General features: G+C 64.6%; 2 protein-coding genes and 1 pseudogene across 6 annotated transcripts; all 3 read left to right on the top strand.

Moving 5' to 3' along the window:
• Positions 1 to 7754: 7754 nt before the first annotated feature.
• Positions 7755 to 15448, top strand: DACT2 (dishevelled binding antagonist of beta catenin 2). Its single transcript, XM_036223667.1, has 4 exons — positions 7755 to 7991; positions 12353 to 12485; positions 12673 to 12936; positions 13801 to 15448. The coding sequence occupies exons 1-4, from the start codon at positions 7755 to 7757 to the stop codon at positions 15318 to 15320; spliced, it is 2154 nt and encodes a 717-aa protein (XP_036079560.1). The 3' UTR covers positions 15321 to 15448.
• Positions 15449 to 40121: 24673 nt separating this feature from the next.
• Positions 40122 to 63286, top strand: FRMD1 (FERM domain containing 1). 5 transcript variants are annotated; one of them, XM_016159468.2, is made up of 14 exons: positions 40123 to 40714; positions 46064 to 46147; positions 46297 to 46411; positions 50607 to 50697; positions 53202 to 53281; positions 53549 to 53625; positions 54454 to 54640; positions 54726 to 54881; positions 55503 to 55568; positions 55664 to 55732; positions 56381 to 56555; positions 57190 to 57516; positions 58868 to 58950; positions 59816 to 63286. In XM_016159468.2, the coding sequence occupies exons 3-14, from the start codon at positions 46343 to 46345 to the stop codon at positions 60020 to 60022; spliced, it is 1587 nt and encodes a 528-aa protein (XP_016014954.2). In that variant the 5' UTR covers positions 40123 to 40714; positions 46064 to 46147; positions 46297 to 46342; the 3' UTR covers positions 60023 to 63286. The 5 variants fall into 5 exon arrangements, with proteins under 5 accessions (XP_016014961.2, XP_016014954.2, XP_036079553.1 ...); XM_016159475.2 differs by lacking the exon at positions 46064 to 46147 and having other exon boundaries at positions 40122 to 40714; XM_036223660.1 differs by lacking the exon at positions 57190 to 57516 and having other exon boundaries at positions 40127 to 40714.
• LOC118604987 lies at positions 41153 to 41271 on the top strand (annotated as a pseudogene).
• Positions 63287 to 68120: the final 4834 nt, after the last annotated feature.

Below are 68120 nucleotides of genomic sequence, written 5' to 3'. Positions count from 1 at the left end.
AGCCGTTCCCCAGGCGGGACAATGTCTCAAGGGGTCCTTTATTCTTCCCTGGATGTAGTCGGTTGTTCCTACTTGATACCCGGGCGCCCCCTGCTGGTGGTTCTTGTTGGTGTCTAAGTGCCACGATGTGACCAGCAGGGCAGCAGCTGACCGTCCTTACACCAAGGCTGACCGCCCCTCCGCTGACTCCCTGGCGAGGGCCTGCAAGGTGTCTTCTGATTCACTCCAACTCCTGGTGGATGGTGCTGGAGACGCCCCCTCCCGTGTCCCCTGGGGACTGCGAGCCGGGTCAGCTGTCCAGGCCAGGTGCTCCCCCGCGCTCCCAGCTGCAGGGACGCAGACTCCGGGTGGGCGAGGGGCCCGCCTTCCTGCTGCCTCCCACCCCCTCTCTCGGCCAGGCCGGCGCTGCTCTGCCCGCCTGCACCATTTCCCCAGCCAGACCGTTTTCAACACCACCAGCTACGTCACACAAAGCTCAATTTCATGTGCCAGGATTATGCTCAACAAACAAAACGTATTTTTATTATATAAATAAAGAGCATATTCCAGAAAGTGTCAGGCCTGTCATCACGAACACCTGGATCCCATTTCCAATATTGGCTAAAATTTGAACCATCAACTTCATAATTGAAGAAAGTCTTTATTTTTTTCACCCTCGGGAGTAGAGGCAGTTCTTGATTGTCTTCAACAAATGTCTTTTAGTATTATGCACGTTTAGAAACACATTATAAGTTGTGAATCTTGAGCCAAAAAGTACTTTTCGAAAGCATGTGAAGATCCATTGAACTGTGTGTGTGTGTGCGCATCTGAGCGTGTGTGTGTGTCGTGGGTGTGAACGCAGCATAAGAGTGAGTGTGCAGTTCCAGATGAATCTTAGGATCAGCTTGTCAATTTCTATAAAAAAACAAAACAAAACAAAACAAAACCCTGCAGGAATTTTGGCTGGACTTTCATTAAAACTGTAGATTGATTAGAAGAGAAGTTGACATTTTAACAATATTGAATCTTCTGATCCATGAGCAAAGTCTATCTTTTCGTTCATTTAGATCATCTTTGATTTCTCTCGGCAATGATTTACAGTTTTCTTTGTTCAGGATTTCATTTGTTTTGCCATATTTATCCCCAAGCGTTTTGTATTCTTATGCTGTTGTAAATGGGGTTGATTGCATTTTTATGTCAGTTTTTCAGCGTTTGTTGCTAGTATATAAAAATACAGTGTATTTTGTATATTGATCATGCATCGTACAATTTGCTAAACCCACTCATTTATTCTGGTGGCTTTTATGTAGATTGTTATGTTTTAGTGCCTGTAAATAAAAATAATTTTACTTCTTCGTTCTGGATATATTTATAAGTACATAAATAATAACCTCTTATTTCTTTTTTCTACCTAATTATTCTGGCTGGGGCTCCCAGGACCATGTTGAATAGAGATTGAGAGCAGGTGTCGCCGCCGGGATCCTGACGGTGGGCGGAGCCTCTGCGGGCGTGACGTCAGCGTGAGTGTTTTCAGAGGCGCCTTTGCCAGGTTCAGGGGCGTCCTGGTTCCGGTTTGCCTGGAGGTGTGGCTGCTGCTGTTGTTTTCTTAATCAAGAGTGGGTGTTAATTTTTTTCAAAAGCTAATTCTGCATATATTGAGATGACCACATTTTTTTCTTATTTACTTTGTTAATATGGTGATTTACATTAAACCAACTTTGCATTTCTGGAGTAAACCCCCTTGGTCATAGCGTGCGCGCGCGTGTGTGTGTGTGTGTGTGAGAGAGAGAGAGAGAGACAGAGACAGAGAGAGAGAGAGAGAGAGAGAGAGAGAGAGAGAGAGAGATTTAGTTTGTGACAGTTTTGTTTGGAATTGTTTCATCAGGAGGGATATTGCTCTATGATTTTCTTATAATCTTGTCTACTTTTGTTCTCATGGTGATACTGAGCTCATGAAATGAGTTGGGAAGCATTCAATTGTTTAAAGACTTTGATTATAAATTCTTGATGAGATATATTCTCTAGTAAAAAGAATGAAATAAATTTTAAACACAAGTAGTCTGGTGGTTAGAAAATTATTGGCACTGTAATTTTGAAACAAATATAGGTATGTTATGAGATAAAATATAATTCTATTAACTTGTTAGAAACCAAGATTTTTTGCACAAGAGGAAAGATACACAAATACAAAAAAGCAGCGAAGATAAGTAAGAATCACGTGTCCTTTCTTCTTTTACGACTTAAGCTATGCTTTACCGATTAGTTGCAGCGTGTTGGGGGGGGGCGGGGCTTCTCCAGGCGCTGAGCAGGGCTCGCCGCTGTGTTAACACACTTGCTCTCCCAGCATCCCCGTGGGGTACACACAAGCTCACTCGTCCATAGGTAGGGGACCCGAGCCTCAGGGGCTTTAGGTAACTTGCCAAAAGTCGGGGGGGAAAGTTATTGTCGAAGCCTGAATTTGAACCCTGGTCCTGAGTCCGGACCTGCACAAGGAAGGGAAGCAAAAGGAAGGGAAGGAGCAGGCTCCGGGCTGGCCAGCACAGAGGGGAGGCGTCCGACAGCTCGGGGTGCGGGGGCTGCTCCCGGCAGGCTGTGGGCGGGGTCCACGTGGCTCGCGGTGCAGATCTGCCGAGGGCCCAGAGGCCTGGGCTCTGATTCGCATAAGGAAACGGGGTCTCTCATGCTTCTCAGGAAGGGTCCCTGCACCCCTTCCCCTCAGGCCAGCTTCGCACCGAGTCCTGCCGTCCCCCGCGTGCACACCAGGGGGCGCCCTGACCCCACGGACGGACCAGCGGCCGCCGCAGGGACCTGCGTTTCCGACAGTCACCGCGTTAGCGTGTCCACCTGCTCGGGCTCAGAAACGAGCCCGCGTGCGGGCTCGTCCCTCGGGCTGCGGTCTTCCCGTCCCCGGGAGGGCAGAGCTAGCGGCAGGGTCCAAGCAGAGACCTCCCCCAGGAAAGGGCCGGGGGCCCCTTCCCAGAGGACGAGGACGAGGACGAGGACCAGCCTGGGCTGGCCACGGCCCTCCTGAGGGTCAGCTACGAGGACAAGCCTCACCCCAGGCGGCAGTCCGGGCTGCCTCTGTCCCAGCCTGGGCCCTTGACCAAAACCCAGCCTTGCAAACCAAGCGGTGGGGGCCCGGCTTGCAGCCGGACGTCAGTGCCAGGCTCCCGGCCCGGGAATGTTAGCGTCCACGGCAGGCCCTGGGCCGGACAGCGGCGGCGGGTCCCCGCGCGGCCGGTCCCCGGGGACGCGCTCCGACGCCGGGTTCTGCAGCGTGGCCTAGCGGTCCATTGTCTGTCCACCGGCAGGACCCGCTCTTTGGTGTGTTACCCAAGGGAAAAAATCCTAAATGTGGGAAATCGCTCTACAAGAGGCGTCCTCCGAACGCCATTCCTAATAAAAGCAGCTCGAGGCTCCGGAGGCCTCAACAGCGCGGCGAGCCGAGCGCGCGCCCCGGTCGGCCTGCGGACATCGAGACGGCCTCTCGCGGCCGGACGCACACGTGGCTCGCGTGGCACCTGCCGCTATGGGCGCACGGGCGCAGGAGGCCCCGGCCGGAGGGACCTGACCGAGACCCAGCGAACGGTTCTGTGGGATGATTGCGGGATAATCGCAAGGATTCGCTGCGCGCCACCTGGGCGCAATGCGCGTCTCCCGTACAGCGCCCACGGTGACGGGTCCTCCGTGGGCGCGTCCGCCGGTGGCGCGTGGGGACGGCTCGCTGGCTCTGGTCCCTGCCACATGTCCTGAGTCACCCTGTTATGGTTTTTAACGGGTTTACGGTGCGGGGGAGTTTTTAGAGCAGTTTGCCCCAGAACAGACGCGCTTAATAACACAAGAACTTCTAAGGCCTCCGTGAACCGTGCGCAAGCGCGCCAGGAACCTGGGGGCACTGGGCAGCACCCCGCACGCTCGCCCCACGGACCCCCACGCCCTCCAACGCGGACCCCCTCACACTATCCACTACCCCTGCGGGCCCCCATGCCCCCCCTCGTGGACCCCCACGCCCTCCCCCCTCGTGGACCCCACGCCCCCCCGTGGACCCCCACGCCCTCCCCCCTCGTGGACCCCACGCCCCCCCGTGGACCCCTACGCCCTCCCCCCTCCCCCCGCAGCCCCGCACGCCGCCCCCTCCCCGCCGCACTCGCTGCCCATTATTCGCCTGCGGCCCCTGCCACGCCGCCCACGCCCCGCGCTGAGAGCGACTTTGCCTCTCAGAGGGGCTCAGCAGTCGGAAGACGGCTCCGTCACGCCACGTGGAAACTACGAGAAATCAATGCCCTTGTCAGCAACCGAGGTCTGAACCCCACCGACAGAAACTTGCGCACGTTCGCTTTCTCTCGCCGTCTAAATGCCTGCGGGATGTCCCCCATGTCGCCTGTGTCTCGTGCGGACCGCCACGCTTCCTCTCCCACCCCCACCTCGGTGGGTGTGGGCATGTCCCCACACACGCTCCCGGTCAGGCCGCTGCCTTCCCACGGGGACGAACCCCCCCCCCCCACAAGGACACAGAGGTCGGGGGCCCTGACCTGACCGTGTTCCCTCTGGCCCCTCAGCGGGCAGGGAGGGCCGGGGGTCCCAGGGCGCCCTGCCCCGCCCCCCACCACGGCAGCTAGGGAAGGGAACCCTGGGTTGTGCAGGACACGTTTTCCTCAAGGAGCCGGGGCGAGGTCTGGACAGGATAAGGCGGGAGGGTGGGGAAGGACATCGCTTCAGAGCAGTGGCGCAGCCTGCCAGGGACTAAGCCGGTATCTGTTTTGGGGGCGCTGTTCCTTCCGTCGCCAACACTGGGCGGGGTTAACGGCGACGGACACCATTCCCAGGCTCATCCTTTCCGGTGGAATCAGGTATTGCGATAAGATCTGATAATAACACTGTGTTTGGTTTTGCTTTATTTTTTTTTTCTGATTGTCAAAAGAAAAAATAATTTCTCATCTTGAGGTTTTTTTCCCGTAACTTTTTCCATAAATCTTTGGCACACGCTGTCACTCTTCCACTGAAGGCCACCCCCCAACACGGGGATCCCAAAGTGGGTGAACGGGAGATGCCGGGGACGGGGGCCTCCCTCAGCTGGCTGGACCCCAGGCCAAGCAAGAAACGCAGCAGCCCTGCGTCTGGGTCCAAGCTCTGCAGCCGGGAGACAGAACCTAATATACAGTTTAAAGGGGTCCTGGGCAGGGGACAGGAGTTAAGGCAGACCTTCCGAGAGGACAGCACTGTGACGTGTGACAGCGGCTTCCTCGATTTCAGAGGTCGTCGGTTCACAGTCAGAAGTCACTAGACACCTGAGAAGACCCTCGGCCGAGACGACGAGCCAGAGTCAGACCTGTGGTGGTGACCCACGCCGTGTTCCAGGGGCATCGGTTCCTAACCTGTGTTTTTAAATAAACGAAAGGCCAAGAACATAAGACAGTAAAACTGTCATAACTGCAGGCTGTCTTCGGAAGAACCAAACAAAACATCTGGAAATAAAATGCGTGATTGAAGTTCGTCATTCCGGGCACCTTCTAAGCAGAGTATTAGATGACTTAACTCAAAGCTGACAGTCTCTCGGCGAGTTCTTAAACGCCGCACAGAAAAATGAATAAACTCAGCCACGTGGAATTAAGACCTTTCATCGAAACGCAGTATTATAAGACAGAAAGAAGAACAAGCCACGAGCCAGGTCTTTGCAGCCCACGTAACAGACACCGTGACGCACATAAGAAAAGGACAAACGGCCGCACGCGGGCGCGAGCCGGCGGGGGCGCTTGACGGACAGTGGGCGGAGTGTCCACACACACACCTGAAGGGCCACTCCACCTCCTCACGAGCGCAGGACACGGTTAAAACCACAACGAAGCCAGATGTCACATTGCGCAGCTCCGCAGAGAACGATCCCGTCGGGGAGGACAGGGGACCAGAGAGGTCATTGGTCCTGCCCTATGCGACCACTTGGCCCAGGGGGAAGCCGGGCAGGGGATCGGCACCGGCTGGCAGCCGCCAGCTCGCCTGAGACATGGCCCTGTGGGTGTGGGGACGGCAGCGGGCAGGGTGCAGGCGACGGTGTGTGGGGCGGGTGACCGCAGGCGGGAGGAGCGGTGGCTCCCTGGGGCGTAGGACTCCACGGCACACGCGTGCGCTGACCACGGACCACCGGCCGCCGGTGGAGGCCCGCGCCTGCGCCTGCGCCTGCGCCTGCCCTGGGAGGTGGGAGGTGCCGGGCTCCGAGGGCGCGGTAGTGGGGGCGGGGTGGGGGTAGTGCTGCGTCCTCCGACCCCAGCCCCCCTGGGCCAGAGCTGGCCCCACTGCTGCCCCCGCCCTCGGCACCTCCCCTCCACGCTCCCCCATCAGGAACGAGGTCCCCTCCAGCCATTACGGCACACACACGAGGGAGGGGTCCTCTGTCCCCCCGCTCAAGGACACGCAGACCAGCAGCTCTCCTTTGCGGCCCAGAGTCGCCAGAGCTGGCAGCACCCTGCTCCCCAAGCCTGTGCCCTTCTCCGCCGCGGGGACACCCCGCCAGGCCGCCAGTGCCTGGGGGCTCTGCGCCCCCCTCCTCACCCTGCCTCTCGCCACCCCTTCCACCCTCCGTCACTGCAGCTGGCTAACATCGCGGAGGGCGGTCCTGTCACTCGGCACCCCAGGCCTGACGCCACGCCCTGCGCACCGGCCCGCCCGTCTAGGCCGGGGACTGGCACCTTGTCTCACCCGTGACCACACCCGGCCCCTCACACCTGCCCGCACACGCGCGGTCCCCGCCCCAGGCTGTGTGCTTAGTCACCTTTCCAGACCCGGCAGAGGTGCCAGGGGGCGGCGGGAGCCGATGTCCACCTCCGCAGCCACGGGCAGGGCTGCCTGTCCGCACACCCGGCGCTGTCCCCCGTGAGCCTGGCCCCCGGGCACTGGGGCTTTGGGGGGTGCATGTCCCTCCCCCCAGCACGGGAGGGTCTGGGGGTCTTTGAAGTTACAGACCCAGCTGAGGGCCACACACGCAGAGGGGTTCCTTATGGCCAGGATCGCAAGTGTTAGGCGTATGACAGTGGCTGGCGCAGGCGATGGAATATTACTTACCAATGAAAAAGGCCTGAAGCACTAGGCACTCCACGATGAACCTTGAAAGTAAGCTCGGCAGCGGGTGCCGGCCGCAGAAGACCCCCTGCAACCCGACTCGATTCATGTGCATGTGGGCGTGGGGAGCAGGCCGCTGAGTCGCCAGGCAGCCTGGCCCCGCAGGACGGCTGCTGGGGGGACAGGGCGCGCTCTCCCCGGGCGGGCAGGAAGCTGTTCCCAGGCCCAACACAGATGCGCAGCCCTGCGAAAGGTGCAGGAGCCGGTGCAGGAGCCGAGTCGCGCCTGCAGCTCGTTCTCCTCGGGACAGAAGCGCTGCGGGTCCCAGCTGGACACGCATTCGGTGAGCGGGCAACACGTGTCTCAAATTTATGATGCGTTTATAACGGGGACACCGTCCTTACAATGCGACACCGTCTTGAGGACCTACCTTTAAAAAAAAAAGTTGAACTTTCCCGGGTGTTTGCGCAGCGCTGGTCCTGCCCCCTCCCCGCGGGGCCCCTGCTTCCCCTCTGGCCCCCCGGCCCCGGGGGGCGCGGGGCTCAGCCGCCAGGGCGGCCGAGGGGCGGCCGCTATGACCTCGGGGCGTGTGCAGACACCGCCCCCCGCGGCCACCGATAGGTGCCACCCCACCTCGGCGACCTGCGGGCGGGGCGGGGAAAGGCGGCGCAGGAGGCCGCGGGGGAGGCCGGCGCGGCGCGGCGCGCGCGGGCCGGGGCGGGATGTGGGCGCCGGGCGGGCCGCCGGGGCCCGCGCGCTGGGACCGCGGCCGCGTGGGCGCCCGTCTGCGCGCGGCGCTCGCGGGGCTGCACGAGCTGCAGGGGCTGCGCGCCCGGCAGCAGGCGCGCGTGCGGGGCGCCCTGGCCCTGCAGCCCCCGCCCGCGCCCGCCGCGCCCCGCGGCCCCCGCGTCCGCGAGCAGCGGCTGGAGGCGGCGCTGGCGGCGCTGCAGGAGCAGCTGGTGAGGAGGCGCGTGGGGCGCGGGGCGCGGGGCGCGCGCGACCGACCTGGGGGGGTCGTCCTTCGGGGTTTCTGTTCCAAATGAGTGGGGCGCGGAGGCCCCAGGCACCGGGCCACCCCCCGCGTCCCAAAGGCAGCGGGGGACCCGCACCTCAGCCCCGCCGCCGCCCGCGCGCACAGACGAGCGTGCGTTCCTGCCAGTTTGAGTTTCAGGGCGGTCCTGGCCCTGAATCGCTTTCCCGGGCGGCGCGGCGCCGCTGGGGCCGTTTCAGATCCCGGGACCAGCTTCCCCTGCTGTAGGCTCCGAGACCCCCGTGCCGGCACACTCCCAGGGGTCCCCAGGGTCCAATGAGGTCGCGTCTTTGCAGCAAAATGTTGGGCAAAGCGGCGAGGAAGCGGCCCAGAGCCCTGCGAGGGAGCGCGAACCCCGCTCGCGAACCCCGCGTCCCAGCGGCAGCGGGGGCGGGGCGCCCGCGTCTCCTCCAGGGTCCCCTCTGCGGGGCCCGCCCGCTCCCTTTCCCTTTCACAGCGCTGGGGACGCAGGACGTTCGCTGTCCCGCGTGAATCTGCTGTGTGCTCTCATGCCGTGTGACCGAAACAACTCCAGAGAGTTTTTGCCATTTTGCAGTATTTTAAAGAATAAAAAGGCTGTGTAGAAAGATCTCTGCTTGCTGGGTTAACGCCACTACTCCAAGCGGAATTTGTTTAAATTAAATTGGTTCAGATCCACCCTGTTTAAAAGTTGCTGTGTTGATGAGGTAGCCAAGTAGCCAGGCCGCAGCTTCAGCGTGGCTCCCCAGGGCGCTGGCCGTTAACCGCTGGGGAGCCGAGCAGGGAGGCCCCTGGCACCTTCCCATGCGGCGAAGGCCACCCTAACTGCCCGCGGCTCCTCGCTGCGATTCAGCTGCTGTGACCGGGGCAAGGAGCTGGCCCCGGGGAGGGGGGGGGGGATCCCCACACATGGTTTTACCCGGCCATGCGGCACATCGGGGGGCAGGCTCACGTCGCGTTTGCACCCAGACTCCGTAGTGACGCTTGCGCTCCAGGAGCACACCACACCGCTGCCCACTAGGACACCTGAGGCGCGTAGCAGGAGGGGCGGGGCCAGCGGCGCGCTGCGTTGACTCCTCCCGACTCCCTCGCCAAGGCCATGGAGCAGGGTTGATGATTAACTGGGCTTCAGAAACACAGCTCAGACCTGTAGCACTCAGCCTCTAATTACGATTACGACCAGCCTTCTGGAGAGGAAGATCAAACAGGCTCTTTTGTTTAATTTTTTTTTTTTTAATGTGGAGGCCAGAAGGAACACGCAGACTTGTCTTGAAGCTTTGTTCTGGGAACGGATTACGTGATCAAAAGAGAAGAACTGGATGTGTGTGACATCGGCTCAGCACTTAGTGCTTCGACATTCTTCTTGCAGGGGAGAATTCGGGGCGATCCCGTGCAGCTGTGCAGTGACCCTGCTAGCCCAGCCCCCCGCCCCGTGTCCACCTGGTCACAGGTCGCCATTCAAGTGTGAGGACAGGAAGCACGCTTATCTGACCCTCAGCACCTCGTCCTGCAGGAGTTCCCAAGTGAGAATGGCTGGAGCCCAGCGCGTGTGACATTCACACTTATCACAGCGCCGTGTTAATTGCTGTGTCTGAAATCACAAAAGAGTGCACAGTAGGTGCTCGGTCAGTGTCTGATAAGTAAATGAGCAACTTTTAGGCTGTAACAGGGAAAACTCCCCCGTTCTAGACTTCTGAGCTAATGAAGCCCGTGACCTCTGACCAAAGCGATTGTCACCGTATGGTATGGCCGGCCCTGGCCTCCCCTGCTTTGTCCTCCAGGCAGATTCGTCCTTCCCACAGAGTGGGCAGCACCAGTATAGAAGGAGCCAGATGCCCCGAGGAGTCCGGGAGCCCCAACCCCGCCAGGAGGGGCTGTGGGTGTCGGCTGGACAGTGCCCTTGGGTGGGAGGTGAACACAGACTCTGGGGACCTGGCAGTGAGGTCTCCTCCTGAAGAGTCCCCGGCAGTCGACTTGGCTGGTCGCCACGTGTCCTGCAGCGGCAGCTGCTTCTCGCTGGTGGTCCACGGTCAACGCTGCAGGCCGAGCTGGGCCTGACTGCGGCTGCGGACGTGGCATCTGGGTTTGCCAATGCTTGCTTCATGAACCTGGGGGAGGGCGCTAGCCCAAGGTCACCAGTGAGGGCGAGGCACCTGCAGGTCACCGAGGGCCTCTGTCTCCAGGAGGCTGATCCGGGCCCCAGGCCTCTGCTGCTGGCCAATGGCTGTCTCTCCAGGTGAGGGAGGGGCGCTGACCCACCCGCAGGGCGCAGGCGATAGCCACAGAATTCGGGCTCAGCTTTCAAGGAAAGGGGTGATGTGGTCCAGGCTCTCTGTTCCCGGGGTGCTGGGGCGTTTTTCACTCTTGTCCTCCAAGTTTGCCATGCAGCTTGGGGGAGGCTGGACCGCTGACCTAGACAGGGCGAAAGTCAAAGCAAGGGGGAGGCCGCTCCTTCTCCTACGGTGGAAGAGCCGGCCTTGCAGAGAAGGGGCTGGAGGCCCGACCGTCTGCCCCCAGGCGCTGCCTGCTGGGCTCAGGTGGTGCCAGCACTCCGAGCCCACCTAATTCCCCCAGAAGAGGCAGAAATTATTGTCGCCTGCAGAAAGCTCTTGGCCAGAGCCCTCATGTTATTGAAATCACTGAAGTACGTTTCCTGAACCCCATGATTTGGGGTTTAGGGGCTTCCTCATTTCCTACACAAATTTTAAGGCACAGTTAATCATTTTCTTGAACAGGATGAACTGCATAATTACATTTGTTAATTATTTTCCTTAAACTTAATTGTTAATCAAACAAGAAACACATGCAGTGGACCTTGAAAACGGGGCGGGGTTTTGTGATTGAAGCAGGAAATGAGCGCGAGTGGACGGTCAGTGCTAGCGCGTCACGCGAGCACCTGTGTCTGTGCCATGAGCGGTCTGCATGTGCCACATCATATAACATGCACACGCATGCGCCATGCGATGCATACACATATGGGTCACATGCTTATCATGTAGCATATACACGCATGTTCTGTGTGTAGTGTATGATATGGGGACATATGCATCATATGCTGCATAATATACACACATATTACATGCATGTGTATTATGTGCATATCATGTAACGGCACACATGCATTAGATGTACACTACGTGATTGATAAATATGCACACGTATTACATGTGTCATACAATATATACATGCATGTATGTTACATAACATGCCAGCATGTGTATCATGTGTGTTATATATCACATTCATGTGTCTTATGTAGCATGCACATGTGTATTATGTGTATAACATACACAAACATGAGTATGTAGTGTATAACATTCACACATGTATAATGTATCATATAACATATTGCACACGTGCACTATATGTGTATTCTATGATACATGCAGTTATTGCATGTATTATATAACATACATGTGCATGTATTATATAATGTGTGTTGTGTGCCATGTAGCATATTGCACGTGTGTGCTGCATATGTTCTATGACACACATCGTTGTTGCATGTGTTGTATAACATGCGCACACGTGTGCTGTGTATCACGAGACACGTGCGCGCAGTTGCGTGTGTGGGTGATGCCCGCCATCGCCCGTCTGCGGCTGGGATGCGGAGGCCCCGGGAAGGCAGGGCACCTAGGGGTGGAGCTGAGGTGGGACCTTGGACCCGCGGGGGGCCTCGGGCGGGTTTTCAGGCTGCGTCTCGTCCAGGTGGAGCCAGCATGTTCCTGCCTCCCCTTCCCCGGCGCCCACACAACCTGCAACGGCCTAGTGCGGAGGGGGCTACGGACAGCGGAAGGGGCCTTTGCTCTCCCGGGGACTTCCCTATCCCTCGAAAGGTCAAAGGCCAGCTTCCCCCGACCCCAGGTGCCGTGGACCAGGGGGAGGGTGTGGCCACACGGGCACCAAACGCAGGTCCGTCACGCACGGCACGGGAAAGTGCGTCCTCACGCGGAACTGAAAACCGACGGCGGCTGAAAGCGCGTGTCGCCCAAGGGAGGTGTTCGTTGTCGCGGTGTTGGCTCTGCTCCAGGCCGCACTGCTCTGTATCCTTACGAAAAATACGTAACTGGAAATCACTGATTGAAAAAAAAAAAAGTCTACAATTGGAAAAGAAACCCGCTCGCGATGGGAAGGGTCGGCAGACTGTCCTTCCTGTGTGCAGATTCGGGCACTGCTGCCGAGGGGTTCCGGGGGGTTCCGGGGGCCGCGGGGCTGCCGGCCGAGCGCCACAGGAGTCTGAGTGTGTGCACACAGAAACCGCCTCGTCTCAGCTCCTGTACCTGAAACGCCTGCTCATTCTCGCCCTCTCAGAACCAGTTAAGACTCCAGGACGTCGGGCTCAAAACCCACCTGGACCAGCTGGACCAGCGGATCAGTGAGCTGCAGCTGGACGTGTGCGGGGCGCGCCCCGGGGCCCCAGACAGCGACAGCCGGCCCAGCTCAGGTGCGCGCACACGTTACACCACGCAGATACACACCACGTACTCACGCGGATGCAGCACATGCGCAGACATACCATTCACACACCCCCCACGCACACACGTACACACGTCCACTCACACATCACGCACACACACTGACACCTGCACACAGCTCGCACACGCACACCGACCACCTCTCTGCCCGTCCAGGTTTCTACGAGCTGAGCGATGGTGGCTCCTGCTCCCTGTCCACTTCCTGTGCGTCCGTGTGCAGTGACCACCTGTCCTCGTCCCTGGGCGCTTTGCTCCCCGCCACCCCCCACCCCAGGACCAGCGCGGGGGACTGCCGGCCCTGGTCTGCCGACGAGACCACTGTGTGTGGGGCCCCCGTGCCCTCGGGGGAGCTGTGGGCCACTGAGGAGGGCTCAGGCTGGCGACGGCAGGCCGTGTCCCGGCCCAGGCCCGTGTCCACAGGTAGAGGGGGCCAGGGAGGGCGGGCAGTGCCATCCCGGCCGTGGGGATGGCTGTGGGGGGGGGCGTGGACCCCCAGGTCCCCTCCGGGCACTGGGGACACTGAGCCCAGCAGGACACCTCCCAGGGGTGCTGGTACCAGCCCCGCGGGCTCCAAACGTCTGTAGCTGCCTGCGGTTGGGGTGGAGGCAGGAGTCACACACGGCCCGCGTTCGCCAGAGCGGGGCCGCTGGGATAAGGCCTTTGTCTTATTATTTAAAACGAGCATCGGGAGGTTTTCTAGAAGGCGCTTCTGGACCCTCGTGCAGCCTGACCGCGTTGTCCGCCCGGGTGGACACCGCGCCAAAGGGCCCTGGTCGCTTTACGGGGCGCCCCCAGGCCCCGGTGGACCTTCCTGTTCCCTTGGGGGGGGGCGTCCGTCCAGGGAAACGCCATCCCAGATGCGTTTTAGTTCCAGCATGAGACCCGGGAGTGGAGTAGGGATCAGAATTACAGGAATTAGCGGTGCCTGTTCGGTCTTCGCCCAGCGAGCGACCTTGAGACGTCCCGTGCCCTCAGGGAGGGCCTGTCCCCGGCCGCCGGCTGCATCCACCCCGTGGCCGCGGGCAGATGCCATCTCTCTGGGCGGCCTGCAAATCGCCCCTGGGCGAGGCCTCCAACGGGTACAGCTGAGTCTGGGATTTATCTTCTAAGACCGAGACGACTGGGATTAGAGGACCAGCCTGAGAGGGGAATGTGGGGAGCCCGGATGGGATGGCGGGCACCCCGGGCCGGGGCGGCGTCCGGGTATTGGCGCTGCCGTGAGGCGGGGCCCCCCGCGTGGACGCTGCCCCCACTCACACCCTCGTTCGTTCCTCTCGTTCCCAGGTGATCTGGACAGAGTCCTCCCAGCGGGGGCGGGGCCGCAGAGCGCCAGCGCAGACCCCAAGGCCACTTCCTTCCCGCCCCACGGGCTGGACCCCACGTACCGGCGGGACTTGGTGTCCGGGGGCGGCAGGGAGGTGTACCCCTACCCCAGCCCCCTGCACGCCGTGGCTCTGCAGAGCCCTCTCTTTGCTCTGACTAAGGAGACCCCGAAGAGTGATGGCCAGGCGCCCCCTAGCAAGTCCCTTCCCAACCCCTCAGGTCCGAGCCCCACCCGGACGGGACCGGTCCCTGAGGCTGGCCCCGCGGGAGCCTACATAGACAGGCTGCTGCGACGGCACGGCCGGGGGGGGCCCCCGAGGGGCAGTGCGGGCGAGCAGCGTCCCTCAGGGTGGGAGGCAGCCCCGGCCCAGGGCACGGAGAGCGACGGTCACCCCAAGAAGCTGATGTGTGGCCCAGGAGCAGACGTGGGAGGCGTGGCTCTGAGGAGGGGGCCGGGCAGGGACAGCCTGACGGGGCAGGCATCTGCACCCCTGGCGGGCGCCCCGCACCCCAGCCGCCTTCCAGGGCAGGCTGCGTGTGCCCCTGTTGGCTGTGCCTGTGTGGGGGCCGCCGCGGGACCCCCTCCGGCTCCCGACGGCCAGGATGGCAGCGCCAGGCGGCTCCCAGCCAGGTGGGGCCCTGCTCCGGCTCCAGGGCGCTGTGCCCACCCCCACCCTGCTGCCGGCACAGCTTCCCCAGCAAGGCCGAAAGCGGGCCCCGCAGGGACGAAAGCTGTAAGGGACGGGTGGGGGCCTGGGGACAAGGCCCCGAGGCGGGGGCGGCAGCCGCACTGGGGCGCCCTCCTTGCCCCCCGACTGCCCCCTGCGTGGGGCGTCGGGTCCGGGAGGCCCCCCGCCCTGGCCTGGGAGGGGCCCGGCCGGTCCTGCTCTGAGTCCAGCCTCTACCCTGTGTCCTTCCTGGTCCCCCTGCTGCTGCCCCCGGAGGCGGCCCCTCCCGGGGAAGCCGGCGGGGGGGCCCGCGGGCAGCAGCGCGGGTGGCAGTCGGCCCTGGAGATCTCGGCCCGGGCCCGCCCGGCCGCTGCCCAGGGCCCTGGCCTGGGGCCGCCAAGGCCGGCAGCGCGGCGAGGGGCCGGCCCGCGGCCCGCGTGCCCCCGAGCCAGGCCCAGGCCGCCCCGGCAGCCCGACCTGGCCAGGAGCGAGCCCGGCGGCTCCGGGCGCTTGGCCTCCCTGCCCCACTCCGCGCTTGGCGAGACCAGCGAAGACGAGGCCAGTGACTACACCACCGACCGCTTCGGGGACGGGGAGTCCAGTGGCAGCGACGGGGAAGCCCGTGTCGGGGGCGGTGGGGGCCGCCCGGCCCGGCCTCGGGCGCGCCCCCTGCAGCCTGCGCCCGCCCCGGCCGGCGCCAGGCCCGCCCTGCCCCCGAAGCCCAGGCTGTGCCGCGTCAAGGCCTCCCGGGCGCTGAGGAGGAAGATGCGCAGGTTCCAGCCGGGGGCCCTCAAGGTCATGACCACCGTGTGAGCCCGGCCCGGGGAGCGACCCGCGGTCCAGGAGGAGCCACCGTCCTGAGGAAGCGGGCGACGGCGTGTGCCGGCACGGGGGGCCCTCCCAGGGCCGGAGCGGGGGTCGGGCTCGTCCTCCGTGGGACTCGCGGACATGGGTTTGCGGCCGGGCGGCCGGCTGCCTCCTGAGACGGCCGCAGGAAGCCCCACACGCCAACCCGCCAGCTCTCTGCGGCGCGTTGGCCTCCGCTGGGCGGCCGTCTCGCCGGGCTCCCCGGTGTCCGTGTTGGCGTCTGGTGGCTGCTCGCCGTCCCTGCCCCCCGTCCTCAAAACTGTCCTCCCCAAAGACTCTCTCTGTCGGGACGGCTGGGGCCCGTGCCCCGGGAATGCGGTGTGAATGTGACCCCGGTGGTGAGCCCTCGACGTGAATAAACGTGCAGGTGACACCCCGGAAAGCGTGAACAGCTCGTCCCCGCCCGTCCCTCCTGGTGGGTCCCTGCCGGGCGCATAGCAGGTGTCCGGCAAACCCTCGTTCCCCCACCACGTGGGGCTTTCACCCTGGGTGGGAAAACACAGCTCGCACGAGCACAGTCCAGACGCTTTCAGTACCCTTGAGTTGAGAAAATGACTTTTTTTCATGTTATTTGTCAAAGAAAATGTGGCTTTTCGAGGGGAGACGCTGTTTTCAGAGAAGCTGCCTGCTGCGTTCTCAGTCATGGGGCGGCTCTCCCCGGACACTCTGCTTCCCCAAAGCAGGTGGGGAGCTGGGGTCGTGACCCTGGGCCAGGGGGTTCTGGGCCCCTCACCTCTGCCCGTGGGACAACGCGTGACTGCAGGAACTCCCAAGGGAAACCTAAGAAAACCAGGCGAAATGCCAGCAGGCTGGCGCGAGGCGCCGGGCGGGGCCCGTGGGGCCGGCAGCTGCGGGAATCAGTCTGAGGAGACGAACCTCTCGGGCCGTCTACGCGGCTGTAGAACAAGGACCAAGGGCCCGACCCGAGCGGGGTGAGAGGTTTCCGAGCACGAGGGGCCCGGCCGGCTTTCCCGGACACCTCGGAACCGCAACCGTTTGACAGGCCTCCAGCCGCCCGGAGAGCTGGGCCCCCGAGCATCTGCAGATCCCCGTCCTGTGCCCGGTGGGGGCTGCAGATTCCCGCCCCCCCGACCCCCCTCCCGTGCTCCTCCCTGACGAGTGCGGGCCGCACGTTCCACCGAGCCCTCGGTCTGGCCTCCAGGACGGCCAGGACCGTGCGCAGCAGCCAGGAGGCAATGGGGGGAGGAGCACCTCCCGCTCCACTGCAAACAAGGCCCTAATGTCTCACGCTTTCTGTGCGATTCCTCGTGGACACACTACTTTTAGGAGCAGGGAACGTTTTTCTATTCTTATTTTGTCTATACACACATTATTGCAAAACAATGTGAAGGTTTAATTTTTTTGGAGAAATTTGCTTCTTCTCATTTGATCCATCGATGAGATGAACTGCGTGAATACAAAGCCCCATGTCGATCCGTCACGCATCTGCAGAACGGACAGTATCGGCGACGGAGTTTTTGTTTATACTTTCGAGTTGTTTCACTGCGGGAAATTTTACCCACCTACAAAAGCGAGGAGAGCAGGCCTCCCCCGGTGCCCGTCCCGCAGCGCTGCCGAGGTCAGCTCACGGCCCCCCCGTCACACGCCCCCCCATCCCCGCCGCCCCAGTGGGCATCACCGCAAGGCCAGGCGTGAGGTTACGTGTGACGCGTTCTCCTGAAGCACGGTGTTTGGGACTGGAGCCCGCGTCCCTCGGTGGGGCCAGCCTGTGAAATGCTTTGCTCGTGCCGTGCGCACCTGTGCACACCTGTGCACACCCGGCTTCCGAGCAGAGCTGCCCCGTGCCGCAGCAGCACCGCGAAGCTCCCTCCGGTCGGACGTAACGAACAGCGTGTGAGATGTGGGGACCGTGGGCTCACTGGAGGTTTGGGGGGCCCGTGTGGGCACCGGCAGGCGGGAGGGCGTTCGCGGGTCTCCCCGCGCTCACTCGCGGTCTTCGGCGCCTGTCGGTCCGTCCGTCTCTATCACATGTTGAGTCGGCCTTCCGGTCTGCACTGGAAATTCCCCATTTCATCTAAGCTTTTAAGCCGTACATGGTTCATCATTCCCCATTAAGAGCCGAAATGCAGCTGCTGCGCACGTGGCTGTTACGTCCATCCGTTTCTGTTCTTGTCGCGCGCCCGGCTTTCAGCCCCCCGTCGGTCCTGCTAGACGTGCAGCACGGTTCATTCTGCCAAAGAAACCGGTTTTCCCGTTTAATCTTGTCTGAGCCCTGTCTCCGGAGGTGGATTAGTGTAATCCGGCTTCCCGCGAAGCCGGTTTTTCGAGTGCGGCGGCCCTCGGTGCTCCCTTTACGCTCCGTTGCATTAATTTCTGCCCTCGCTTCACGGCCTCCCCCTTTCTGCCCGTGGCGGGCTGTGCGGTGGCTCCAGGCGGCCGCCCAGCTCGGCCTTCTCGGTCTCCGAACCGGGTCCGGCGAGTCCCCACTCCCGCACGGCGGGTTTCTCTGGACGCTGGTGGGTCACCGCTTTAAGTTTCTCTCATTCTTCCTTCTCTGACTGGCGCCGTAGTTAGGTCTCTTGAAACTCCCAAGCGGCTGCCTTGGCCGCGCGTGTCTAACCTGCCGTGAGGTCGGCGACCCCGGGCTGTGTGTCGAGGGCGTTTTCGGTTGTGCTGCTGGTGACCCGGCTTCGCGGGCCCCTGCGCGGCCTCCCCGGGCCGCCCTCCGCCCGTGTCGCCGGAAGGCGGCGAGCCCCTCGCGTGGGCGACACGCTCGGCCCCGGCGTCTCGCGCGCTGCCGGTTCCCGGCCGCGCCGTCTGGGGCTGGCTCGGCGCTGGGGGCGGCGTTTCCCGCCCGACGCCGTCCTCGTCACCGCACAGGGCACGTGTCTCCGCGGGGCGTCTGTCTTCAAGTCCGCGGCCCGTCACGCGGCCGGGGCGTCTGTCTTCAAGTCCGCAGCCCGTCACGCGGCCGGGGCGTCTGTCTTCAAGTCCGCGGCCCGTCACGCGGCCACAGCCCGCGGCCGCTCTCTCCTTCGCAAAGGTTTCTTTCCTTTCCCTCCGTCTTCCTCCCTCCCTCCACTTTCTCCGGGCATTCGCCTTTTCTTAAGATCTCTACGACACATTTAAGTTTTTCAGGTATTTCCCCCAGAAAGTCTGTGCGCAGCAGACGAGTCCTTCAGGCCAGCGGCCCCCGGCTTCCTGTCGCTGACGGTCCGAGGGGGCGCTGAGGCGGTGACCCCGGAGCCGGGGGCGGCCACAGACGCAGACGGAGCTGCGCCCCCTCGCCCGCCACTCGGCCCCGCTGTGCGGCCCGGGTCCTCGCAGGCCGTGACCGGGACTGGTCCCCAGCCCGGGAGTTGGGGACCCGGCTTTAGTTCATCATGGCTTTTGCCAGAATGTGGCGGTTTCCTGGCCTGGGAGCGGCGGACGCGTGGAGCCGGCTGGTTCCGTGCTGGGGGGTAGAGGGGGGGGGGAGCCTGTGCATCTCTGACCTCTGCCTGCTAGATGCCACCCCCCCACGCAGCCCTGACACCTGAATATGCTTCCGGATGTTTCCAGGGCATGGTCACCCCCGTCGGGAACCCCCCAGCAGCCGGCGCCTCCTGCACTGGTGGCCGGAGCAGGGGTCTCACGCCCACGTGGGAGCCTCTCATGGCGGGGGCCCCAGGGACAGACTCGCACCGCGGCCGACCCTGCGGTGCGGGAAGCCGCGCTCAGGGAGACGCGTTGCGGAGCTGCCCCTCCGCCCCGCAGATGCCTCCGCCTGCCACGACCGCGCTCCCGTGTCCAGAAGCGGACGGCGAGTCGCGTGCGGGACAGGCACGCGCGGGTGGCCTCCTCCGCCTGACCCCATGGGCGAGGACCCCCGAGCTGCGGCCGACCCCTGTCCGCCCGCCTCTCCCACGGCTCCTGCTGCGGCCGGGCCAGGGCTGTGGGTCACTGCAGACCCAGGACCGCAGAGGGCCCGGTCCTCCCTCTGCCTCCGCGGGAGGGGCGCTCAGAGGACGGGGCGGGCACCAGCCCAGCCACAAGGTGGAACACAGGGGTCGTGGTTCCCGCCTCCTGGAAGTGCGGGTATTCTGGGTGGCGGGGCGTCTGTTTTGCAGAGCAGGAAGGACGTCTTAGTCCTCTGTGAGATCCGCCAGCCACTCGGGCTGGAGGAGGGTGCGGGCCTTCGCGCCCCCGCCCCCCTGCCCCGGTGCGAGGGTCACTGCCCGCCCGTCCCACCGTGCGTTTGCATCCGAGCAGCCCGGCGCCCGGCGAGGCATTCGCTGAGTGTGGCGCCGGCCGTCGTCCCGGGCCCTACAGGCCGCTCAGCGCGGTGCGCTCCGGGGATCGGCGAGCGCCCAGCGCGGGCGCCACGGGCCACTGGACACTCGGGAGCCCGGGCGGCTCTACTTCCCGCGTTGGTGGAAACTGAACGGATTCTAAAGCGATCGCAGCGTATTTAACACCCAAGGAAAGCGGGAAACTCGATTCTAAGAAAGGATCCGGGCGTCCCGTGGGACTGACAGCCGGACGCGTCTGTGCCAGGCGCCCCGCGCCCCCCAACCCCGTGCGGTGGGCGGGTGCAACACCCCTCTGGACCCGGACGCCGGCACTGAGTCGGGGGCTCGCCTCTCGCCGTCGTTCCGGGAAAACCCCGCTGGCGCTGGGGAGGGCCCCAGAAGCGAAGCCCTCTGCCGTCCGCCGCCGTCCCCGCCTCAGGGCTGAGTGCCACGTCCCCTGGAAGCTGCCCAGCTGAGCCACCCGTGGCCCACCCAGAATCCGCCCAACACCCAGCAAGCCGCGTAAATCTGGGCTCAGGCGTCTGGAAGAGCCGCTGAGGGCGAGCTGCTGCCCGCCAGACCCCATGGTGGCCTCCCCGCTGCCTTGTCCCCTCCCCGCCCACACGGCCTGTGCCCACCAGGGACTTCCTGCCCCGCCCCCTGCCCCTCACCCTGGAGGCTGCACAGATGCCCTCGCAGGCGGACCCAGCAGACGGACCGGCAGCCGGGAGCCGCCTGAAGAGGGCGGGGGAGGGGCCCGCCGTGCACTCCGCTGCTGACTCACCTTTTTAGCGCACAAAGCAGACGACTTCGGGATTCGGCCTCTGGGTTCTGGAAAAGAGATTTTGAGACAGACGATATTTCACTTGTTGTTTTTCCTAAGGAGGGAACATAGGGCCCCAAGGGAAAGGAACTCAGACACCCACACGACCACTGTTAGGTTCGCCGTTTCCCCCGGCACCTCCCCTGCCCCATCCCCGACCCCGGGGGGCCAGGACCCCCGGCACCGGCGGTGGACACACCGCCCGCTCCATCAGGACCACCGCCAGCTCCCCACGCCCTTCCAGGAGGAAGCAGGGTCTGGGGACTCCCCATGACAGGCCACCCAGCCCCATGTCCCTCCACGGGGGCCGCAGCAGGCCACGCTGGTCTCCCTGGTCCCCTCCCACCTCACTGCCCCAGGCTTGCCCGCCCGTCTCCCTGGGCCCCAGCCTCTCCGGGGGCCCCGCTGTGGCCCCCCGGGATGGTCCGTTTGCAGAGTCCCTTGGCCAGTGGCTGTGCCAGGGCCTAAGTAAGCCGGGAGGACAGCGGCCTGGGAAGATGAAGCAAACCCCGCCACCGGCCTTGTCGGGTGGTATCTTCCGTCCCCCCGAGATGGGGGCTGCAGGGCGTGTGCAGGCAGTCTCTGCAAGCCTGCACCCCAAGAACTGGAGAGCGGGGGTTCTCGGTGGCTCACGAGGAAGCACGGCCACCTCTGATCTTCCACGTGTCACCAAAACTGGCCCAAGCGACAGTGACGCGGACAGGAAAACAGAGCCCGTTTCGCAGCTCCTGCCCCGACCCCTGTGGGCCTCCACCTGCCTCCGCCGCCTTCTCGCCGAGGGGCCGGTCCGCGCTCCCTCGGGGCTGCCCGGGCCCCGACTCCAGGTCTCGCCCCGCAGATCTCCCCTCGAAACGGCGGCCGCGGGGGAGACGCTGGGCTGCAGGTGCCGGCGGGGCCTGGGGGAGCGGAGGGGCTGCACAGCGTTAGCCCCGAGCGCCAGGACGACGGACCCGAGTTAAGAAGGACGACGAGGGGTGCATTTTTTTACCTAAAATTCTTCTTCTCTTTTTAGCGGTCTCAGAGGGCCTGTGATCGTGTCTTAACGAAGTGAATTTGCCTTTTCTGTGTTAACACTTAATACTCAATATCAGATAAATAGTCGGGAACAGAAAAGTTCACCAACCGGGCGGACTACGTCACGAGCTTGTCCTTGCCAACTCAAGGCCCTCGCAGCGCCGCAGAACGGCGCAGCTGGGCAGTGCTCGCACCGAGCCAGGGCTCGTCGAGAGAGATGCCAGAGGGAGAGGGCGGCCGAAGCCATGCGCCCGTGAAGGAAAACGCTTTTTAAATTTTACTTTGTCATTTGAGAACAGGTGTGTGTTTTTAAACGACGCCCCCGGCCCGAAGTGCGGCTGGGCAGACCCCACCCCTGAGCGGGCAGGAGAATCCCGACAGGAAGTGCCGGGCGGGGCAGGCCGGACGTTCAGCTGTCCGGCCGCTGGACAGACGTTAGTATTGGCGTGAGACATGGTGAAACCAGGTGGGTGCTGAGCTTTCTCCTGGATGATGGCAGCCCCTTGGGAGGGTGGGACACCCCAGACGCAGCGGGGGCCGCTCTGCAGCCCCCCGGCCCAGGACGTCCACGTCTGGTCCACGCCCGAGCTCCACACCCTTGTCACCAGCCGCCCCTGGGTGGGAAAGGAGGAGCCTCCACTCACGAACGCAGGGCCGCCGCCGCCGCGGGCTGCGAGGTGCTGCTGAGGCTGGAGGCAGACGGTGGCCCGTGCTGGCCGCCGAGGCAGGCGCCGCAGGGCGAGGCTGCGGTGACCCCTTGGAGGCTGCTGGGGAATAAACAGCAGCCTCTCGAGTTTCGATCGTCCCCAAGGGAGAAAGCGGAGTGCTGAGACAGGGGTCACTGGAAGTCGGGAGGGATCAGGGGGCCTTTCATGGGCCTGCAGATGTTTGTTTTAAACAAATACTTTAGAAGTCAAGATCCCGAACGCAGCCGCATGCCTCCATTTGGGGGACAATTAGTCTTTTTCATCTGTAGTTTATTCAGCAGGACATGGGCCTTTCCAGACTCTCTGCGAGGCCTTGGGACTGAAGCCGACGCGTCGTCCTGAAATCCGCTCTCAGCAACAGGCTGTGCGGCCGAAACGGATGCTTTTCTGAGAGTGGGTTTTTTTGAAGAACACAGAAAGGGAGGATTTTAAAGAGGGGAAAGTGATTTTTTTTTTTTTAAGTTGACGTTTTGAGCTTGAGACTCACAATTGTATGGTGACTTATTTAAATTTAGCCTTTCATTTTAATGTTACAATAAATTGACACTTGAAAATGCCGTTTTGAGAGCCCGTCGATTGTCGCTGCCGTGAGGCTTGTCCATCCGCCTGGTGGGCGTCTCCCCACGGGCGCCGGATAACGGCCACAGGCCTGGCCATCCGGTCATTTGTGACGGGGACCGGCCCGGGGCCTCCTCGGCGAGGTGTGTCACCCGGCTGCCCCTGCGCAGACACCCCGGACGCGAGCAGTCTCGATGTGGCACCACCACCCAGCGCTCGCCGACCCCGCGCCTGAGCCATGGCCGCGACGCTCCCCTGGGGAAGGGACCGTCCCAGGCACGTTACGTGAGCACAGTAAGTAACCAGCAAATAACGAGGCGGAAGCACGTGATGCTTTTCCTGTTTCTGCACAGAAACGGTGAAGGCCGCTCTCTGAAAAGGTAAAGTGATTTCAGCGATGCGAGGCAAACAGACCTGGAGTCGGGGCCGCGGGATCACTCGCCCCAGGGCAAGAGAATGGACCTGGCCTGACATCCTCACTTAGGAGTTCAGTCTGGCAACCGCGGCGACCCGTCCAAGGTCACTGTCACAGCCTCGCGGAGTCACCATGGACTGCCCCGTCGGCCTCCCCGGAGCCCTACATTCCCCCAAACCCCTGAGGAGGACGAGGGCCACCCGGCCACCTCCTCAACGCTGCAGACTGGCGGCTCTGGTCACCTTCTGATGTTTACGTGGGATTGACGGAAAAGCCGCGGGAAAACCGCCCACGTGGCTTGGGTTTCCAGAAACCTCGTGGAAACAATGGCAGTTCAGTCCACAGGGGCCGAATGGCGGAAGTGTGGCGTCCCGTGTCACATCGCAGACTGCGTCCCCTGGGACACGGGTCCCCCACGTGGCCACTGCCCAGGCCTCCTCGGGGAAGTCTCAGCCGGCCGGGGCCACCGCGGCAGGCCAGCTGTGCCACGGAGCGCCCGCTGACCAGACAGTTTACAAGTGGCCTTGGCCTCCTGCACCTCGAGCGGCCAACGTGCCACGTGCCTGGAACTCAGCTCCGTCCCCCCGCCACCCAGGCGGCCCGGCCCCGTCCCTCCCAGAGCGTCTGCCCTCACACAGACGCCCCCCCCCCCCCGCCTCTGACGTCAGTCCTGGGGCCCGGGAGCCGGAGCCCCCCATCACGCTGCCCTTTCCTGGGTCGAACACAAGGTCTCAAGTCAATACCTACTGAATCACACTTTAACCAACGAGGAGTCCCAAGGTCGACCCACGTCGCCCCGGCGCCCCTCCGTTCCGGAGAACAGGTGCGGTCAGAAACCCGAACTCCGGGGTGACGAGTCGCGCCCGACAGCGCAGGCGCCAAAGCACGAAACGCGTCCGTGCTGGAGGAAGTGCCGCCTTTTCCCTGAAGCACGCTGGGGTTTCTCGCCTCGTCGGACAACACAGACGTGGGCACCGACCACGCTGAGCGAACACCGGGCCTGAGGCGCGTCCCCGACCTGTGTCCCCGACCTGCGCCCGTCTGGAAGCAGACCTGAACGCTGCTCGACATTCCGCAGGGACCCTCCTCCTGCTTCTCTGTCTGAGCGCTCGCGAGTCCCAGGAGGCGGACCGACCCACGGGGCCCGGTAGACACAGTTTTGAACACTGAACACCGGAGGGCGCCGTCGTCACGCCCACACCCCTTGATGAGCGCTGGCGACTCGCGAGAGCGAGCCACTGTCCCGGGCGCACGCAGGTGTCTGGTGACAGCTCGTGTGTCGGAGCAGACGGAACCCGCAGCCGCAGAATCGCGGCTTGGGAGCGCTGGAGGAGGCCGCACGGGCCCCCCGGGACGGCGTGAGGGTCCGCGGCCCCCATGCGTGACGGGGGGGGGGGCCCTCATGTGACGGGGGGGCCTCCTTCGTGCCCATCTGCTCCCCAGAGCTTCTCCATGGCACAGGAAGGCGTCTGGGGCGAGGCAAGTGCTCCTTTCATGGGGCTGTCCCGCCCACTGCAGAAAGGGTGCTGTCTCGGTCCGCTCCGGGCCACAGACCGGGGGCTTGTGAACGACGGGCGTTAGCTCCTCACAGGTCTGGAGGCCGGAAGTCCAAGGTCGAGGGGCCGCAGGCTCAGTCCCCGGTGAGAACCCTCTATCCGGTTCACAGACGGCCGTCTCCCCGCTGTGTCCCACGTGGAGGAAGGGGCGGGGGGCTCCCTGGGTCCCTCGTGTGAAAGCGCTAACCTCATTCACACCCTCGGCACCTCCCAGAGGCCCCGCCTGCTAACGCCATCACCCTGGGGGGCAGATTTCAACCTTCACATTCCGTCCATTCATTTAGCATTCATGGTCCACACCCATTAAATGACTCTAGTGACCTGCAAACAATGTGACAACCGAAAAAGACTCTGCGCTTCAAACAACCCCTGACAGAGAGACAGGACCCCTAATGAGAGGAAGAGCAGCCCAGTCCGAGAAGGACCGATACGAGAGCTGGCGGGGTTGGCTGCTGCCCGTGACCACGGACGGCGTGTGAAGCCGCCCAGGCCCTCGTGGCCCACGCGAACAGTGGGTGCTCCTGGGGTGGCTTGGGGCTGACAGGCCCTGCACCCCAGCTGCCCACAGCTAAGGCGGAGGAGCCGAGCTCGCGCGCGGTCCCCTCCCGGGTCTCAGCCCACGAGACGCAGTCAGAGCATTTCAGAACTTAAAGACGAGCCCTGGCAACACCCTCTTCCCCTGAGTGGCCCCGGAGACAGGCAGATGTCAAGTCTAAATCCTGTACAGTTGCGGGTCCAACTGTAAAAATGCAGGTGCAGAAGTAACATGTCATTGGAATGCGAAAACGGCCATGACAGTGGGGATGCCACCCTCTCCTCTGAGATCTCTTCAGGTAATTCGCCCAAAACGTCTTCTGACCGCGCCCTGCTCCCGCCTTCCTGGCCGGGAGCCGTGACCAACCCGGCGGCCCCCGGCACCGTCCGCACCCTGCGTCCTTCCTGCCCCACCGCAGTGCGGGCCGCTGGGGCCTCCTGGCAGACAGAGGAGGGTCCCCGTCCCTCGGTGCTGTCAAGGACAGTTACACTGATGTTCCCGAGAAGACCTAAATGGGCGGCAACACCACTGAGCCTACTAGACCCTTAAACAAAGTAACGCCTGGTCAGGGTCCCCCTCACCTCTCGTCAGCGGGAGACGCCTTGATAGCTCAGCAGTAAGTTCGACCGTGGCGCCTCCGTGACTGACGCGTGGAAGTAGCGAGCACGTCTTTTGCTTAGAAAAGGTCGAGGACGAGGAAGCTGGCGTCTGGGTCCCCGCGGGTCGTGGCCTGAGCCAGTTCGCATCGCGGCCGCCTCTGACGGAACCGGCCTCCCAGCTGCACACGGCGGGCGACACACAGGCGTCCCCCTAACTCCCAGGTTCGGGGCGTTCCGCCCTGGGCACGCGACGCTTTTGGTTCCCATGTGGGAGCCACGCCGTGGCGTAACCACGCTTCACTCCCGAGAACGTGGGCTAGCAGCGGCTGCTGTTCCGTGGGGGAGTTTTTAACGTCTTTTCTGTTGGGACGATCGAGAGAGGCAGAGAGTAGGGCCGTGACAGCGGGGGAGGGGACCACCTGGTGTGCTCCGCAACCCGTCACTTTCTGTCATCGCCCGAAAAGGCGGCTTTCAGGTAGAGCAATTGCAGTGTTTCCCACGACCATCCCAAGCTCACTTCTTGACTGATGGGTTTAAGGTGTTAAATCTGATGAGTTAAAACGCTGTAGAGATCACAGCAGGTCACTGCTTCCTCCCGCAGCCCCCGCCTGAGCGCGGGGCACACCCACAGGCGGAGCACAGAGCATGTGGGTGTGCATGCATGTGTGGGGGGGTATGTGTGCACATGGGTGCATGCATGTGTGCACGTGTGCATCTGTGTGTGCGTGTGGGCGTGTGAGGGTGTGCACTTGTGTGCATGCACATGTGCATTGTGCACGTGTGTGCATGTGGGTGAATGCATGTGTGCATTGTGCACACGTGAGTGTGGGTGTGTGCATTGTGCACACATGTGTGTGCATGTGGGTGCATGCATGTGGGTGTGTGCATGTGTGCATTGTGCACACGTGAGTGTGGGTGTGTGCATTGTGCACACGTGTGTGCATGTGGGGTGTGCACATGTTCACGTGTGCATGTGTGTGTGCATGTGGGTGCGTGCATGTGGGTGCATGCATGTGTGCATTGTGCACACATGCGTGTGCATGTGGGTGTGTGCATTGTGCACACGTGTGTGCATGTGTGGTGTGTGTATTGTGCACATGTGCGTGTGTGGTGTGTGCATTGTGCACACATGTGTGTGCATGTGTGGTGTGTGCATTGTGCACATGTGCGTGTGTGGTGTGTGCATTGTGCACACGTGCGTGTGTGGTGTGTGCATTGTGCACACGTGCATGTGCATGTGGGGTGTGTGTGTGTGTGTCCATATGCGCACACGCCCATGTGGCACAGGGGGACCGCACTCCTGGGCTCAGCCCTGCCAGCGAAACAAAGAACCTCCCCGTTCATATGTGCAAAATCAGAAGCAAGGCCACCGGGCCGGGCTGGGGACGAGGCAGAGCCGAGGTGACAGGGCTGAGATCTCGGAAGGTAAACGGCTCCGTCACGGTGCTCCGGTGGCTGATCCGCCCTTCGCTTCAGCTGTCAGTGTTCCTGGCGGGAGTGTGTCACATGTGCGGCCTCTGGAGAGGCACAAATGCCGGAGCCGCCGCGGCCATCGGAGCAGGGCCAGGGGCGGAAGTCCCGGGCGCGGCTGTCCCCTTCCACCCAGCGCCGGGGGCGGCCACGGCGCGTCCCCGGGGCTCTGGGGAAGCTGGGCGGGGCGTGAGGGGGTGCGAGGGGGCGCAGGGGAAGCGTGCCCTCCGGAGGACCGCCGGCCCGCACGCACGCCCACACCGCGTGTGCCGCTCGGTGGGGAGGCGGTCACCACCCGGCTCTTACCGCCTCCTCTCGAATGACCGCGGTGACATGCTAACCCTTCAGGGGAGTCAGGGCTCAGCCCTCAGGGAAGCGACTGCCCAGCCCAGCCCTCAAGGGGACTTCCGCGGACCGAGGCCGGGCCCACGCCCGGCACCCATGGAGGACCCGACGGCCACTGCCCAGGGCCCTGGGCCTGAAGCTGTGCGTGAGGGCACTGGGTGTCGCCCCGTCACTCACGACCAGACAGCCGCCGCCCCTCCAGGTTTCACGCTCGGCAGCAGGGTCCAGTCGACTGCAAACCAAGTCCGGTTTCTATCTGAAACGCCCGTGCCCGCCGCTGGCTTCGACCGCGGGACGGGCGTCAGGGCCTGGACGAAACCCTGGGGACAGGAGGGCGCTCAGGGAGAAGCGTGTCGGCACAGCCCCGGGGCACGGAGGACGGCGCCACGTGACACCCGCTCCTCCTGCAGACCCGCCAGCCCCGGCTCGAGGCCGACCCCTCTGGAGTGTCCCCCCGACTCCCTCCCACCCCGCCCTTCTCCTCATGCCCCGGGAGACGCTTTCCTCCGTCACATGTGTAGTTGTGAATGCGGCGTGCACGACGGCGCTTGCTGGGAGGGACCCTGGTGGGACGCCGCGGGGTGCGCCGGCCTCAGCGAGCAACTGCGCCCTGGAGTCGGGGGCTTCGCCCAAGGGTGCAGCTACAGGCGGTGGCTTCTGGCTCTCGGGGGGGAAGTGGGGAGGCGCCCGATTTGCCGCTTTTCCCAACTCCCATGGGGCAAATACTCCTGTCACAGCAGCTTCACGCTCTCTCGAGACCAGGCCCCCCAAACCCCACTCCAGCCCGCAGACATTCACAAGGATGGGACCAAGCGGCAGCCAATGGCGGGTTATCCGTGAGCCAGCTCGGGGCTCTGTGGGGTGGGGGCCTGCTCTGCGGGCGGCAGAGGCTGAACCGGGGCTTCTGCAGCCTGGGGACACGCCGCGCCTCCGGCGGCAGCATGTGTTTTACCCGGGACGCTGACCGAAGAATCTCCTAGAACCTCATCAAGGCCTCGAACCAGCTCTTTGTCGGGAAAACCACGCATTAGAGAAAAGAACCCACAAGACAATGGTGGAGCCAAGACCCTCCCAAAATGGGTTAGAAACGAGTAAATAAATGTGGACACCTGAACGGCCTGTACAAATAAAGCTTTTCCATTATTTTTAATGACATATGGAATTCGCTATTCTGTTTTATTTTCCCAATTTTATTTTAATTAAATAAATTGAATTTTTTTAAAATTTAGAACCTTTGCATTTCTATCTTTTTGTTACTATTATTTCAAACAAATTTTGCAATGAACATCTTTGCGTGAAGAGGCTGAGTGTCTGGACCAGCAAGGAAATGTTTGTAATTTTAATAGATATTGCCAGTCGACCTCCAAAACGTCGGCCAGCCACACTTGGCCAAGGTCAAGGTCAGTGAGGGTGGCCGTCGGCGTACCCCTGGCCTCAGTCGGCTGACGTGTGGAGCTGGCGGGGCGCCATCTTCTTCACATCCATGGCCATCGCTGCCCTTGGGGCAGAGTCCCCTTCGCGTCTGTGCACATTTACCAGGGTTTTGTTCCCAACGGATATGTGTGTGCGTTGAATGCCGAGCCCTTTGTCATGTGTCTGAGGAACATCTTTTCTTAGTGTGACCGTGTTTGACATTGTCTGTGTGCTTCTTCCTGTCTGCGGCATTTTTGTTTTTATGCAGCAATTGCTGTCAGTGTTTCCTTTATGTCGTCTGGGGTTTGGGCTATGCCTCCTCTACCCCAACATAACTGGCATTTTCAATCCTGTATCATTCACTCTGTCCCTTTAAGATTGTCAAGAGAAGTGCTGTTAAAAAAAAAAAAAAAACCTGCGAATTTTCTATTATTGACAGTTTTCCCTTATAATTAACTCAGAAAGCTCAATGAACAATGTTATCTTTCCAGTGAAGTAAATCCCTCACGAGCCATCCTGGGAAGTGAAACTCACGGCGCCCTACAGACAGCGATGCCCCGGGGCGAGGACCCCCGCCCGCTGCCCCCAGCTCAAGGAGCCCTCCAGAAAGTGCCTTCAGCCACCCTCCACACGCCTGATCTCAGCTGGTCTTGGGAGCTAAGCAGGGTCGGTCCTGGCTAGTGTGTGGATGGGAAACCGCCTAGGAAGACCAGGGGCTGTAGGCATGCGCACACACATGCACACGCGCGCACACACACACAGATTGTAAGCTGACAAGGTCCTTGCAATCTGTGAGGTCAACCAAGGGTTGCCTCACCTAAAAAATAAAAAATAAATAAAAAAGAAGTCGCTTTCAGCCCAGTCGTTTGTAGGCTCTGCCTGCCTCCTGCTGGATGTGTCGGCAAAAACCGAACAGGACAGACAGGTGTTGCCTGGAGAACCTTTCACTGTAGACAAAACAGTAAATACCCTTTGCTCCGGAAACCTCCTGCGCGCCCAGCGCCTGGGCCAGAGCGCCCGCGTGTCGCAGCTGCCGCGAGATGGTTCAGATGGGGCGGGCTCGGAGCGCTGTGCGACCACACGGTCTGAGGACTCGGGGTTCCCGTCTGAAGACGAACCTGCCCATGAGGAAGGTGGTGCTCGAGTGAGCCTCATCACCGCGCGGAACGCAGCGTGAGTCACGCGAGCGGGCTCACAGGTGTCTGTACTCAGTGACTCTCCACTCAGTGGAGGCCTTTGCTAGTCTCCTGGGGAGACCGAGGTGTTTTAAATACCCTCAGAGATGGTGCCAAAGTCCGTAATGTACAAAATTCCCAGCGAGCTGTCCCCCTTCGCCCTGAGATTGAGTCCATGAGGACGACGTGACAATGGTGACGATGGTGACGACGGTGACAATGCAGTAACACTCACTGAGCACGCTGCCGCCAGCATGCGCGCATTACCTCAGTTTAACCTCGTGGGGGGGGGGGTAGGTGGTTCCGGGACTGTCTTCGTGTTGTAGAAGAGGAAACAGACAAAGAAAGTAAGACGTTCACCTCAGGCCGCACACATCGAGGGGCTGCTGAAACCGGCTGTCCACGTCGACTGTTTTCTTACGCAAAATTCATACTTTCTGCGAATGTGTGAATTATGCAACAATGGCTGTTTCAAATGTTGACGCATTTTGGAAGCTCCTTTTCCAAAGGGAAATTGGAGAATGCACCCCAAAACTAAATGTAAAACATGTTTACACTCCCGTTATTTAGGGTAACGAACGCATTGGTCCCCGTCGGGGGAGATGTTTGCAATTTCGTTTGTCTTCTCCCAGCCTCGAAGCACAACACGCGACCACGACTGTCGTCCCCTCCTGTGTCTGAGGCTCGCGGTGCCGCGTCCACGCTCGGTGAGCCACCGGACCCGCTCTGCTCGAGCCCCTCTGTCCATGACGACCTGTTACCGCAGCCCAAGGGGACCGAGCTCCAGGTCGAGACCATGTGTGGTCCGAGCTCCCACGGTTCTGAGGCCCCACAAGGACACTGCAGGACTGGGGGACCACGAAAATCGCCTTCGTCTGTGAAGTCGCGTGATCCTCGTGCTTTGGGAAGAAGCGCGATGTTCCTGACTGAGGCAAGTCTGTTTCCATCACGTCGCTGGCACTGTTTTTGCTTACACGTCTCTCGCCTTTTAGTGGACTTTAAATTCTCGAGGGCAAAGGCTGTGTCACGTGTGTCCTTTGGGGCCTGGCTCCTCATCCTACACGCCACAGGCCCCCAGCGAGCATCCGTTCACTAACGCAGCGGGTACTAGCCGACCGTCCACGTGTCGCAGGATTGGAGGGTGGCTTGATACCTCACGTGACGGTGGGACGTCTGACCTCCCTTGGTCTAGGTGAACCTCTGGTAGAAAATATGTAGAGGGAAAAAAGCATCGGCTGTGTTTCCTTGCACACGATTAGCAAAGCGTCGTCCCGTCTGTGTAGAGACGGCGGACAGTACTGCCCAGTGACGGCCTTCACAGGGGCGTCCGGGGAGTGTGTGGCTTTCTGTTGGCCACATGTTCCTAAAGACTGAGACGCCTCGGCCCCCGGATCCTTGGAGACGCTCTAGATTGCTAAGGAAGAGCGATTCCTGACCCCGGCCCCCACAGGATGCCCAAGGACTGCCAACCGTCAGTGGGCGCCAGGTACCGTATGTCCATGTTTTGGGTGGAGAGGAGATCAGGCTAACTTCTGAAATTATCACTTACTCTTCAGAGGAGTCACAATACTATTAGGTAATTTCCAGGTCTGACTAATTGAAGGGTTTATGGGTACTGCCATGAGCTGAGCTAGTCCATCAGCAAATGGAAGGTAACGATTGCTCCTGGGGGCCATGCCCCGGGAAAGGCCCCTCTCTGCTCATTTCCTGAGCGTGAACTTTAAACCATGTTTGGATTGTAAATTAGACAAGCATCTGCCATCCTATTGACATTTTTTGCATTTCCCAAAAATATCTGACCATCACTTGGCGGCATGTTGGAATAAGAAAGAATAGAATTGAGCCGTTCAAGCTCAGCTGAACGTTCTCAACTGTCTTTCCCGGTCACATGGCAAAACCCAGCACGGCAGACACATCTGAGACCGGGTCCGGCACAGGTCCACCCGCTCAGGCCATGTGAAACTCCCGACTCCAGACTGAAACCTGCCCCCAAGCTGACATTGTCGGGTGCATTTCACATGCATCATGCCACCTTATCTACGCCAAACCCTGACGAGACAGGTACTACTGCACACCCATTTTTCAGATGAAGGAGCTGAGCCAGATGAGGTTAGCACAACAAAGTGCAGTGAGAAAGAGTACGTGCTCCAACGTCACTGTCAGAGTGTAAACCCAACGCCACCGCTCAGTAGCTTTTTGGCCTTAGGCAGAGTAGTTCGCGTGGCAGTGAAGGTGATGATTATGCAGTGATGGTGTCGATGGTGGCGGGGGTGGTGGCGGGCATGGTGGCGGTGAGGGCACAGTTTCGGAGTGGAAGCTGGCGGCTGCGCTGTGACACTCTGTGCTGCCGGGGACGCTGACTGCCCACAGACACCAGAACATTACTGAGCCTTTCCAAAAAGTTAACTATCGAGAGAGAAAAACGTCTGGATCAAGAAGCAGAGCTCTCTATCAGCTGGAATGTAAAATTCCCTGTGCAGTGATAAGCATGGCAAACAAGCCTAAGAACCCCATCGGACGGCATGTGTGACATTCCTGGACACTTAGCATGGCCGGAAACAGCCAGACAGACGGGCGGTTCCCAGGGTTGCCGGCTGGGCACCCGCCATACCCTCCATACCAGGCGGGAGCCGGCGGCACTAGTTGGAGGACAACCTTCCTGACTTTAAATAACATAGATCAGGACACCACACACCTGGGTCTTTGCTGGGGCTTCGAGTGGCGGGAGGGAGGGCTCCCGGCTGACGACGGGGTGGGGAGCAGAAGCTCAGCCTCACTGGGAAAACCACAGAGCTGTGCGCCAGCGCACAGGTCCTCAGGCCTGGGGAACTGCAGGTGACTTTTGAAACGCATTGCCAATAAAATCAACGTGGAGCTGTGGCTTCGGTCCTGGGGTAACTCACAGGTACCCCATTAACACGTGGTGCAATTAAAAGTGGCAACTCATTTAACAGCAATGATCGTATTGAAACAAGAAACAGGATAGATAAAAAAATGGCCATTCAGTGTGCAGATAGGAAAAGAGCAGGTGTGCTGCCCGACTTCTGGAGGGGGCGTGGGCCGTTTCAAGGCTGCAGCAGCTCAGCGCGTTAACTCAGCATAGCTTTTTCCCTTCGAATATATTTTTCCTTCCTCTTGGTTCAGGCATTTTGCATCAGAGGTTGTGGTGTGTGGAAACCAGAATTTTATTGACCAGCAGGAAATGGCTCCAGTACAATGGTGGAGAAAAGGAAGGGGGCTCTGAGCACATGGGCATCAACCCAAGACGAAAAGTTGAGAACACACCCAGCAGCTCCACATGCTGCCACCAGAGGGCGCCACGACCCGCCCGCTGGGTTTCCCCGGGCTGTTCTACAAAATGGAAATACAACTCTTTTGTGTCGCAGAGTGTTATAACTGGGTTGTCTCAATTCAATATAATAAAATCTGTATTCAAAACCCATAATCCCATAAGGTAACGCCGGGTCAAAAACACGACGGGCACCCTAAAACGAAATGTGCCTTACCTTGCCAGCCTGATCTTCGGTTCATCGCCATAGAGAGTTTATTTTCAGTCTATCTCAGACCCTCGATTTCCGTCTTCACTTCGATTTCCAGTTGACCCTATTCGACACGGACAACAAGATATTGTAGCTCCAGCTCTGCCGCTGGAAGCATCGTAGTGTCGAGTGGTTTGTCTTTAACCATCTGCGACGGACAGAGTCGGGGTAGCGCACGGTGTCACCCTACGCCCCGCCATCCAGGCGACCTCTGCACTTGGTGAAAATGTCCCTTTGGAGAATAGCTGGCCTCGGCTCCTGCTTCGGAACAGGCCTCCTGCCTTCCCGCGCCAGGCACAGAGGCGTCCGCGGCGGCCACACAGGCCAGCCAGGGGCAAGGCCCGCGCGGGGTCGCACGGCGCAGGCGCGGAGCCGCGGCCGGAAGTCAGGCTGCGCCCCCTCCGCCGGGTGGGGGGGCCGGGGCCGGGCCGGCGGAGCGGAGGGGGCCCGTCCTCGGCGGGAGCGTGGGAGCCGGCGGGGGTGGGGTCCTGCGCGGAGACGGGGAGACAGCGGGGAGCAGAGGGCGGTCCCGCTTGTCGCGAGTCCCACCCGCAACCGTGACCCGCACGCACGTAACCGCACGCACGTAGCCGCACGCACGGGACCCGCAAGCACGGGACGGCATGCACGTAACCGCACGCACGTAGTCGCACACACGGGACCGCAATTAACTTCACGCACGTAGCCGCTCGCACGGGACCGCACGCACGGGACCCACACGCACGTAACCGCATGCACGTAGCCGCACGCACGGGACCGCACGCACGTAGCCGCACGCACGGGACCCGCAAGCACGGGGTGGCATGCACGTAACCGCACGCACGTAGCCGCACGCACGGGACCGCAATTAACCGCACGCACGTAGACGCACGCACGGGACTGCAATTAACCGCACGCACGTAGCCGCTCGCACGGGACCGCACGCACGGGGCCCACACGCACGTAGCCGCACGCACGTAGCCGCACGCACGTAACCGCACGCACGGGACCACACGGGACCGCACGCACGGTACCCGCACGCACGGGACGTGCCAGCTGCCTGAGATTGCGGATAGCCGGCTGGGCCGGGCCTGCGGCCGGTTCCGTGTCGCGGGCCAGCGAGGTGCCGGCGGGGGCGCCGGCGGCCCCGGGTCCGCGGCCGGGCGCCGGGCGCCGGGCGTCCAGGCGGCGCCCCGTCCTCTGGCCTCTCTGCCCCGACGGTGCCCGAGCCCGGACGCGCCTGGACCGAGCTTCGCGCGTCCCTGATAAACGTGTCGCCACCTGCTGCATCGCAACGAGGTTCTCCCCAGGTTCGTGTGCACGCGTGTGGATACGTTCGCGTGTATCAGTGGCGCGCATCGCTGAGTGAGCTGTGCAAGGTTTTTTGTTCTCTTTTGTATTGTCTATGGATAATTGTTAAAAATAACTATGAGGTCCGAGGATGTAATTTATACCGTGGGGACTATAGCTAATGACACTACGTTGATATAAGTGACAGTTACCAAGACGGTAGAACCCATGTGCTCTCACAGAACAGGGTGAGTGTGAGGCGAAGGTGCCTAGCTGGCCTGGTGGGGACCCTTTCGTGACAGACGCCTACGTCCAGTTGCCACCAGGCACACTTCCCTGTCTTGCAGTGCCGTTGGTCAGTTACTCGGTAATGCTGGAAAGTCAGCATATAAAGTCCTGCGAAGTAAAAAGTCGTAGTAATGATCTTCAAGAGTTCGAATGAGTGTGCTACGAAGCTCTCGGTTTCACAGTCCTTCTGTTTTGAGCACCTGGGTAAAAGTCAGGGTTTGAAAGACACTTTTGTGGAAATTCCTTTGGTAAACAGGAAGCAGCCCGAGTGGGCCTTTGATGAAAACTGCGCTTCTGACTGCGCTCCCCGGGTCCCACTGCCCGGGGTCCCACTGTCTGGGGTCCCGCCCACGCAGGGCGGAGCTTTGCCTGGGTCAGTGACTGGACAGAGGAGGCTCTGTAGACAGACCTGTAGGCAGGTCTAGGGCCCTGTCCTCCGTGACCGCGGGGACACCCGGGGCTGTCAGTCTGGCTAGCTCTCCTCTCCTCGCAGTCGCCTGACCCCTCCAGCCCATCGTACCAGCTCCAGCTTCCCGGCGGAGAAGGCGTCTGAGGTGGGGACCTCGGGGGAAGATGGTCGCAGCCTCAGATTCCTGCTAGGAACTCAGGAGCCTCTCTCCTCAGCCCCCTTGGCACACTGAGGCTCCTTGCAGAGACACACACACCACCCGGGCCCGCGGCAAGGGGAGGACCCGCGGGGCGGCGGGTCTTTTGCGATGGCAGGTGGCGCGCATCGGCTGTGGCTCAGTCCCTCCCTTCGCTGGGCCACCGAGAACACCCACGGAGCCTGGGCCATCTCTGCACTTCCTGTGGGGTGTGCGGGCAGCCAGGCGCAGGGAACACAGTCCCTGTGTGGGCTCTGGGCGGGAGAGAAGGGCAGCCGCTGGCAACGTCCCTGCCGGCGCCTCCGGGAGGAGGCAGGCGGGAGGCTGAGCGCTCAGGACGGCCCGCTTCCCAGCCGGGCGTCCGGCGTTCACACCCGGGCTGTCTTGGCGTACACACTCGAGCCCTCCCAGCGTTCACACGCAGGCCCTCCCAGCGTTCACACCCGGCAGCTGGCATCTGAGCTCGGGAGGAGAGTGTGTCCTGCGCGTCTCTCCCTTTCCTCTCGTCGTTTCTCTGGGCAGTGGGTTTGCTCTGTCCCCCCGGGGCCCACAACTGTTTCCCCCGGCTCCTCCACGGGTTCAAGGGTGCTCTGTGCATCAGCAGTGAACCCAGGATGGCGTGCCCGGGGCGGCCCAGGACGCTGCAGCCCCTCTGCTCCGTGTGGCCGCCTGAGCTCAGGTGCTTTGTGGGGTGCCATGGGGTGAGCAAGCAGAGTGGCTGGGGGTGTCTGGCGTGGGAGGAGGGCGCAGCTCAGAGCAGACCTGGTGCACAGAAGCCCCCCCCCCCCGGCGGGCTCCCAGGGGCGCTATGGACGGTCGGCTTAAGTTTTGGGCCCTGAGTGGGCACCCCGCCCCTGGCCCAGGCTGTGGACATCACAGGCCATACATAAGGTGGGGGCAAGAGGGGCCGCAGAGCTGTCAGCTCCTCACCTGTGAGCAAGCGGCCTCGGGAGGCACACACCTCCCCCGGCGCAGGTGTGGCCCAGAGCAGGTGAGGGGAGCAGACAGCTCTGCATGTGAAAGTGGCTGTAGGTAAGCATTTTATTTGCTGCTTTTAGCTCGTTGGTTTTCTCCAGTTTCCCAAGGACCGGGGTTCACCATTATTATTGTGGGTTCATGTCCCCCTGGTTGAAATGCTGCAGTCCTAACATGCAGCCCTCAGAATGCCACCTTTGGAAGTTGGTCCCTGGGGACAGTCAGCTAAGACAAGGTCCTCGCAAGCTCCGGACCCAGGATGACCGGTGTCCTCGTGCGAATGGGAGCTTCGCACCCTGATGCAAACGCCATGTGAAGACAGAGACGGGGGGGGGGGGGGGCCTGGAGCGGACTGACCCTCGCAGCTCGGAGGGACCCGCCCGGCCTGGATCTCGGCTCCCGGCCTCAGAGCATGGGGAGTGATTTCCGGTCAAGCTGCCGGCCTGTGGTAAGGCCCTGTGGCTGTGACTTGGGGACACGGGCCCTGCCCCCCACGAAGACCTCACACAGTCAGCCTGGCCGCCCCTGCCCAGGGCCAGCCGCACAGCGTGTGACACTCGGTCACTCCTGCCAGGGCGCCTCCGGGTGGGAAGCGGCGCGTGCAGCCAGGGGCGGGGCGCAATGACCCCCAGGGGTCCCGCACCGTTCCCACCTCGCTCCCCAGCACGCCCGGGGACCCAGCCCCCGGAGGCGCCGTGCCTGTGGGTGTGAGCGGTCCGCTCGCCCTCCGCTCCCCGGGGCTTCGGGACGGCTGTGCTCACGCTCCGTCCGCACGTGCCCAGGTGCCAAGCGGCTTCCGGACCGCGCCCCCACCCTCGGGGGGTCCCGTGGCCTGGCGCGGACAGACCCCTGTCGTCATTCCTCTCTTGCTCTTGGCTTTTCTTGGACACGTTTTGTTTCTTTGTGCTTCCCTGCGGACTCGGGATTTCCGGCTTGATTAACCCATCCTGTCCACATCCACCTGTGCTGACTCGTGATGAGAAACACGGGTGTTTGGTCTTCATCCAGTTTCTGACGCAGAGCTCCGAGAATCTTCGGAATTTCCTAAGTGAGCAGAGCTTGGCTTTTGTGAGGCTAATGTGACTTTGATTAGCAGGTGGAGCTCTCAGCCACCCCCTGACCTCCTGGGAGGAGAGAGGAGCTGGAGGCTGACCCTGCGGCGCAATGGCCAGTGCTTTCACGGGTCCTGCCCAGGGAAGGAAGCTTCCCTAAAACCCAGAGAGCGGGGTTCGAGGAGCTTCGGAGCAGGCGGCCACGTGGGGGTGGTCACAGGGCCCAGCTCTGTGCCCTTCCCACTCCCCTGCCCTCCGCATCTCCCCTCTGGGGCGTCCTGGGTTGAATCCTTTATACTAAACCAGTGATCCAGAGTTCTAAGTTTAACTGGCCACACCAGTTTAACTGGCTCCACTCAGCCAAACTCAGGAGAGCCCTGGGACCCTCCAGACACAGCCTGGTGGCCAGCAGCACAGGCAGGACCTGGCCTTGACCGGCTGAGGCGCAGGGGCCCTCGCCCTGTGGGGTCTGACACGTCTCCAGGCAGGGGTGTCAGGCTGGGCGCCCGCAGCCTGCTGCCACACTATGCGCATTGCCAGCTGTGGTGTTCTCATTACAGCTGCTTTACTTCTGCCTAATACTTCCGCCCGGTCCTTTATATGATTTCTCGTTTTTTTGTTTCATATGATAATACCTTCTTTATCTGCTTGGATGTATTTAACATAATTATTGTACTTTCTTGGCTAACCCATTTGAATGATAATTCATTGGAATATTGTCCACCTCATGGTGGCGACGAGTCCATACCTCTGTGTGAATTTTAGAAAGCCAAAACCCTTCCTTAAATAAATCTTATCTATATCAGGTTAGTATTCATTTCTCAATAACTACTGTAACACGAAGTCATCCCATATGGAATGTACAAGCTCAACTATTAAACATGAAATAATAGAAAATGTTAATTTTTAATCACAATTAGAAACTCTAAATCACTAGATATAATAGTCTATTATAAAAATATAACGTTTCATTGAGACAAAAATTTTTAAATGCGTTTCATCACTTACCAGCTTGAACACTTCTTCAGGGAAGAAACCCAGGCCCGGCCCTGCAGCTCTCCGAAGGCAGACAGCGTGATTTGCCCATTGATTGACTCTGCATGATTTGCGTATTGATTGACTCTGTGTGATTTGTGTATTGATCGACTGTGTGATTTGCGTATTGATCGACTGCGTGATTTGCGTATTGATCGACTGCGTGATTTGCGTATTGATCGACTCTGCGTGATTTGTGCATTGCAGGCCAGGGAAAATGTTCTCCCGTGCCTGTGAAGCCCAGGCCGGTCCCGCCGGTCCGTCCCGTCACGGAGCTGGCCAGCCTCGTCCCCGCCCTGCAGCTCTGTCCCCCAGCTCAGCTCTTGTTTCCCCGCGACCTTCCAGTCGGGGCTGGCACGTCCCCCGCTTTCCCGGGGGTGCAGCAGGGAAGAGTGAGCGCCCAGTAAGTAACTGGGGGTCGAAGTGATGAAGCCTCGGTGGGGCCAGGATCGGTGCGGAAAGCGCCTGAAATCGCCCAGAATCGCGTCCCCATCCCCTTTCTGCTGGCAGCGACAGCGCAGGCACCTTGTTTTTCCTTGGATCCCGTTCTCGCGATGTGGACCCGTCCTCTCTGAAAGTCCCCAAACGCAGCCGAAAATTGAGAGAGACAGAAAACGTCTCTGCGAATGATTGTGAAAAGCCTCGGCGTTCGGGTACAAGGCCGCTCACTCCGTCACCTGAGAATCGCTGGGCGGCCCGCACGGCGCCGGCTCGAGCCGGTGCTGCCGGCACCGCGGGCCAGGAAAGGGCATCGAGGGGTGAGAGGAGAGATTCCGGTCACACAGGAGCGACCGTGAGCGACAGGGTAACCAGGGGGAGGGAGAGTGGAGATGAAGGTGAAGGGCGTTTCTTTACACGGCGGCGTGGCGGCTGGGGCCTCCGCGGTCAGTGCGGCCGGGACGAGGCAGGCGACTGCTCTGAGGTCGGCACAGCGTACGAGAACCGGCCCGATCGGCAGCGAAGGCGTCTTAACACGGCCGGCGTCCCGCAGGGGCAGGCGGGCGGGTGTGCCGGGTGACCCGCAGGACCCCGTCTGCCGTGGGGGACGCTCAGGGGCCGGGAACCCAGGGGCTTCCTCGCTTCCCAGGGTGCATCACTGCGACGCTCCATGCTCTAGGCGGGAGGCCGGACGGCCACCTGGTCTGTCCACTGAGCTCAGTGGGCCTTAGACCGGCCCAGTGACCGTTTCCTTTGTTTAGGGAGCAGAGGGTTGATCGACGGCCTCGCCGCCCTTCCTGGCTCTCCCCCGCCACCAGAGGCCCGAAGCTCGGGTCACTGCCCAAGGCCGGACCTCAGTTTGCGTTGAAGTGCTTCCCTGGACTGGAGCTAGCGCTCTCTGGTGTCCGATGGCTCGATACGGTGGCTGGCTCTACGCTGGCAGCCAGGGGGCAAGGTGGAGGTGGCTGTCACATGTGGCCACAGGCAGCACGGCTCCACCGGCAAGGACCGCTCCAGCCCGCCCCCCAGCTCCACCGGGTCAGAAGCCCCCCGGAAACAGGGTCTACGTGGCCTAGCAGAAGCCAGGGCACCGCCTGCTTGCAGCCTCAAACCAGACGAAACCAGATCAGCCTGGGAGGCAGCTCTTACAGTCCCCCCACCCCCACCCACTCATCCCTGCCTCACCTTTGACCTTTGTCCTGGTGAGAACACCCCGGTCACGAGAAACAAAGAATTAAAGAAGGAGGAAGCTTCAGCTGTACGTGTTGGATTGAACTGCGTTCGTCCCCAAACAAAGGTATGTTGACTTCTGACCTCTCCCCAGACCGCGGGGTGCATCTTTTCAGAAAATAAGATCATTGCAGATGCAATGAGTTAGGCTGAGGTCACACTGGAGCTGGCAGCCGAGTCCAAGACAGCTGGTGTCCTTGTCAGCAGAGGAAGGAAAGACAGTAGGCCTTGTCGCTTGAACAAGTGAATTTCACAGACGGGCTCTGTGTGTGTGTGTGTAAAGATTTTATCTGACACTGTTGGTCCGAGGTTCATACAGATTTTAAATTGTTCGTGTGTCTTCACCAACAGCCAGGATCAGCCGCCTCGCCGAGGGCGCGGGGGGCAGGGCTCCCTGGGGCTCCCAGGCTGCCGGCGCCTTGCAGCAGGGCAGAGTGCAGAGTGGACTTGGCTCAGCTGTGTGAGATGACGTGCTGCTCAGGGCCTCTTTAAGGCAGGACTCTGAGGCTCCGGCCATGCCACCCTGGCCAGGCCCGATCCCGTCTGATCTCAGAAGCTAAGGAGGGTCGGGCCTGGTCAGTACTTGGATGGGAGACCGCCTAGGAAGACCAGGTGCTGTAGGAGTACAAAATAAAAAACAAGGGATTGTAAGCTGGCAAGGTCCTTGTAATCTATGAGGTCAACCAAGGGTGCCTCGCCTAAAAAATAATAATAAATGAGGCAGGGCCCTGAGAGAGGCGGGCAGGCGTGGCGGCACCGCCCTCCCGAGGCTCGAGCTCGCAGGCAGAGACGTCCGGCCCCGCCGGGCACAGGCGTGGGCTCCGGCCCTCGCAGGGCGAGCGGGGGAAGACCAGCGGGTGGCGGGGCAGGGCCCGGCCTCTCTGGGCTCAGCCGGCACAGAAGGGCGAGCCGACGACCAGCGTAAAGAACGCGGTGTTTCAGCCGCCGGGAGGAAGCGCCAACTCGCCCAGCAGCGCCCGGCCCCGGCCAGAGCGCCCACGGCTGCTCCTGGCCCGCTGGTCCCCAGAGGGGACGCCTCCTGGGGACGCAGTGCCGTCTCCCGCCCTCTGACCCACCGGGCACTGGGACTGGGTAGCTGATCTGCGAGTCAGTGAAACATAAACCTGAGCCGGACAGCTGGCCAGCTCGGTCAGCAGGAAGCTGGCCCTGGGGCTCGGCCTGGCCTGAGCCTGCATCCGCTTCTGCCTCCGGCCCACCGAGCTCAGACCAAGCGTGTCGCCTTGAACGGCCCCACCCCGGCCCCCGAGGTCACGGGCCCTGGGGCCCGGATGCCCTGGACCCTGGTCGTTGTCCCTCTGCTGAGAGCATGAGCCACACTTAGCTCCCCTGGACGGCTCTTCGCAGAGCCCTTGGCACCCAGCACCGCCCCGTGGGCGTTACCTGCAGAGGCCGCTGGGGACCCAGGCCAGGCAGGGGTCTGCCCTGGCGGGACGGCGAGGGGCCCCGTGCAGGCAGCAGCAGCAGTAACACGCAGCAGAAGCCAGTCTGCTTTGGCGATCACAGACCATGCTGATGATCAGCGCCCCTACCTGCAGGGTGGCCTGCCCCCTCCTCCCTCCCTTGCACGAGATGACCCACATACCCCCAGGGACGGGCCAGGTCAGCCAGCTGCCGGCCCAGTGGGTGTGAACCCAGAGCCTGGGAGCCTCGCAGACTAGACAGGGCCCCGCGCACGGCCCCACGCCTGGGGCAGTCTTTTGCCAAAATCCACTTTACTCTCCAAATTGTGTCCTCGTCCTAAGCCACAGGTCCCCACGGGGGCATTTGCGTTAAGTGCCCACTGAGAAGAGACAGATAAACGAGTCGCATGCCCCTCCATGCCAACCAGCGCCGGGCAGGTGGCTGCCTCTCCAGCCGAGGCCCGGGGTGGGTGCGGGACGGGGTCAGAGCGCCGAGGGTCTGTCCACACAGCCGCCCGCCGGCCTGGCAGCAGGCCTGGGCTGCCCCTCCCCGCAGCCTCCTGCGCTCTGCTCCGTCTTGTCGGGCACCCTGCAGCCGCGGCCTGGCCACCGCTGGCCACTTCCTCCTGGGCGGGGCCCTTGGAATCCTAAATTCACAGTGGTCAGTGTTTGTGTGTTCGTGCCTGGCCGGGGGTCACACAGGAGGCAGAGGAGGCACCGGAGAGAATTCCGGGAATCTGCTCGGGCTGAGGGGGCGTCGGAGCCGAGAGCAGCCAAGGGCCAGAGGCCGGCGCTCCCTGGTAATCCGCTGGCTGCTCCTCGACTTTCCCTCCGAGTCCCTCCTCCAGCATGAGCAACAAGAAGCCGGGCCTCCTGGGGGCCACACAGAGACGGACGTGGAGCCATCCCAGGGTCCTCTGCTGTCCCAGTCACGGTGGGGGCCAGGCAGCAGCACCCCGCGTCCCGTGGCCCCAGAGCGAACGCTGACTCGCCGCCGAGAGCGGCTCTGGCCGTCAGGCGGTGCCCAGCCCCCCGAGCCCCGGTGTCCTCGTCTCTGTAGCAGGAATGGGGGTGTCAGTCCTGCCTGTCGCAGGAGGAGGGGCCAGTCCGGGGACTGGGGCCAGCCCCAGCCAGGGCCGCGCAGTGTGGGGGCCTCGCAGTCCGGTGGGGGCAGTTTCTGGGGCACCCCCAGTTCCGTCCACCGCTGACACCACTGTGCTGGCCCACGTGGGTCCCCCAGGTGTGAGACTCCAAGTCTGTTACCTAGGGTCCCCATTTGAGACCCCGGCGTGGGCAGGGTGCGGGTACCAGGGCAGAGGGTGGGGAGGGGCCCAGGAGGGTGGGGTGCTCACGCTCCTCAGCTTCCCTCACGAGGCCTCAGTCTCAGAGTGCAGCTTCGAGCAGTGGCAGCCAGGCCCCCCTCCACCCTGCAGGGCACCCCAGCACTCCCGCGCGTCCTCCCATGCCACTGACGAAGCATCTCAGGCTGCACTCAGACTCCTCACCCCTGAGGTGGGTCACTGTGACCATGAGCAGCGACTGTGCAAGGCACAGGGCAGTGGTGGGAAGGGTGGACGGCTGTCGCTGGCCGCGGCGGTACACGGGGCAGGCGTCGGCTGTTGTCTGGGCCATGTGCATGCACACGCACCCACACGCCTGCGCACACACAAATACATGCACGCACACGTACACCCACATGTGTGCACACAGGCACATGCATACACATGCATGCACCCACATGTACACACGAACACATACCCACATACATGCGCACGTACACTTGCATGCACACAGGTACATGCATCTGCATACATGCACACATGCACACCTGCCTGGATGCATGCGCATGCACACCCACGTGCGTGCACTACACACACGTGTGCATGTGCGTGCATTGTGAACCCGCATGTGTGCACTGCACACACATGTGCACATGCACCCACGCCCATGTACATGCCACACATCCATGTGTGTGCACACACATGTATGCACATGCTCACGTGTATGCACACACACACACATGCTGAGATGAGCCACCATTCTGACAAAGGGTTGCATTTCGTGACACCTGTTGAATGCCTTTTTGTGTTTTTGTACAGTTTTATAACTGGTCATGTATTTAATAGCTTTACTGAAGTATGATTTACAAGCTATAAAATACCTTCATCTTAAGTCAACAATCAAATGCATTTTAGCAAATTTGCGAGTTGTGCAACCAGCACCATGGGTTTTGGAGTGTTTCTGTGGCCCCCAAAAGGGTCCCCGTGCCCCACCGCGTGCAGTCACCCGTGGGCCCGGCAGCCACACGACCCTCTGGCCCGTCTGCCCCCGGGTGCCTCACGGGCCCACATGAGCTGTGAGTGTCGGGCTGGCTTTGCCCTGCAGTGCAGCGTCTTTGACATTGGTCCACGTGTGGCTCTTCAAGCCTCTGCTGAGTGGGTTTCCGGCGTTTTACAAAGCCTGGACTTTGTGGACCTGGGTTTCAGAAGCTTTATTTCTAGAACATTCTTCGCAAGCCTGTCTCATGGGTGGAGACCCGTTATCCAGAAGAAAGAGAATCAGGCAGAGAGGTCTCTGGGCGCCGTGTGTGAGGAGGCCGGGTCAGGGTTTTGGGGGCCTGCCTCTCCCCGCCTCTCCCCATGTCTGAAACCACGGACTTGACCAAGCCGGTCAGAGGACAGGAAGGGTCTTGCGCAGCGTGGGGCCTGGCACGGCCGTGCCTTCCTGGGGGAGGACAGCTCGTATCTTCTCGATGAGCCAGGGGACAGAGGCGCCTGACCGATGGGGGGGCACGCGGGCGGAGGAGGCCCTCGGCGGCCGGGAGCCCCCGCGGTCTTTGCGGGAAGTGACCTCACTGCCGTGACACCGCGTGGTCGCTTCGCGGCCCGGCTTACCGCAGGCGAGGCGCCCGTGGGGCTTCGGCGAGAAGGGGAGGTTCGCGGCAGGGGCCTCCTGTCGTCACGAGACCCCCTCCAGGGAGCTTGTCCGTAGGCGCAGGTGTCGGGGGCTCGTGTGCCAACTGTCACCTCCAACAGCACCGCCCACACAGAGGACAAAGCCGAGGCCCCGTGCGTCCCAGTGCTGGGCCATGAGCTGCCCCGCGGGGAGCCGGGCCTGGCTCTGGGGTCTCTAGCCGGGGGAGGCTGTCCGCCTCGGTGCCCGCCCCCGCCTCAGGCCTGGCGGCTGTGGCGCCCTGGCCCTCACATCCCGGCCGTGCCCAGGGGAAGGCGGCGTTGCCCACCATCTCTACACAACACAGCGCCGTGACGCTGGTCAGAGGGTCCCAGGCCAGGCACCGGGCAGCGGGAAACGGCCGAGTGGCGGCTCCACGAGAACCGGCACGTTCGCTGGGCTCTTTTGCCCTTTTAAGAACTGGTGGGTGGCCGGCCGAAAGGACACGCCTTTGTCCAAAGAGGACCCCCTTTGCCCCCACTGCGGGGAGAAGCGGCTTCGCGGGTGCACTGTGCCCCGAATCTGGGCAGGCTGGGGCTGGCGTCGGGGACAGCCGGAGTGGGAAGAGGGCCCCAGACCCCCCACGCCCAGACCCCCACGCGGGGCAGCGAGCCGGGCTGCGTGTCCTGCTGGCAATGTCCCCCGAGCGTCGCCGGGAGGCGACCCCCGGCCAGAGCAGACCTGTGGGCGTCCGCCCCCGAAGGGAGCCAGAGGCCGTCGGGCCCGTGGGGGGCAGCGCTGCTGCTGCCGGGGTTCGCACCCCGCCCCAGGGGAGCCGGGGGCTGCAGCAGGGCGCCAGGCTCTGCGTCCCCAGGACTCTGGGCGCCTTTCTGGGCTCTGAGGCCTCTGCCCGCCCCCAGCATCCCGGAACCTTGGCGGTGGCCTGGCCCCAGACTGGAGCAGGGAGCAGCCGAGGCCCTGGGGAGCTGCCAGGTGGTCCTGGGCGTGGGGCGGCCGCGGGCGGGGCGGCTGGCGTTGTTTATTTGCATTCCAAGCTGCACGTGGCCAGCTGCTTACAGCCTGGACCTTGTCCTGGCACGCAGGCTGGAGCCCGGCCCCACTCGCTTCCGGGCCCTCCCGGCCAGCAGCCCCGCAAGGCGCCCGGTCCTCAGGAAGCCTCGCAGCGGGTGAGTTTGGGGTGCTGCATGCCCACCTGTGGCTGGACGGAGGGTGAGGGCCCTACGCAGTGACACGTGGCCCCTGTCCCCCCAAGTGGCATGTGGGCCGGGGCTGCTCGGCGCCCCTGGCCGTGCCCCTGACCAGCTCTCTCCTGCAGGAGGCCATGGAGGGGGCCTCGTCCTGACACAGGCCGAGGGGACGCGATGACTGTGGAGCAGAGGGACGTCCTCGTGCTGCTGCCCACGCGGGAGCAGCTGCGGCTGGCCGTGGGGGTGAGCGCGGGTGGCCATGCGGGTGGCTGGGTGGCCGTGGGGGTGAGCGCGGGTGGCCGGGTGGCCGTGGGGCTGAGCGCGGGTGGCCATGCGGGTGGCTGGGTGGCCGTGGGGGTGAGCGCGGGTGGCCGGGTGGCCGTGGGGGTGAGCGCGGGTGGCCATGCGGGTGGCTGGGTGGCCGTGGGGGTGAGCGCGGGTGGCCGGGTGGCCGTGGGGCTGAGCGGGGTGAGTCGGGGTGGGCGGAGCATGGCAGGGGCCCATGGGGACCGTGCGGGGCCTGTGAGCTCGCCGCCCTCCCCTCTGACAGGCGGTGTCACGTTAGGACCCCGCGGGCCACCTCCACACGCCTGTATCCCTCCCGCTCCACAGCCATGGCCGGGCTGAGCCCCAGAGTCCAGCATCCCCTGGGCTAACTTTCCTCCCAGGGACCCATCCCATCTGTCGCCTCCTCCCGCGACATGGGTAGGGGTGGGTCTGAGGGTGGCTGTGTCCCCACCGGGAACAATCGCTCCAGTGGGGCTGGGGACTCAGTGTCTGCGGACGACCTGAGGCCCCCGGCCTGGGGGACCGAGCCACAGGCGAGTCCTGCCACCAGGGCGGGGGCCTCGGGAAGGAAGGGCTCAGGTGTGCAAGCCGACCCGTCCCCTCCCACGCTCCACGCAGTGTGACGTCCAGGACGAGCGTGCAGCACGGCCCGGCCCCTCCCCTCCGCCGTCCACTGTCCACTCCCGGCTCCTCAGCGGCCGGGTCTCTGTCCGGCTCTCGTGCCCCGAGCGGGGAGGTGACTTTCAGACACGGTCTCCAGACCTAGACGCCTGTCCGGGGGGACGAGTTCAGAGTCCTCGTCCTCCCCGCGCGGGCCACCACCGAGCGCAGTGCCCGAGGACAGGCGGCCGGTCACCTGGGCGGTCACCTGTCCGTGACTCACACGCCGTGCTTCTCGAGGGATGTTAATCATGTTAACGTGTGGAGTCGCACATGCGTGACGCCTGAGACGCCGTGAGGGCCGGGGCTCCCCGCAGCGCCGTGCAGCTCGCCCAGACCCCCCCAGATGTCTAAGACATCACCGCCCGGCCACCCTGTCACGGACGTCTGCCCGTGTGCACCCAGAGGGGGCGAGCCGCGTCTGGGGCGTCCGGCAGACGTGCCCGCCCTCGCCCGGCTGGCCTCACAGCCCTGTCCACACCGCTGCTCCCCCCAGGGACAGAGCGGCCGCCCAGCAACCGCTTCCAGAGGACCTGCTGTCCTCACCCTAGCTCCGGGGTCGGGGGATGGGGGGACGCGGGGGGCAGTGCCCCTCAGTAGGAAAACAGGCTTTTCACAGGGACTAGGGGTGGGGGCCGGTAGAGAAAGGCCTCCAGGCAGGACTCCTGGAGGGAGCAGGTGTTGGGGTACAGGGAGTGCAGATGCCCCCCCCCCGCTGTCCATCAGCTGCTGGGCGCCCGGGGACTGGTCCGAGAGTGACCGCCGGTGGGGACGTGCGGGGCGGGGCCGGGCGCACTGCAGCTCTGAGCGGCCGAAAGGAGAGTCGGGGGCCGCGCTTCGGCCTCAGGACGGCGGGCTTCCTGCCGGTCCGCAGACGCGCGTCAGCACGAGTGGCCCCGAGCGCCTCCAACCCGGGCCTCTGTGTGCAGGCTGTGGCCCCCGTGCCCGGGTGTGGCCTGGCCGAGCCGTGGCCTGGCCCCTCTGCGGTCAGCTGCCCGGAGCAGCCGCTGCTCACAGGTGGACGCGGACGCTCTGCCCGCCGGGGGGCTCTGTGTGCACCCGCATAGACCCTCCACACGCGCCACCAGGACTTCTCCTTAGTCCAGTCTTACAGATGGGGAAACTGAGGCCCGGGGGTCAGCAAGTGCTCAGCCAGGTGCGGAGTCAGGGCTTGCGCTCAGACCACCTGGTTCTGAAGCCCCATGTTCTCTGCTCACCTCCAGCTGGGCCAGGACCCCGCTGTGAGGCCTGGGCCAGGGACCCCGCAGCTGGGTGGCCTGGGCCGGGGACCCCGCTGTGAGGCCTGGGCTGGGGATCCCGCAGCTGGGTGGCCTGGGCCTGCTGCCACGCCCAGCCCGCCTTCCCGCAGGCACGGCAGCGCCAGCCCTGGGTCCATGTGGCCGGGCAGGGTCCGCCTGCTCGTGGCCCAGAAACGGGGAGCTCCTTGGAGGGACCGTCGTGAGGAATGGGCTCCTCGTTCAGCGTCTCCTTCCTGTGATGTCAGGGGACAGAGTCCGGGTGGCCTATTTCCAGGTGGAAACGCCCATCTCACCACCCAGATGTCGCCGGCCGACGAGGCCACTTGGGAGGTGGCATTGCTTCATCTGCGCCTTTCAGCCGAGTGTAGAGGAACAGGAAAACCCCAGAAAGTCGGCTGGTCCCAGGAGGTAGCATTTCTGTTTGAAGGATATGTGTGATTTGTGGACACGTTTGGTGGCTCCTGGTGAAGTCTTATTCAAGTCCCTTGGGAGTCTCCTGTCTGCTCAGGGACCCATTTCTCTATTTCAGTCAATTCCAACTTGCACGAGCGACAGAATCCAGGGTGGGTGACGACAGGCTGGAGCGGATGGGCGGGCTGTCCAGGGCCGTCCAGGGCTGCGTGCGTCCTCAGAGGCGCCTCAGGCCACAGGGAGGGGACGGCACGAGGACCTGCTGGGGTGTGGCAGCTTCACCCCCGCCCCGCGTGAGCTGGGACGGTCGCTTTCGCCTGTTTCTCATGAGGGTTCGGCTGAGGGACAGTGTGACCTCGGCCAAGTGGGACGCCCTCCAGTGGAGCCACGCATCTCGGCCGCTGGCGGCTGAGCTGCTGGGATGCCGGCCGGCGACTCGGCAGTGACAGAGCCGGCTTACCCCCGGGGTGTGCGCGCGCCGTGTGCGCGAAGACGCAGGACGGAGCCTGAGTGCCACTGTGTCCTCACGGCCAGGGGATAGAGAGCCACGGGCTGTGAAGACCGTCGCTGCAGGTGTGCGTCGCCCGCGTCGTCGGGGCCTGACCCTCCCCCCCACGTGACCAGGCGGGAGCGAGGCCCGTCCGTCACTCGCCACGCGAGGGCGGGAGCGCGCCCTCTGACCAAGACGGTGTGGGCGCACCAGTAACGAAGCAGCCTCCCCGAGACCCAGAGGCGCCGCCCGTGCCCACGCGGGCCACGTTCCTGGCCGAGTGAGAGCAGCGCGGGCCCGTGCTGGCCCGCGCCAGGGCAGGCCCTCTCGGGACCGGAGCGTTTCCACTCCGCCGGCCAGGCCTCACGCACCGAGGGACGCTGCCACCGCGCACGGGGACCTAGAGGCCGGCGGGGCCGCCCTGCGACCCAGAGGCGCAGAGGCTGGGGGCCGAGGCGTGTCACACCGGGGACACGGAGGCCACGGCGTGAACGGCCCGTGTGGCCAACAAATAAACGGCAGGGGGAGGCCGCGGAGAGAGGACAGACGGGGCGCCAGGCGGGGAGGGGCCCGTGCGGAGTCTCACTCCCGTCAGCAGAGAGCTACGGAGTCGGCGTTCCGACGACGGGACCGTCGAGCTTGCCAGGGTTCGACAGTCAGAAACTGTTAAGTTTTCAGCAGCGTCTGCGGCCGCGGCACCCGGAACAAGCCCGACGCCGTCTGATCTCGGAAGCCACGCAGGGCCGGGCCTGGTCGGTACTTGGGTGGGAGGCCGCCAGGGGAGACCAGGTGCTGGAGGCGTGAAGATGGAAACTCGGGCTGTAAGCCGGCGAGGGCCTTGCCGTCTGCGACGTCGACCAAGGGCTGCCTCGCCTAAACAAAGTTTTCGGCGGTGACGAAGCGCCCGTGCGACAGCGCGAAGTGGACGGGGAGCCGGACTGCACCCGGCGGGGCGCGGCCCCACTGCGGTCCTCAGGCAGGCGGGGCGCGGCCCCACTGCGCGTCCTCAGCCGGGCGGCCGCCGGTGCAGGAATGGGGACGGGGACAGCACCAGGGCAGCGGCGGGCGGGGCGGGGGGCTGTGCGGCGCTGGGGCTGCCGCAGAGTGGGGCGTCGGGGTCGGGGTGCTCGGACCCGCCAGCCAGGCCGCCGAGGCCACAGGCAGCGCCGGAAGGGAGCGGGTGAGGCCACGGGCACCGAGTCCCTTTCGGGTGTCCCCGGAGCACAGGCCCGCGTTCGGGAGTGGCCTGTGTGGTGTGGGTGGGGTAGCATGGTGGGCGCCCTGGGCGCACCCTGCTGTGGCTGCACCCAGAGCCCCGCCCCGCCCGCAGGTACAGGCCACGGCTGGCGAGCTCTTGCAGCAGGTGTGCGGCGCGACCGGCCTCCGGGAAGCCCACTTCTTTGGCCTCAGCGTGGTCAGGAGTAAGTAGAGCCAGCCCGGGTGACAGCGCCCACGGGTCCCCCAGGCACCCCAGAAGCGCCCGCCCCTCTGCGGGCTGAGTCTGCAGGGGGCGCCCCTGCTCCCCGTCCTTGCACCCCGCGGTCACCCACCCGTCCCTCAGCAGAGCTCTGGGGGCGGGCAGCCAGCCTGCTGCTCCCGGCTGGAACCCGGAGGTCACCTGTCCCCGGGCAGCAGAGGCCCCTGTCCGCGCCCGTCACCTGCCACCACAGGACGGAGCTGCCGCCTTTTCTGCTGTCAGCGCCGCTGAGACCAGCGTCCCCCACCGAACGCGGCGTTTCTCACGTGTGAGAGTCTGGCCTGAGCCGGGACTTGGGGAGCGGCCCGCACGCTCCGGCAGACACGCGGTGGCAGCATCTGCCGTGAGGGCCCCGCCCGGCCCGCCGCATGGGAAGTTACTGTGTGTGTGTGTCGAGCATCTCGAGCAGGACGGGCTCTCGGGCTGTGTGGGTGGACCCGGCCCCTCCGGCCCTCGGCCCTGCCCCCCGCGTCCACGCCTGCTCTCCCGGCCCACTGGAGTCACCCCTCACTCAGCCCTGACACCGCGTGTAATTTTCTCCAATCGACGGGTCGGCGTTGTGGGAACACTGGGACACAGTGTGCTGACGAGTTCACGTGCCCCCGAAAGCGAGCCTTCAACCAAACGTGCCCGTCATCCCCCGGGGACACTGCCCAGGGCTTCCTGGGGTCCTCCCAGCAGGACCCCCAACCCACCGTCCTCCGCTCTCCGCCCCCCAGGAGAGAGCAGGTCTGAGGGGGCCGGGCAGGCAGTGGGCGCCGTGGGGCAGCTCAGACCCGGGTCCGGCCCGGCTGGGCCCCTGCGGGCCTGCTGGGAGGGGCGTGGCCCTGGGCCCCCAGCTGCTGGGGCTGGGCCGCTCTGCAGACCGCAGAGCCCACAGGGCGCCTCCCCGGACGCGCAGTTTCATTAAGTCTGGAATGTGGCTGCATTCCCGGACGGGGACACGGGCTGGCTGAGGCCCCCGCAGCAGGTGTGCCTGCGGACACCTGGACCGGGCTCTGTGTGACCGCTGGTCCCCAAGGGCCTGGCTACGAGCCGCCGGGCCAGGGGCTCCGTGGACACCAGGGGAACCGCGTGGGCTTTCCCGGACCCCCCCCCCGCCCCCCGCCAGGTGGGGGCTGGCGCGCTCTGGGGACCTGCAGTGTCCTCACTGTTCTGAAGGCAGGTGGGGACCTTTGTGGCCCAGTGACCTGCAAATTCATCTCCCTCAGGGGCCTCGAGTCTTAGACGCAGAGGTTTTTTGAATTGTTTTGTGGCTTCACAGCAGAACCAAGGGGGAGGCGCAGAAGGTCCCCAAACGCCCCCCACGGCCTCCTGGTCACCAGCGTCCCCCCAGGGCGTGCGTTTGTCACAATGACACGTCGTCACTCAGAGTCCACAGCTGGCGTCTCGTCAAATGAGTGGTGACATGTGTCCTCCAGGACAGTGTCATAGAAGGACTTTTGCGGCCCTGAAACCCTCTGTGCACCCCCCACGCTCGCCCCGCCCCTGCCCCTCCCCCAAACGCAACCACCGCGGCGCCAGCTTCCCCTTTCGCGGAGTCAAGTCGCGGGGCTCCGCAGCGAGCACCCTGTCCCCGTCGGCCTCTCTCCCTCAGCGACACGCGCACCGTCTCCCGGTCTCCTCGCAACCCCAGAGCCGGGTCCTTCGATGGCGCGATGCCGTCCGCCGCCTGGACGCGGGCGTTTTTGCCCGTCCCGGGAGGACCGCCCGCGTGCAGGACTTCGATCCCCGTCCGTCTGCCTCGTCCGCCCCCTGCCCGCGGGCGGGCGGCCCGGTCACGGCCAGCGCCGTGGACCCCGAGGGTGGGGTCTGGTGGTCCGCTTGGGGACGACGGGAGAGGGCGTCCTTGGCCTGTGTCCCGGCTCGAGGCCCCGGGGCTGAGGCTGCTCCGGCAGGCGGTGGGCGCCGCCCCGCGTGCCCACAGCCCGGCACGGCCCGCACTCGCCGGCCGCCAGCCCTGCCCCGCGCCTCCCGCGGAGCGTCCAGGGCCCGCGAGGCCTCTCGGCTCCGGGCCGAGCCTCGACGGCGGCTGGAGGTTTCCGCCCTTCTCGGGGGTAACTGCTCCGTCTTTCCCAGCTGGTGAAGGAAACTTGTGGCCACAAAACCCCGAGACACAGAGCACGTGGTTCCGGAGGAGGCGCCGCGGCCCTCGCCCTCCCCCCGGGCAGCGGGCGGTGTCCGCCTGGCAGCAGTGACCGGCCCCGACGCGGCGCCGTCTGCTTCCGGAGGGCTCGTCCCGCCGCCGGGCGAGGGGCGCGGGCTGCAGGGGGGGCCGCGGGACCGGGGCACCCCTCGGCTTCCTAGGGCGGCGCGGGGCGCAGTCCGCGCGTGCAGCAGAGCCAGCGGGCGGGGCCCAGCGCCCCGCGGCCGACACCAGCGGCTCTGCAGGGCGCGCGGGGCAGTGCGCGGCGGGCGGCTCTGCTGAAGGCCACGTTTGTCTCCTAGGCGACGAGCACCTGTTCATGGACCTGGACCGGAAGCTCAGCACGTACTTCTCCAAGGACTGGGGGTGCGGACGGCGCCGGGTAAGCGGGGCGCTGGAGGGGGCGGGGCTCTGCGCTGCGCCCCGCCCACAGCGCCGCCCCCCAGCTGCCCTGCAGTGTCCCCCGAGCCTCGCGGGAGGCCAGTGCTCGTCCGCGTGACAGCCGACAGGCCGCGGCCGTCCTGAGCAAGCGGGCTGAGGCCGCGGGCTGCCCGCTGCTCGGACCTGAGCGTGAGCCTGCAGCTGGGGCGCACCGACGGCGTGACCGCTGCACGGTGGCACGGCGCTTCCTGTCCCCTTCGCCCTGCAGGGAGCCGGGAGGCCCACGGGCCCCTTCGTGACCTTCCTCAGCGTGCAGCACTACGTGGAGAACGGGAGGGTCATGAGGTAACTGCTGGCCGACTTCAGGGACAGTCCCTGCGGTGGGGAGGCCGAGAGGTGACGGGCGGCCTGTGGAGGTGGCACTGCTGTCCCTTTGGCGGGGCGGGGCTGCAGCGTGAGGACTGAGACATGTGACGACTGTGCCGGAAGAAGTTGTCCGGAGGCGGAGCCCTCGGTCTGCGGGAAGGGGGGTCCTGGTGGGGCGGGGGTGTCGGTGTGTCCTCTGGAGGGGGCTCCGCTTGCCCTCAGCCACGCAGCCCAGGTGTCAGAGCTGGGTGAGAAAGGGGTCCAGGTGGGGACCCCCGCTCATCTCAGTCACTAGAGACGTGCCGTAGAGCTTGTGGGTGGCATGGAGCTCCCAGGGCAACCCAGGAACCCGAGTTACCCCCAGACCAGGGCAGGTGAGCAGGGGCTGTGTCTCCGGGGATTCACTGCACAGGGGCAGGGGGGCCAGTGGCCCCCGAGCCTTCTGAGGTGGAGCCATGAGAGGGAGGGTGTGAGTGTGGAAGGCTCTGGAAGGTGGGGTGTGACTGCGGCAGGTTCTGGAAGGCGGGGTGTGACCGCGTGGAAGGCTGACCACTGTGGCCCGGCCGTGAGGAAGCTGGAGGGCGCCCCTGGCTGGGGAAGGAGGTGACCGGCACAGGGGGAGCTGAGACTCCCCGGTTTCTCAGGGGCAGGAGTAACCGACGGCACGTTCGCCGGTGCCAGCCCCAGGAGGCGGCCGGGTGTGATGAGGACGTGAGGACCTGGAGGGCAGGGAGGGCCTGGGGCCGCGGAGGGCGGGCCAGGGACAGCAGGAGCCAGCCCCGCACCAGGCCCGCCTGCGCCTTCCAGGGACAGGACGGCCCGGCACCTGTACTACTGCCACCTGAAGGAGCGGGTGCTGGGGTCGCAGTGCACCCACCGCGAGGAGGCCTACTTCCTGCTGGCCGCCTACGGGCTGCAGGCCGACCTGGGCAACCACCGCGAGCTGGCCCACGTGGGGCGCTACTTCGAGCCGCAGGCCTACTTCCCGCAGTGGGTAAGGCCGCGGTAGGGGAGAGGGTGGGGGCGGGGGGCGCCGGGCGGCAGGCGGGGCTGACGGCCCGCGGCGCCTCCGTCCTCAGATCATCGCCAGGAGGGGCAGCGCCTACATCCTCAGACACCTGCCCGCCGTGCACCGCGAGCAGCGGGGCCTGAGCCCCCAGGAGGCCGTGCTGCGCTTCATCAGGGAGGCCTGCCGGCTGGAGGACGTGCCCGTCCACTTCTTCAGGCTGTTCAAGGTCATGCCCCGTGGCCGCCGGGCGCGTCGGGGCTCAGGCCGCCTCGGAGCTGCCTCAGCCGAGGGCCCCAGACGAGTGGCATTAGGCAGCCGCGACTCTGACGCCAGTTCCGGAGGACAGTGTCCCGTGGCCGCCCTGTGCCCAGACGCTGACCCCGGGACGGAGGGACGTGCAGCGCAGCGTGCGGGCTGCCATCTGGGGGTGGCGTGCGGTGGCAGCGCCGCTGGCCCCGTGCGTCCCCCACGTGCCCCCCACGTCCCTCCCGCGCGCCCCGCTCCACCTGCGGGGAGCGGCCCGGAGCCCAGCCCCCTCAGCTTCCTGCCCGCCCAACGTGGGGCCGAAGGGGCTGTGTGAGGGGCGGCTCTGCGGCTCTCCCGCCGGCGTCCAGGGCACTGTGACACTCGTTCTGTAGGGAAGTCGGGCCGAGGGCCTGTCAGTGGGGCCTAAAGAGCTCACGGCCGTATCCAGGCAGTGGAAGTCCGAGAAGGTGACGAGGCAGGGACAGGGGACAGTGGGCCTCATGTCGGGGGGATGGGAAAGGCCCGGGGTGGCCCCGCACGGCCCTGGGGAGCGCAGCCCCCGCGCGAGGGGCTCAGCCCTCTGACGCAGATGTCTTTGTAGGGTAAGAAGGACGACAGAGCCACCATGGTGCTGGCGCTGACTCTCACAGGAATGCGCATCTATCAGGTGACCAGGGGGCAACGGAGCCCCTGCCGCCCAGGGCCCTGCCGCGCTGCCGCCCTGGGGCCCGCCCTGGGGACACGGCCTCTGCTGTCTTGCAGGAGGTGCCCGGCGCCCTGCAGCTGCTGCACGACTTCCCCTGGGCCCACGTTGGGAAGCTGGCGGTCCTGGTGCGTGTCAGGCGGGGTTGCGGCGCGCTGGGTCCCACCCACCAAGAGCCCGGGGGTGCCCAGCCGAGCCTGTCCTCAGGCCGTCTACTGGGCACCCCGTCCTCCGCCAGACCCCGTGCCTGGGTGTCTGGGGCCTGGCGCTCTAACGCGGGCACGGACACGGCCCTGCACCGGGGGCGCTGGCACTAGCCCACCTTCTGGCTCCCACGCGGAGAACGTGAGAGGAAATGGGGGTGCACAGACCTGCATAGTGTGGCCACCACCTTCCAGGCGCCCCTGTCCCTGTGGTCCTGGCCCCCGCTCAGTCACCCTGGGCCAGGCCTGGCCCTCGGAGCGGAAGGGCAGGGAGCATGAGGCCCACTGGGCCAGGCGGGCCGGTTCTCTGGACGGTGAACCCGAGGCCTGGGGTCCAGTCCCACTCCTGTGCGCCCTGCCCCGATGGCCGAGGGGACGCGTCCCGCGTGCTTGTAACGGAGTTGGGGGTGGTGTGCGCCTTTTGCCGCCCACAGAGAAACCGCCTGCACATGGAAATCAGATTCGCAGACGGAAACGGTGGCCACTGCCCAGGTCGGGGTCGCCGCGGACAGTTAAAACGCATGCTCCCGTCCCCTGGTCTCCCTGACTGCGTCTCGTCTCCTCCTCGCTCAGGGGAAGAGGTTTGAGATCCGGCCGGACGGGCAGCCTGCGGCCTGCACGCTGGTGTACCACACGGGCTGCAGCACCCGCGCCCGCCACCTGCTGCGGCTGCTCAGGACCAGCCACCAGCGGCACCTGGCCCTGCGGCCCGCGCTGCAGAGGCTGCAGCAGCTGGAGGAGGAGCAAGGTGGGCACCGCGTGTCCTCCGACTGCGAGCCCCCCGCCCCTGCTGTCTGGGCTCCTGGAGGCCCCCGCCGCTCCCTGCCCATCGACTCGGGGCGCCGCAGCTGTTTGCACCTGTTTGCCCATCGTGGGGCGTGGCCTCTTGGCTCCTGTGTTCCCCCCAGACCTGGTTGGAGGGTGGGGTGGTGACCCCCACCCTCCCACCTCTCCTGGAGCCCATTTCTAAAGATGGGGGCCGGGGGAGGCGTGGACTCTGGGGAAGGATTCTCCAGGAGCCAGCCAGAGGGCCGAGGGCCGGAATCCCGGGCTGCGTGTGCGTGAGTGTGCCTGTGAGTGTGCGAGCACGTGTGTGCCCGCGTGCGTGTCTCCTTGTGTGTGCGAGCTGCTTCGGGGCCCCTCACACCGAGAATGACCTGAGGGCCCACGTGAAGCCTTCACTGGCTGCAGGTGGCGAATCCCGCCTGGGCGGCCTGGGCTGTCGCCGTGGACACCCAGGGCCCCGGGGTCCCCCATACAGTGCACCCCCCGAGGCCGTGGTGGCAGCTCAGGGCGCGGGCGGCTGGGGGACCTCGGGGCCCCTGCTGGCCACCGCGGCTCCTGCACGCGCGCGCCGCTGCCCCTTCTCTCTCTCCGCCCAGAGAAGCAGCGCTACCGGGAGTCGTTCGTCGGCGACGTGCCGGAGCCGGGCCTGTCCCCGGCCGGCAGCGAGGACGCTGGGGGCCGCGGGGGCAGCTGCTGGCGACCCTCCCCCCACCGGTGCCTCCCCCCGGCCGGCAGCCCCGGCAGCTCCCGCGGGTCAGGCGCTGAGTCCCAGGAGATGTCGGTGGACGGGCCCTCGAGGACCGAGGCGCTCTGTGGGGGGGCGCTGCCCTGCAGCTGCAGCGCCAGCCACAGCAGCGGAGGCGCAGAGGACAGCGGCAGAGGCTGGCCGGAGCGGGACACTGGGGACGAGGGCCAGGGGGACGGTGAGCATGTGGCCGGCGAGCCCCCCGCTCAGTCATCGCTGTCTGCGCCCGAGGGAGGGTGCACGGGCCTGACGTTCCTGAGCCGCGTGGTGGCCCGGGGCCTGGGGCCGGCCAGGAGGACAGGGGCCGGCCTGTGCGGGGTGGGGGGGTGGCCCTCCTGCCTCTCTGCCGCCGACCTCGGGAGGCCCACGTGCCTCGCTTGGGTCTAGCCACCGGGAAGCGTGTCAGCCAGGTTCCTCTCGTGCTGCTCTTGTCCCGCTGGGCTCAGTGGGAGTCCCATGACCAAGGCCACCGTCATGGCCACTCACGGGAGCTGCTGGGCCGAGTGTCCGCTCAGCCTAGCGGGAGATCCTGTGCTGGGGACACTTTCATGTCTGTCTGGGGTGCGGGGCTTCCCCACAGAGCACCTCATCACCCCTGAGCCCTGCACATCCACAGCACCCCTGACAGTGGGCGTGGTGGGCAGCTGAGGGGACCAGCCTGAGGGCCTGGCCACCCAGGGCCACCCAGGAGCACGCGGTATCAGCACCGCTCAGGGCCACCCAGGGCCACCCGGGAGCACGCGGTATCAGCACCGCTCAGGGCCACCCAGGGCCACCCGGGAGCACGCGGTATCAGCACCGCTCAGGGCCACCCAGGGCCACCCGGGAGCACGCGGTATCAGCACCGCTCAGGGCCACCCAGGGCCACCCGGGAGCACGCGGTATCAGCACCGCTCAGGGCCACTCAGGGCCAGGAGGTCTTTGCTTCTGACCTGCCGTGTGTACCTTTACATCCCAAGTGTCTGGCTGGCCCTCTAGTAAAGGACAGGTGGGCGGCCACCTCTGAGTGTTTGTCCAGTGTGGACAATGATGACGTCACATTGGCCTGGTGACTGATTAGACCTCAGGCACTTGGACAAGCAAGGCAGCCAAGCTGGAGGCTCAGGGCAGTGGGCCCTGGGCAGGGGGAAGGCTGAGGTGGGGAGGGGGCTGGGCAGCCCTGTGGGAGGGGTGTGGGGCACGTCCTGGGTCTGGGCCCCTGCCTTCAAGGGCCGGACCACCTCAGGCGAGCCCCGGGGAACCCACTGCTCGCTGAAGGGCACTCAGACACTTCAAGCGGGGAACACGTGATCATGTCTGTGATGGTGGAGATCCCTGCAGGTGGGAGGCCAAGGTCACTGCTGAGGTCACGCCCACCCCGCCCCACCTCCACAGCTCCGACAGCCCCCGGAGGAGGTGCTGTGAGGGCCACAGAGGTTCGAGTCCCATCTCAGAGTTAGGGTCCCCAGAGGAGAAGTCGCCTCATGGGGTAGGCAGCCATCCTCCCTGGACTTTGTCCTCCCTGCCCATGACCCCTCTCCTCCCTGCAGCCTCTCGGCCCCCGGGGCACTTGGCAGAGGTGCCAGTCACGCTGGTCAGGACGCGGGGCCGCAGTGCTGAGGATCAGGTCCAGGTACGTCCCTCGTTGGGGCCCACAGTTCCCCGAGGCCCAGAGGACGGTGCCTGGGCGGTGGGGGTGGGCGGTGCAGCTTTCTGGAAACAAGGTGGGGGGCCGGCACCCCTCGGCCCCAGTGCAGGAGTGGGCACGCGGCTTGTGGCCTGGGGTCCTGCCGGGCACGTGCGCGGGGGCGGCTGTGCCCGCTTTCTCCATCCCATAACCAGGCGGGGTAGGGGGTAGGCAGGCATGGGGGCGAGGAGCCAGAGCCGAGATCTGGGGTGCTCTGCCCAGCCTGGCTGGGTGCCGACCCTGCGGGTGACGCCCCTGGAAAAAGATTGTTGGCGGCGATTTGACTGGAGAGGGACCCAGCCAGCTGCAGGAGCAGAGAGCTGGGGCCCCAGGCCCCTCACAAGGAGGGGTGGGCTCTGTAGGCCGCAGGGCTTAGGTTCCCGCCCAGGGGCGCGCACTACCCCTGCGTGAGCCACCCCTGGGACAGCACAGAAGCTGGAGGGGCCCACGTGGAGGCCAGTCCCCTGCCTCGCTGCCCTGGGCCTGCGCCCCGCCAGAATGCGGACAGGGGTAGAGGGTCAGCTCAACAGTGTCGCCATGGGGACACAGCCAGGTGGGCCATGTGTCAGGTCGAGGGACCCTCGGGGTGAGGGGACAGTGGGAGTGGCTTGCATAAGACAAGGCGAGATCGCGGGTATCTCCAGCAAGGGCAGCACGCGCAGCGGCCTGAGGCCAGGGGCGCAGGGGGCTCAGCGTTAAGTGTGGTAGGGGGCGGAGTTGTAGGGGTCGCCTAGGATAGCTGGGCGGAGCCTTGTGACAGAAGCGGCGAGATGGACAGGAAGGGGCTACAGTGCACACCCTCTCCCTGCAGATCCCGGAGGCGACCACCCGCCCCCCAGAACAGCACAGCCACAGCCTGGATGATGTGCGCCCACGCCCCAAGCCCGCCCCGCGCAGCCGCCACCTTGGCGTTGCACTAGACCCCAGACCCCGGGTCCAAGGCAAGCAGAGGTCCACGAACTGCCTCTCCGTGGACCTGCTCTGGGATGGCCAGCCCCTGGAGGAGTTTGTGGTGTAGGCCCGTGGAGCAGCTCCGCCCACGACGGGCTCCACCCACACCAAGGCTCCGCCCACAAGGGACCGCCACCTACACAACGCGCTCCGCCCATGATGGGCTCCGCCCATGATAGGCCACACCCACGCCGTAGGCTCCGCCCACGACGTGCTCCATCCACACAGCACGCTCTGTTCCAGCGGGCTCCGTGTCCGTACTCCAGGCCCCGCCCACAGCGCTCCACTGCCCTCACGCCTCGCCACCACGCCGGGGCTGTCTCTGACTCTGCCCTGGACACTCCCTCCATTGCCTGGTGCCTGGCTGACCAAGGCCTCGGGCGCCACCCGCCTCTCCCGACACTTCCTCCCGCGTCTCCACCTGTCGGAGATATGGGGGCCGCTCCGACGTCAGTCTGGAGGTGAAGAGTGGGTCCTCTCCTGCCCTGGCTGGGGGCACGTGGGGGGCCTTCTAAGCTGGGGGGGGCGTCCTGGGGTGCTCCCTACCACCACTCTCCGCCGATGGCCAGCCAAGCGCACAGACCTTCTAGGAGCCCTTTGAGCTCACGTCCTGGTCACTGCTGGCCCCGGCTCTGCCCCTTCTCCAATCACAATCGCACTTAGGAGTAAAGGTGACATGTGTCCCTTCTCCAGCCCCACCCCAGCCAGCCACACGTGCCCAGGGCTGTGAGCTGTCAGCAGCGGGGCTTCTGGGCTCCCAGCTACCCTTTAAGCGTTGCCGCCGCTGGCCGCCCCCCAACCCATCAGGGAGGATGAGCACTTCCCCGCCCTTCGTGCTCCCCACAACCTGCACAGCCTGGCGCAACTCCAGCCCACGCTGGTGGCTTCCCGGACAGTGTCTCAGGGCTGCTGGCCTCACCTTGTGGCCGTTGGTCGGTGTGTCGAGAGCTGGTGTGTAGACAAGAACCACAGCAGGAGCATGGCCCCAGGCTCGGCGTCCACGCGGGTGGACACTGGGCCCACGCGGGTCAGGTGTACGGTGACAGTGGCCACCGGCATGGCTGCGATTCCCTTCAAAGCCAGGCGACTAGCTGGGGAGAGGCCTGCTCCCCTCTCGCCTCAACGGCCCTGCTTGCAGGTGGCCTTCCTCCAAGCCACTGGCCGCCTGGACAGTGCGCAGTGGCCGTGTGGAGTCCAGCTGGTGGAGGAGCCAACTCAGTAGCCTGGCAGTCCGTGTCCCCAGGCGGAAAGGCCACCTGCCACATTGTCCCTGCTTCCTGACCCCAAGTGGGCTGTGGGAAAGGCCACTCTGACAGGTGGGACTCGAGAGGTCAGACCACCCCCTGCCCGAGGCTCGTCGGGGGGCTCTGTGCAGTGTGGGTTCACTTACCCGTGGCCCTAGCTGCACCCCCCCACCCCCCAGCCCAGGACCCACGTGCATACCTGTCGTCCTCGCCATTAGGTGAACGGGTCTGTTTCGCTGTCAGACTGTCCCGAGTACTGGGTGGGTCACAGAGCCCGTGAGGCCGTCCCCTGCCTGCTCTGCCCGTGCGTGGAGGCTGCACTGGCCACATCTCCCCCTAACGTTGGAGCTCGAGCAGGGGGGTGGGGGCTGGTGCGGCAAGGCGGGTGGCCCTCGGCCTGGCCCGTCGGTCCTTCCCGTGGGTGCCCGGGCACCTGCAGTAAAGACCCTGCGCTGGGTGGCACAGCCACCTGCTGTACCCACTGCCGTGAGTAACCACCGTGCCCCAGAGCTGCGGGGACGGGCACACGGGGGACAGCCCGTGCCACACGGAGCTCGTGTGCACCTAACTCGTGGCCAGAGACCCGCCTTTGTCCGTGGTCTGGAACTGCCCGGGCAGCGACACCACGGGGCCGGCCGGGCGGGGGTGGCCAGTGCTCAAGGGGCCCAGTCTTTCCCTCACGAAACAGATGCCACCGGGCGGGTACGTGCCGGCTCTGGGCACATGGCAGGTGGCACGGAGCAAGGAGAGGGGGTCGGCGGAGGTGGCCCTGTGCCGGAGGTGCCCATGTGCCCCGTGGGGCCCCAGGGCTACCGAGGGCACCAAGCCTGTGGTGATAGGGGAGGAGGCCAACGGGACCCTGCAGTCTGGCCAAGGTCCAAAGGTTGGGCAAGGGCATCCACGGCTGCGCGGGGCCTGAGCCTCTGCTCACCCTGTTTTCAGTCATATGAAGAGCCGTCCCCAGAGCAGTGGGGCCCCGTCAGGTCTGCGACTGTAAACAAACTTTTGAGCACAGGAGCCTTGCCCGTGGGCCGATTCGCTATGGCGCGGAAGGCAGCCGGCAGCGGGGCGGGCGGGATGGCGCTGCTGGTGCCCAGCCCTGTGCATGCATGCGCACACAACCCTGCACACTAGCGCGTGTGTAGACACACCCACACGCACGCCACACACACAATGCTGCACAGGCACACGCACGTGCACACACCACATGCATGCCACATGCACACCCGATTGCACACTTGCACACATGTGCACACACCCACATGCATGCCACCCACAGCCGATCCTGCACACTTACATGCACGTGTACACACCCACACGCGCGCCACAAACAATCCTACACACATGCCTGTGTACACACACCCACACATGCCACACGCACTCACAAACCTGCACTTGCACATGCATATACACACCCACACATGCCACACACATACAAAACTGCACACTCACAGTGTACACACACATGCACAAACACGCGCACACATGCACACACAAACCTGCACTCACACGCACCTGTAGACACGAGTACACAGGTACACATGCGAACAGGCATGGCAGCGGTGCCAGGCCCTGTCACACTCGTGTGCACACGCATGCACACACACACATGCTGGCATGGGAGGGGACGTGGCACGCAGAGGGAAGCCCGCGCCAGCAGCTCCCTGGCCCCTCAGGGGTTGCTGCGAGCTCCAGTCCTGAGCTGGCTCCTCCCCTGGCCACGCTCACCCCTCACTGCCACCAGGGGGCGCTGGTGGCGTGCTGCGGCTCTCAGGTAGCGCCTGCCCCCAGCCCCAAACCTGCGTGAAAGGCCTGGCCGGCTGGAGACCGGCTGTGACCACCTCTCGCGGGCCGGCCGCCCCTCCTGGCACCCTGGCCAGCGCCCTGTGCCTCCACGGCTGCAGTCCCCATTCCTGTGCACACGCCGGCGTGACGTGTCCGTGAGCTGCCCGGCCACCTCTGGCTGTCCACGTGGCGGGAGGACAGACAGCGAGGCGGGGTGTGTGTGCGCTCGAACCCCGCCTGCCCCCCACCCTGGTGCCCGGGGAGGTGACAGCTGAGCCTGCGCACAGGGCGGGGGGTGGGGGTCCTGTGGAGAGTCGGGAGAGCCCCCTGCCGTCCCGTGCAGATCAGGGATTCGGGACAAAGGCCTGGTAGGCGCAACGGGCGTTTTCCAGGAAACCAGATCTGCACTAGTCGGGAAAGGACAGTTCGGGGTCCCGGCTGCCGAGTGACGGGCGCCCAACGAAGGGGACACTCAGCAAGGAGGCCATGGCCCCCAGGGCTGTGGGGGCACGAGGCAGACCCTGCACGTCCACCCCACTCGCCAGTGAGGCCGGGAGGAGGCCCAGCCCGGCTTCCGGGCCCCGGGCTCGGGCAGTGGGTGGCTGCCTGGGCAAAGCATAGGTCACAAGTGCCACCAGCCCCCTGGCTTGTCCCGGCCGGGTCTGCACAGAGCGCAGAGGGCAGGTAGTGGTCTAGCTTCAAGGGCCCCCCAAGGGCTTGTTGAGCACCGGCTCCTGGGACCTGGACACCTCGGGGCCCCGTGCGGTGCTGTCCTGATAGGTGTGGGCTTCTGTTTGGGGGGCTCCCAGCATCACAGGGGCTCGGGGGTCCAGAGTGCACATCTGACCAGCCACTGTACCCTGTGACCCACCCCCCACGCCCTGTGGGCCCTGGGTCACCTAGCTCACCTCCAGCAGAGCCTGGGAACCGGCACCTTTCTCCAGAAGAGCTGCCTCCCCCGCCCAGTGCTGCGTGGGCTTGGGGAGCAGGCCCATGGGGGCGGAAGGGCATCCATCCAGGGCCTGGGGACACGCCTCCCTGGGGGCCCAGCGAAGGGGCCCAGGGACTCGGAAGAGCCGGTCTCCTCCCCAGTGACTGAGACCCTGAGGCGAAGGCATTGGGCCATCCGCAAGCCCCATGGCCACGGGGATTTGTAAACTGCCAACGCGAAGCCGTTTCAGCCACCAGAGGGTGACACCCGCTGTGTCCCGGAGACGCCCTCCCCACCTGGTCCTGGGTGTGCGGGCCCAGGTCGGGGTGCGGGAGGTGTCCAGGAGGCTCGGTCAGGCAACGGCCAGACATGGGGACAGCTGGCTGCGTCTGCCTCCCTGGCACCTCCAGTGGCCTTGCTGCAGAGAGACGGGGGGGGGGGCAGGGGACACGGCCCCCGCTATGGCCTGTCTGGCCCCAGGTCCCGGCCTCAGACCCGGGGATGGTGGCCTGCTCTGTATGGGACGAGGGCCAGCAGTGGGGCCGGTGGCCTCTCTCCTCTGCTCCCGGCCCCGCCCGCCTGGGGTGGGGGCTGCTCTGACCACGGGGCGGCTTGGCTCCCGGCCCAGCTCGCACTCGGCTCCCGTCACTGTTTGTGGCGGCTCCTTGGAAACAACGAGGTTTGTCGGGTCCGAGGAAGCGGGTTTACTGTGGCACAGGCGCCCCACGCGAGAGGTCGAGGGGAGCCCAGCCCCGCAGGCGGCTGCCGCGGCCCGAAGCCCAGGCTCTGCGGTGTGCTTCGGCGGGGACATGCGCACGAGCACCAGCAACCTGGCGTCGCCTCCTTCGAAACGGTGAGAACCCGCAGCTGGGAAGGACGTCGCGGGGGAAACACTGCGCCTGCGGCCTTGCGCGGGCCGGGCACCCCGCGAGCGACCGCAGCCTCCCTGCGAGGACTGACAGGGAGGCGGGCGCCGGGCCCCTGCAGGGGCCCCCGCCCGCCCCGCCCAGCCGCACTGCCAGGGCCCCGCCCTCTGGGACCCGAGACGCCCCGCTTCCATCCCCCTCCCCCGTGGGCTCCCCGTGGGAGGAGCTGGCCGGGCACACCCCACTGGGAAGCACGTGGCTGGGAACGCGGCCTGGGGCGTCTGGGGCAGACAACTGAGCAGGGCAGCCAGGAGGGCCCCGAGGGTGTGGCGGGGAGGGGCTCGCCCCCACGGGAACAGGACAGCGGCTGGCTCCCGGGGCACGTGGCGGGGGCACCAGGCACCGAGGGCGTCCTGCAGCACGTGGGTGAGCTCGCTGTTCCTGTAGGGCACGTGGCCTCTGCGCTCCCACAGGGCCCGGAGCACGTCCCCCAGGGCTGCCAGGCTCCGGTTGATGCAGGAAGTCTCCCTCAGGGCCGGGCTCGTCACTCCAGATACACCTGGGACAGCCAGGGGCCAGCCACGCTGTGAGACCCCGAGACGCAGTCAGAGAGCAGCGGGGACCTGAGGTGGCAGCGGCCCAGCCCGGAGGCCCCTCGCCACGACGTCCTCCAACCGCCTGTGTGGCCCGCAGGAGGCGGCGCTCTCACTGGGCCACGCCCCCGCTCTGCACTGGCCCCGGGACAGCGGGGCGCTCAGGTCCCTGCAGAGGGCCCCCTCGGCCCCCCTCCGCCCAACTCTGCCACGCCCCCAGCCCCGGTCCCCGGGGGTAGGGCTGCTTGCCGGGCCGCAGCGGCCACTCACGGGCACACTCGCTGCCCGCCAGGTCCACGCCGCAGGCTGGCATGCGCCTGCTCCGCGTGTGCCACGGGGCGCGCGGGCGAGGCCCCCGGGGACCCCGGTGAGGCTCTGCGGGACAAGCTCCGCCGCCTCCCCACAGCAGGCGGCGGGGGCCCGGCCGGCTCCTGGGGCACTGTGGGGCTCCACGGCTGCTCCGCTGCACGGGGACGACAGGAGGAGACGGGGTGGCCCGGGCCTCTGGGCACCATCGCACGGAGACGGCCGTGCGCCTCCCCCCGAGACACGGACGGGGCGGACGGGGCCGGGGCCGCGTGACAGCGAGTGGCTTCGTGGCGGCCTCACGAGGCTTCTCAGCGGCGCTCGGCCGTGGCCCTGAGGCCCCCTCGTGGGCACAGGCTGCTCCGCCCCACGGACACCACGCCCGCGGGTGCCCCGCGCGGTCCGCGGGCGCCCTGACCGCCCGCCCTGCACCCCGAGGCCGTGTTATTGCGTCGCATGTCGCCGCTACACCCGCTGCTCGGAGCGACTCCTAAACCCGACCCGCCGGAGCACCCGCTCGGTGCGCAACGCAGGAAAGGCGCCCGGGGGTGCGGGCTGGAGGGAGCGCGAGGGCCGCCCCGCGCTCGCTGCGCTGCGGGCTGGCGACTCGCCTCTGGGGCCGAGCGGCGCCACTCACGGGGCGTTTCCCGCCCCCCCCCCCCACGTCCCCTCCTGGGTTTCGGTTCCAGATGTTCCACAGACGGGGACCCGGCCCCCGGCCCCGCCCCGGCCCCTGGCCCCGCCCCCGGGCGCTGCGTGAGCCCCCGGCCCTGGTGACTGAGCCCACTTCCTGCGTGGTCGTCACACTGCGTGCGTCTGGCCACTTACCGGAGCTGTCGCTGGAGGGCGCTGTTGCCGCAGTGACCATTACGGTCAGGTGGGAGCGGGAGGAGGCTGCGTGCACCCCGGTGGCGTGCTGCGCCCGGAGCTGCGGACCGGCCCGCCGGGCACTCCCCTGCGCTGCGCACCGCCCTGCGGGCGAGACAAGGTCCAGGCGAGGGGCCCGCCCGCGCCCACCCGCGCCCGCCCACGCCCGCCCGCCACGCAGGCTCCGGCCCCCCTGCGGAAGCCCCTCACGTAGACGCGAGCGCCAGCTCCAGAGAGCAGCGAACCTCGCAGACGTGCAAAAGCAAACCTCCCCCTCCCGGAAGCCTGCCCGGAGTGGCTCTCCAGCTGCTTCCCCTAAAATAATCAGCCGTTTGGGACCGAGTCAGACTAGAGGGTCCCGCCTTCTCAGCAAGGACCCCAGAATCCTAAAATAGCTTGTCTGTCAAATCAAGTTCACGAAAGTTTAACTTGTCTCCATTTTAATGAACGCGGAGCAGCTCATCAGACCCTGCAGGAGATTTTCTGATCAGTCTGTTCGTTCAAAGCCGAAAGTTCAGCTGCCTTGTCAACCGTCCCCCAGTTAGCGCGCCCCAGGATTGCTGACTGCTGCGCACAGCCCGTAGGGCCCCTGGCCGCGGCCGGCCGCCCTGGCCCTGTAGCCACGTCTCCCTCGGGGCCCTCGGACCAGGCAAAGCCCGCTGCACGCGAGCCCAACACCGAGCGCCGCACAGACAGCATCCCCACACGGGAGCCTTGCCCCTCGCGAGGTGACACTTTTTGTGTCCCCAGCACTGGCATTCACAGGGGCCACTCAGGACATCGGTCACCGAGTGGCCATCTCACCTCTGTAACCTGGGGACAGTCCCCGCACTGCCCCCTCTTAATGATGACATTCGGAGAGGCTGTTCGTTTAGCTCGTGACCCAGAGGTGATTCTACGGCAAACGCACAAACAGCGAACCGTCTTGTCGCTGGAAGGGCACGCGGGTCCCCGTGAAGGTGGCCGGTCCCACGGCCACACCTGCAGACGGGGCGGGGCACTCACAGGCAGGTCAGCGGCCACACCTTCCCACCCTCCCTCGTCGTCGGCACCTCGGGCCTGACGCAGGGCACCGCCGTGCGGCCGTCCTTGGAGAGAAGGTCAAAGATGTCGCTGTTGTAAACTTCCGTGACGGACACCCCGACCTTCGCGCTCCTAGACGGGTTTTCTGAGATAAGCTTGGGGCCGTCAGAGGCACTCGGGGGCTCCAGGACCACTTGGCACCGGCCCAGGAGACGCGGGGCCCGCTCCTGGCCGTGGGCCACGTGCCTCTGACGCTGGGGTCACCCGAGGGACGGGGACCCCTGAGCGGCGGGCGGGCACCTCGGGGACAAAGCTGTCTCACCCGCATCCCACCGGAACCAGCCAGTTCGGCCACTGCCATGCTTGGCATTGTAGACAGCAGGGACTCTGACTGGCCACAGCCCGGCAGGGCGGCCGGCAGCTCCCCGGGAATGCGGTTCCCTGCTCTAAAGTCACCCGCTGCAGGGGGGCCGTGCCCCGTGCCCCGCAGCCCGCCGTGGACAGTGCCACGGCCTCCCCAGACTCCCGGGCCCCTGACAATGACACGTCT

This window comes from Rousettus aegyptiacus, unplaced genomic scaffold (genome assembly GCF_014176215.1).
Source record: "Rousettus aegyptiacus isolate mRouAeg1 unplaced genomic scaffold, mRouAeg1.p scaffold_m13_p_1, whole genome shotgun sequence".
NCBI classification, from domain to species: Eukaryota; Metazoa; Chordata; class Mammalia; order Chiroptera; family Pteropodidae; genus Rousettus; species Rousettus aegyptiacus.
The sequence above is the reverse complement of the archived record's forward strand: the minus strand, read 5'-3'. Positions and strand labels throughout refer to the sequence as shown.

Excerpts from the sequence above, each read along its gene's own strand:
- DACT2 (XM_036223667.1), top strand. The coding sequence starts at position 7,755 with ATGTGGGCGCCGGGCGGGCCGCCGGGGCCCGCGCGCTGGGACCGCGGC. Across the intron at positions 12,486-12,672 it reads CGACAGCCGGCCCAGCTCAG|GTTTCTACGAGCTGAGCGAT; the intron begins GTGCGCGCACAC and ends CTGCCCGTCCAG. Across the intron at positions 12,937-13,800 it reads GCCCAGGCCCGTGTCCACAG|GTGATCTGGACAGAGTCCTC; the intron begins GTAGAGGGGGCC and ends TCTCGTTCCCAG.
- FRMD1 (XM_016159475.2), top strand. The coding sequence starts at position 46,343 with ATGACTGTGGAGCAGAGGGACGTCCTCGTGCTGCTGCCCACGCGGGAG. Across the intron at positions 53,626-54,453 it reads GAGAACGGGAGGGTCATGAG|GGACAGGACGGCCCGGCACC; the intron begins GTAACTGCTGGC and ends TGCGCCTTCCAG. Across the intron at positions 57,517-58,867 it reads GGACGAGGGCCAGGGGGACG|CCTCTCGGCCCCCGGGGCAC; the intron begins GTGAGCATGTGG and ends TCCTCCCTGCAG.